This window comes from Aegilops tauschii, chromosome 2 (assembly GCF_002575655.3).
Source record: "Aegilops tauschii subsp. strangulata cultivar AL8/78 chromosome 2, Aet v6.0, whole genome shotgun sequence".
Lineage (NCBI taxonomy): Eukaryota > Viridiplantae > Streptophyta > Magnoliopsida > Poales > Poaceae > Aegilops > Aegilops tauschii.
The window spans coordinates 642,824,203-642,896,291 of record NC_053036.3 but is presented as its reverse complement, the minus strand read 5'-3'; the positions used below and the strand labels follow the sequence as shown (position 1 = coordinate 642,896,291).

Here is a 72,089-nt window from a genome sequence, read left to right as displayed (position 1 = left end):
GGTGGAAACCACTAGTAGAAAAAGAGGCTTCCATACGCCCCCATTAGTCCCTAAAATAATCGAACCGCGACCAAAGGGGTCTTTAGTCGCGGTTCGGGAGGAGACCCGCGACCAACTATCTGGGCCCAGCGCGCTCGGTCGACAGCTGGCGGACGGGAGGGGCTTTAGTCCCGGTTGGCCTGGCCAACCGGGACTAAAGGTCCTCAGACTGGCCCGAAGGCCTTTAGTTGCGGTTGGCCAGGCCAACCGGGACTAAAGGCCCATCCCTGTATATAGGACTCAGCTCACTTCACTTAGCCACAATTCAGAAGGGGGGTGGTGGGTTTGCTTTTGGTTCCTCCTATGCACACAAGGTGTTCGATGAAATGCCCGAGAGCATGAAACAAACATGATATGAAGTGTCCGAGCCACACTTGAGTTTTCTCATTTATTTTTCCTCCGCGATCGCGGTTAGCAACTTGAACCTTTCATGTGTCATTGATAAAATATGCATGTGTGTAGTTCATTGTTTAATTTGTATTATTTCTAGCTAGTTAGTTTAACAAATGCATGATGGTTAATTATATACTTTATATAATAATAATGCAGATGAATCGGCAATGGATGTACGGTCCCCGACTCTCCGGCGAGTTCACTACGGGTTTGAAAGATTTCCTCGTAGTGGCAAATGCGAACAAGCAGCGAGGTTTTATTATCTGTCCATGTGCTGTCTGTAAGAATCAGAAGGGTTACTCCTCCTCAAGAGACGTTCACATGCACCTGCTTCGGCACGGTTTCATGCGAAGCTATAATTGTTGGACCAAGCATGGAGAAAGAGGGGTTAGAATGGAAGAAGATGAAGAAGGGGATGATATCGATGACAACTATCATGATCATTTCGGTGATACTTTCATGGAGGATGATGCTGAAGGTGGGGAAGGGTTAGGTGAAGGTGAAGAAGAGGCACATGATGAGCCCGCTGATGATCTTGGTCGGACCATTGCTGATGCACGGAGACGCTGCGAAACTGACAAGGAGAGGGAGAATTTGGATCGCATGTTAGAGGATCACAAAAAGTCGTTGTACCCAGGATGCGATAATAGTCTGAAAAAGTTGGGCTGCACACTGGATTTGCTAAAATGGAAGGCACAGGAAGGTGTAGCTGACTCATCATTTGAAAATTTGCTGAAAATGTTGAAGAATATGTTTCCGAAGAATAACGAGTTGCCCGCCAGTACGTACGAAGCAAAGAAGGTTGTCTGCCCTCTAGGTTTAGAGGTTCTGAAGATACATGCATGCATTAACGACTGCATCCTCTACCGCGGTGAATACGAGAATTTGAATGAATGCCCTGTATGCACTGCATTGCGTTATAAGATCAGAGGCGATGACCCTGGTGACGATGTTGAGGGCGAGAAACCCAGGAAGAGGGTTCCCGCCAAGGTGATGTGGTATGCTCCTATAATACCACGGTTGAAACGTCTGTTCAGGAACAAAAAGCATGCCAAGTCGTTGCGATGGCACAGTGAGGACCGTAAGAAAGACGGGGAGTTGAGACACCCCGCTGATGGAACGCAATGGAGAAAGATCGACAGAGTGTTCAAAGATTTTGCAGCTGACGCAAGGAACATAAGATTTGGTCTAAGTACTGATGGCATGAATCCTTTTGGCGAGCAGAGCTCCAGCCATAGCACCTGGCCCGTGACTCTATGCATCTACAACCTTCCTCCTTGGTTGTGCATGAAGCGGAAGTTCATTATGATGCCAGTGCTCATCCAAGGTCCAAAGCAACCCGGGAACGATATCGATGTGTACCTAAGGCCATTAGTTGATGAACTTTTACAGTTGTGGGGCAGACCTGGTGTACGTGTCTGGGATGAGCACAAAGAAGAGGAATTTGACCTACGAGCGTTGCTTTTCGTAACCATCAACGATTGGCCTGCTCTCAGTAACCTTTCGGGATAGACAAATAAGGGAAACAATGCATGCACGCACTGCTTACATGAGACTGAAAGTGTACGTTTGGGTAATTGTAAGAAGAACGTGTACCTGGGTCATCGTCGATTTCTTCCCCGAAATCATAACGTAAGAAAGAAAGGCAAGCATTTCAACGGCAAGGCAGATCACCGGCCGAAGCCTGCGGAACGTACTGGCGCTGAGATATTTGATATGGTCAAGGATTTGAAAGTCATCTTTGGAAAGGGTCCTGGCGGACAATCAGTTCCGCGGGGAGTTGACGGGCACGCACCCATGTGGAAGAAGAAATCTATATTTTGGGAGCTAGAATATTGGAAAGTCCTAGATGTCCGCTCTGCAATCGACGTGATGCATGTTACGAAGAATATTTGCGTGAACCTGCTAAGATTCTTGGGCGTGTATGGGAAGACAAATGATACAAAGGAAGCACGGCAGGACCAGCAACTTTTGAAAGACCCAGATGACCGGCATCCGGAATGGTTTCAAGGTCGTGCCAGCTACGCTCTTACCAAAGAAGAGAAGGTCATTTTTTTTGAATGCCTGAGCAGTATGAAGGTCCCGTCTGGCTTCTCGTCGAATATAAAGGGAATAATAAACATGGCGGACAAAAAGTTCCTAAACCTGAAGTCTCACGACTGCCACGTGATTATGACGCAATTGCTTCCGATTGCTTTGAGGGGGCTCCTACCGGAAAATGTTCGAGTAGCCATTGTGAAGCTATGTGCATTCCTCAATGCAATCTCTCAGAAGGTAATCAATCCAGAAGATCTACCACGGTTACAGAACGATGTGGTCCAATGCCTTGTCAGTTTCGAGTTGGTGTTCCCACCATCCTTCTTCGATATTATGATGCACCTCCTGCTCCACCTAGTCGAAGAGATTTCCATTCTCGGTCCTGTATTTCTACACAATATGTTCCCCTTTGAGAGGTTCATGGGAGTATTAAAGAAATATGTTCGTAACCGTGCTAGGCCAGAAGGAAGCATCGTCAAGGGCTATGGAAATGAGGAGGTAATTGAGTTCTGTATTGACTATGTTCCTGACCTTAAGCCGATTGGTATTCCTCAATCGCGGCACGAGGGGAGACTAAGTGGAAAAGGCACGATCGGAAGGAAATCAACGATATGTATGGACGGTCATTCTATGACTGAAGCACACCACACAGTTCTGCAAAATTCCAGCTTGGTGGCTCCGTACTTCGAGCAACACAAGAATATTTTACGCTTGGACAACCCGGGGAAGCCTGAATCCTGGATTAGAAAGGCCCACATGGAGACTTTTGGCAGTTGGTTGCGAAAACATTTAATGAATGACAATGATGTTGGAGATCAGCTGTACATGTTGGCCAAGACACCATCTTCGACTATAACGACTTTCCAAGGGTACGAGATAAATGGGAATACATTTTACACCATCGCCCAAGATAAAAAGAGCACCAACCAAAACAGTGGTGTCCGCTTTGATGCAGCAACCGAGAATGGGCAAAAGGTCACATATTATGGTTACATAGAGGAGATATGGGAACTTGACTATGGACCCTCCTTTAAGGTCCCTTTGTTCCGGTGCAAATGGTTCAAGCTAACAGGAGGTGGGGTAAAGGTGGACGAGCAATACGGAATGACAATGGTGGATTTCAACAATCTTGGTTACCTTGACGAACCATTCGTCCTTGCCAAAGATGTCGCTCCGGTTTTTTATTTGAAGGACATGAGTAGCAAACCGAGGAAACGGAAAGATAAGAAAACGATCAGTACATCATGCGATGATCCAAAGCGCCACATTGTTCTTTCAGGGAAAAGAAACATCGTGGGAGTGGAGGACAAGACAGACATGTCAGAAGATTATAATATGTTCGGTGAAATTCCGCCCTTCAAAGTGAACACTGACCCAAGCATTAAGTTAAATGATGAGGATGCTCCATGGATACGGCACAATCGTAAGCAAGCAGGGACACAAGGGAAGAATTGATGTGTAATAATTTATTGTACCAAACTTTGTTGAATGGATCATGTGAATTAAAACGTACGATGGCGAATCCGGATGATTTGTATTTGGTCGATGAACTGAATGATGTATCAAACCTTTTGTCAAACCTTCAAGGATCGAGGATGTAGAACAAAACAATCAGTCTGAATTTTTAAAATGAATTAGTTTTATTTTTCTGGATTTTTTATATATTATTTGTATTTTTAAGATTTTAAAATGAATTAGTTTTATTTTTTTTAATTTTTGATATATTATTTCTATTTTTAAGATTTTAAAATGAATTAGTTTTATTTTTCTGAATTTTTTGATATATTATTTGTATTTTTAAGATTTTCAAATGAATTAGTTTTATTTTTTTTGAATTTTTGATATATTATTTCTATTTTTAAGATTTTAAAATGAATTAGTTTTATTTTTCTGAATTTTTTGATATATTATTTGTATTTTTAAGATTTTCAAATGAATTAGTTTTATTTTTTTTGAATGTTTTGATATATTATTTCTATTTTTAAGATTTTAAAATGAACTAAAGGCTCTTTTCGCGCGAGAACGAAAGCGGCGCGAAAGAACCTTTAGTCCCGGTTGGGGACACCAACCGCGACTAAAGGTACCCCTTTAGTCCGGGACTAATGCTCTGTCTATATATACACCACTTAGTAAATTTTCCCCCACCTCCCATTCTCCTCTCGACGTCGACGCCCTGCCCCGACGCCGACGCCGATCGACGCCGACGCCCTGCCCCGACGCCGATCGACGCCGACGCCCCCAGTGAGCTCTGCCCCCACTTCCCCTGCCCTACGCCGCCGCCCCTGCCCTGCCCTGCGCGCCGCCGCCACCGCTGCCCCTGCCCCTGCACGCCGTCCTCCGCCGCCCGCCGCCGCCTGCCTGCCGTCCTCCGCCTCCCGCCGCCGCCTGCCTGCCGTCCTCCGCCTCCCGCCGTCGCCTGCCGTCCTCCGCCGCCTGCCGTCCTCCTCAAACAAAAACTTGAGCAGAGAGGAAAAAGAAAAGGAAAAAGAAAAGGAAAGAGAGAGCAGAGAGGAAAAAGAAAAGGAAAAAGAAAAGGAAAGAGAGAGCAGAGAGGAAAAAGAAAAGGAAAGAGAGAGCAGAGAGGAAAAAGAAAAGGAAATTTATTTGGGAATAATTGTATAAATCATTAAATTTGAGCGGCGGCGGAGGAAAAAGAAAAGGAAAAACAAAATACTTGGCAGTGCTCAAACAAAAACTTCTATGCAAATTAGTGCTCAATAAAAAACTGAAAAGGAAAAAGAAAAGGAAAGAGAGAGCAGAGAGGAAAAAGAAAAGGAAATTTATTTGGGAATAATTGTATAAATTTGACCCAAAAAAATCAATTTTATTTTTTAATAGCTCTTAATCATTCAACCGTCGCTGCTCCTCCTCTATGTCCCCTTAATCTTATTTTTTAATTCCTTTATACTTAATTAATTTTTACTACATGCAGGAGTGACATATGGCGGACGATAGAGCCGAGCCGCTTAGGGATCCGGAGGCTGAACGTTATTTAATGGGCATCATAAACAACGAGATTCCTTATGTGCCGAGCTCAGAATATGAGCAAGAAGAGGATGTAGTCTCTTCTTTTCTGAACCTTGACGGTGGAACAGACATTGTCGATGATCAAGAAGGTGAAGGAACGGACATTGTCGACGGAGGTCAACCGTCAACAAACGACGATCTCGAATTGCAAGTAGCAAGCACCTCCGGCGAGGTATATATATACATTGAGCCTCTCGTGATACAAACTTACTGAAATGTGAATACATATGTATTAACGCGCGCGACTCTCTTTCTTTTTTTAGCCCTCGGCCGGATCAAGTACGACAAAGCGTGGCAAATCCAAGGCCATGAAAACAGGAGAAACATATGCCATTGATTTTGTCAGTGAAACCGGCAAGCCCCTACAGCACACCTCAAAGTTTATCAACCAATGCGGAGTCGTTGTTAGAGACAACGTCCTGATCACCGTCCAGGAATGGAAGGAGCCAAAGAAGGCACGTCTTGGTTTCAGTTTTGTCGACAAGAGAACGAAAAAGGATTGCTGGAGAAAGCTTATGGAACATTTCATTCTACCTTCGGAATACAACAAAGTCAATGAATTCGGTAACGAGGTTCCGGGTGGACGTGAGAGGAGGAGGCTAGTTAAAGAGTTCGCTCTTCAGAAGATGGGCGAAGCATTCCGGAACTTCAAGAAAAATTTAACCCGTGACTATGTCAACAAGGGCAAGACTCCGGATTTCAATGGACAACATGAGAAACTGAAAGATAATTGGCCAGAATTTGTGAGGCAAAAGAAATCGGACCATTTCAAGGAAATATCGAAAAAAATAAGGATAATGCGAGTAAGAAAAAGTTCCATCATATTATGGGGCCAGGAGGATACCGCCTTTCGGAGCCTAAGTGGCAGAAGATGGAGGAGGACCTGAGGGTGCGAGGAATCCCTCTAGGTACAGAGGGATGGGACCCAAGGGCCAAAAGCTGGTGGTACGGGCATGGGGGATCGCTAGACCCGGAGACAGGGGTGTGTGTTCACCGGAAGAAAAAGTTTGCTCCCACCCAAGCCCTTATTGACGCAATGACCCAAGCTCAAGAGGGCTTGATCAAGTTCAACAGAGAGAAAGACGCACTGACAACAGCCCTCGGGAATGATGAACACGGAGGACGTGTACGAGGCAAAGGAAGAATTCCGTGAAAAGTAGGGTTTTCCCAGGACAATGACCCGTACTGTTACAGAAGCCGTAAGAGAAAGACGGACCGGGATGCAGATCTTTTGGCGAAGTTTGCATCGGAACTCCATGAGTTGAAGCAGACCGTGCATGAACTAGTAAAAGAAAAATCGGCTGCAGGGCCGCATGAAGATCATGAAGCGGATCGCGGAAGCCAGCAGCGGAGAAGCAGCGTGGCTTCCACGGATACCCCGCCTGGTGCTAATGCACCGATGATCGAGATTCGTGCACCGGAGCCTCACTACCCCGTGGATGATGTAAAGGAGATGAAAGAATGTGATCTGCATTATCCCGTGGGGAACGTTTCCACGAAGGTAGCTACCGGCAGTGCTTTACCCTGTACACCTGGAGGACTCCACCACAACAACCCCATTGCATATGGCTATGCTCGTGTCACGGTGGAAGACATAGTCCAAGAGTTTGAGGACCTGGAGATTGACAAAGCTACACCCGAAGGGGAGAGAAGACTTGGAGATGTCAAGCGCCAGATCATTCTATGGAAAAAGAAGTACATAGTGTTTCCAGGCGAGGCGCCAAGGCTAACAAGTCCACCCCCTCCAATGGTGGTGGTGGTGGTGGTGGCGGCGGTGGTGGTGGTCGTGGTGGTTCACCTACACCTCCTTCACGCCATTCGACGCCGTCCCCCGATCCACAACCTCCGGCGGGTAAGCAGCCGCCGCCCCCCAATCCTCCTCCGGCGGGTACGACGCCCCCCAATCCTCCTCCGGCGGGTACGACGCCCCCCAATCCACCTCCGGCGAAGAAGCAGAAGCAGGCGGACAGCAAGGAAACCCGCTCCTGGACTATTAACCCGGACCCTTATGTACCTAAGACCACAAGGGTACCGGAGCCATCACTGAAGCCTCTCCTCCCAAGGCCTTGGGAACTTAGTGAAGCTGAAACCAAATTGGCCGCGTCTGCTCATTATGAGACATGGAAGGCGGATACGAAGGCGATAAAAGAGCCTGAGCCCAAGCAAGTATTCACTGAGAAGCAAAAGAAGTGGGCTAAGGATTTTTTGACGACACCGTCCCAAGCCGAGCTGAATATGCCTGACGACTATGGACATGAACTTCGTAGGCAAGCAAAAATATTGAAGGAAGAGAAAGAAGAAAGTAAAAAAAGCGGGAAACAAGTTGACCAGCTCGGGATGCAGAATAAACAATCGATCCCCCCGCTCATAGTGAAAGCCGGTCCGGAAGAGGACACCGAGATCATAGCAGCTGCGGCAGCACTTGGATTGACTGTAGCGAGTGCCATGAAACAAGCGTCCGAGATGGGTTTGACTCTTCGTGCCTTGTTAGGCCTTGAGGATGCGCCAGTATGTGAGATAGCATTACAATATGTGCGGAATGGGCCTCTCGTCGAGCCTGCGCGGGAAAAGAGTCTACCACCACAAATGCGAAATCTGCTACGTTGGTACAAGCATTTCATAACATGGGCCGACAAAGAATATGTTTATGCGGATGTTACAGAGGAGCATCACACCAAACGGTACTCTGTACAAGTTCATATGAGTGAATTGTTCCAGCTGTTCAATCTGCGAGAGCTCAACAAATCTATCCTGAGTTGCTACGTTCTGTAAGTGATTTATTTCTACCTCATCTCGTTCTTCATTGCCTGCACTATATATATATATATATATATATATATATATATATATATATATATATATATATATATATATATATATATATATATATATATATATATATATATATATATATATTGTCCTAACTATATTGTTGCGTACGCTATTATGCAGATTGAAGATTTGGGAATGCAAAATAAGAAACATCCATGATGTTGGGTTCATTGACCCACATATCGTTAATGGACATGTGTTACAAAATCACCCCGAAGACGTGGAGAAAGACTTGTACAAGTTTCTTAAAAAGCATCAACTCAAAAGTCATATTCTATTTCCTTACCATTTTGGGTGAGTGTTTCTCTCTTGTGCCCATTCTCTTTTGTTTACTCCATGCATGGTATGTCTAATCGATGAGTTATGCATGGCTGTGCATGTAACGTGTCCGCAGGTTCCACTGGATTCTGCGAAATATTGAACTTCACACCTCCAGAGTTCTAATCATGGACTCTATGGATTCGGATTCAAAGCGTCGGGCCGACATGAGAAAAATGCTGCAAAAGTAATTATTTTCAATCATTTGAGCTCTATATCGATCGGTCTCTTTCGTTCATTTCCTAATATCAAGTAACTAATAACTCCCTTGTTCATTTAATTTTCTTTGCCCTGTAGGGTTTGGAGACGGTTCTCAGAAGAAATTGTCGGTGAATTCAAACATGAGCTAGATTTTAGAAGGTTAGTTAATGTGGATAAGCAGCCACCGGGGACCAATCTATGTGGATACTATGTTTGTGAGAACATCCGGAGACACACCTCTGAGCGGAAGGCATCGGATAGCGTGCGGAAGGCGACGGATAACTTATGGAGGAGGCTTAGTTCAGAAGCTCGCTTCCGACCAATTCAAGATGAATTAGCAGGATTTTTCATGAGGGAAGTCATCAATCCTAAAGGAGAACACTATACCGAGGACGAAGAAATTTATATGCATACCCGAGATTGAAACTTGTTCGAAGTTGTATATGGTCATCCATCCTAATTGTGTATGGAAACTTGTTTGAAGTTGTATATGGTCACTCGAGATTGAATATATATTATATATTCCTCTTGAATTCTTCTTGTTTGAAATTTCATATGCATGTATATAGTAGCGTAGAATATGTGTACTGAAACTTCATCAAAATTAAAATAAAACACAAAATAAAATATAAAAGAAATAAAACACTACAAATTAAAAAGAAACCAGGTTTAGTGGGGCTAAAACCCTAAACCTGCGGAGGAGGCCTTTAGTCCCGGTTAGCCACGAGAACCGGGACTAAAGGTCCTCCGCCCCGACGGACTCCTGGCGCCCACGTGGACGGGCCTTTAGTCGCGGTTCGTAAGAGGCGCGACTAAAGGGGAGCCTTTAGTCGCGCATATTTAGTCCCGGTTGCACAGCCGGGATTAATGGCCTTTGCGAACCGGGACTAAAGGCATATTTTCTACTAGTGAACCAATCTTTTTTACTTTTTACAGTGTCATATCTATCTATCATTCTATCTCCTATATATCACTAAGCTCCCTGGGCAAAATCGCCCAAGAGCTAACGAGGCTATTGATTTCGCTGGATGTGTGCGATTTTCCCCCGCAAAAAAAAAAAGGATGTGTGGGATTTTGACCGGGTCTTTCGTCGGTAAACTGCATTGGCGAGCTGGGTGATTTGTGGGTCCTTTTGTCAGCGGTGAAGAGGTATGGGCCTGGGCCGTCGATGCGTAACGGCCTGGGAGGCTCTGGTCAACATCGGCGTGCCAGCTGGGCCGGAGGCGGTCGCAGGATGTGTGCGCTCAGCTGTTTACAGGTTCGCCGTCGTTGGGGGCCGGCGTCTACCACGCCCTGCTGGTGAGGCTGCCGTTCGAGTGGGCAGGTCAGTGCGTGCGCTCCTGTTGGTGGAGCTTGGGCGCTGTTAGGATCTCCGGAGTCCCTGCCGGTGGCGGCTTTGGAGGGGGTTTCCTGTCGCCTGTGGGGTGTTGGATGTTGGTGGGGTTCTGCCCTTGCCTCCCGGATGGCCTCGCGACGGCGAGCGCTGTGGTGGTGACGGGAGTCAATAATGGAATCGGTTATGAGATATCCCGTTAGCTCGCCCTCCACGGCCTCCGCTTCATCCTCCACGCGCGTGGCTAGGATGCCGCCCATAGGTGAGGAGGCGACGGAGACCCAAACACAGAGTGGTCGCAGCTTCACCTGGCTGACGCTGAGGCCTTCACGGACCCCAGCAGCACCCATGTTCTTGTGAGCATCGTGCTTCTCGCCCCCACTTTCTTAGGTGAAGCGCATGTCCATACTTCGCGTGCTTGCAAACATGCTTCCTTTGTACTGTGAAATACTTCAATTACTAAGGCTCTCTGTTTTTAATCTATGTGTGGACAATTTCGTACACCAAGGCGATTTTAGTTCTCCACTTTTAATCTCAGTTTGGATAATTTCATACACAGAGATGATCTTACTCACTTTTATTTCATCTCTATCCGTTGAGTAATGGAGTGGTTGAAAATAATGTGCCTAATTGCTAAGCTGCATCCTTTGAATTTTGAATACTTATTTGACAAATGTCCTTTTGTGCACTGAATTGAAGGGTGACTATTTAGCAGAAAAATGTTTGAGTGTGCAGTATGAATATGAGTATCCGGTTTCATATACGTGAAAAGTAGGATATGAATTATAGTTTTTCTGCTTTACATAAACATGAAGAAACCGATACCTTAAGTATGCAATTGCTTGTTTGGTACTCTGGAAGATGTTTGTGTGGGTATCTTTGGTAACCTGGCTACATGATAACAATGCAGGTTGGCAGGCGTATACCACAACAGTGGAGCAGAGAACTCTGCAAGCTATCGAGATGAACTATTTTTGTACAAAGTGGATAATTGTAGCCGTGATGCCATGTTTAATCCTTCTCCATATGGTGTCCGGATAGTGAATGCGTGCTCGAGGCTTCGTAGGGTCAGTGGCAGGTGTACTATAAGTATTATTGAAAACATCCTGTTTTTCTGCATGATATTTGCATTTAACTACTTGTTGTTACATGAATGGTACCTATGTTATTTTGGTACTAGAGAATCGGTGATGCAAGCCTAACAAAGAAACTATTAACTGAAGACCATTTTATCAGAGGAGTTGGTTGATGCGATGGTCATGAAATTTATTGAAAAAGTGAAACAAGATAGTTGGTCCTCCGTTGAGTGGCCCCGGATGTACACTAACTATTCCTTCTCAAAGCTTACTGTTAAGACCTATACAACACTTCAAGGAGCCTTTTGGACAAGTTTGAATTCACAGAGATTTATGCAGAAATGTAGGGAAAGGCTGCGTACAATAGACCCAAAGTGGTCGGACCCTTCCCCAGACCCTGCGCAAGCGGGAGCTACATGCACTGGGGCTGCCCTTTATTTCTGTCCTAGCCGGGTAAAGACTGCATAACTGGTTGGGAAGGGACATGTCAGCCAAAGAAGGTGCTGATACTGGAGTATGGCTTGCTCCACAAACAACCAGTGTTCTTTGTCGAGAGACGAGGGACATGTTTCTAAGGGGCTTATTCTTTTCCCTTGTTCTAGCTCCTACCTACAAGTTGGAGAATGAAATGACCCAATGTGACAGACCACTGCGTTGCTATAATGACACCAAAAAGAGAACGCCGACACAAGGCCAACCTAGACAAAACTACAGCTTGTGGGCCTAGAAAGCAAGAAGCATCCCAGCAATGAACATCATTTAGGTACCCATGTAAGAAAAACGGTGCGGCAAGGCGCGCAACCGCTTCTAGTAAACACTATGCTCCCTATTTTTGGAGCTCTCTTGTCCAGTTGAGGTGATTAATTTCATATTTGGATCACAATTTTGATTGGTCAACAATTTTGATTGAAGTTATTTTGAATTTGGTTAATTGTTTCTATTGTGGTGTTCAATTTTGGATCTACTTCACAATTTTGACTGGGTCAATGATTTTAATTAAGGTGTCCAATTTTGAATTTGCTTCAAGATTTTTACCAAGTCAATGGTTTCTCAAATTAATCAATAACAACTAGCCTATAAAAACACATAAGTCCTGCATACCCTCTCATCACCTGGCAAACTAGAATCGTCAACATGTGACATTGTAGCACCAATATAGTCTGCGGTTGCCAGCGCAAGAAACTTTTTCACATGCATGTGGATTGATTAATAGATAACACAAAATCAACATCTAGGAAGGCCCCACCAAAACACCGTATTATATAAAAAGGAAAACACACACCATTATCTCTTTCACGTGCCAAATCAAACAAAAAAATTATGAAATCCTCACAACACAAATAGCACAACAAAGCGTGCACAACCCTTCAAGTAAATACACTATGCTCCCTAATTTTGGAGCTCTCACAGTCAATGAGGTCTTCAATTTAAAATTGGGTCAGCCAATTTTGACCGGGTGAATGCTATTTTTTTTCCTCAAGGAGCTCTATCATTCAATTCGTTATGCTCCCGAAGTTTTAAGGCCTCGTGGTCAATCAAGGTCTCCAATTTAGAACTTGGTCACCCAATTTTGATAGAGCCAATAATTTATTTTCTCAAGGAGCTCTCTCATTCAATTCTCTTAATTCACTATGCTCCCTAATTTTGGAGCTCTCCCATGCGATTAAGATATTCTTTCAACAAGCTCCGTCATTCCATTCTTTTAATTGACAATGCTCCCTAATTTTGGAGCTCTTCCATTTGATTGAGATATTAGACTTGGTTCACAATTTTGACTAGTTCAACGAGGTCAATCCCGCGTAACCTCTCACCACCTAGAATAAAAACACAAATGTGATATACTATACAACCAATATAGTATATGCAGTCATCGACGCAGAAAATCCCCCCCCCCCCCCCCCAAACTAAGTATGGGCTGTTTAGCAGACAACACAGAATCACACCGCAAAAGGCCCACAAAAACACTGCATTGTAAAGAAAATGACAACACACTCCACTGCCCCCCTTGGCAAACCAAATATTTCAAAATAGAAGGTGTATTAGTTTTTTTGAAAAGTCAAATTTCTCTAACTTTGACCAAGTTCAGAGCCAAAAACATCGACATCCACAATACTAAATAAATAAAACATGAAAATTCATTTCATGATGAATCTAATGATACCGGTTTGATATATTTGTCTACCAATTTTCTCTAACTTAAAGAGCTTTGACTTTTCAAAAACTAGTACACCTTAAATTTTAAAAGAGAGTAGAGAAATTATGAAAACCCAACAACACCAACCCGCGGCAAAGCGCGCCCGACCCTTCTAGTATAGAATAATGATCATGTCGGCTGCAGCAATTGCACAGTATCGTAGATGTGTGTATTCTCAAGTCTCAATTCAAGAAGCATCTCTTTTGTGAAGAAGAAAAAGAAGATGCATGGATAGCATGTGTGGAATTTTTTGTGAGCTATGCAGTTCAAATTACAAGAAGTCACCCACACAAGCATATTCTTTCGTCTCTTATTTTAGTATGTGAGTTGTTTGATGTTTTTTCCTTCTGAATGCACATGATCCAAAACTCCAATATCCAGTTGCTAAACTGATACAGAGAAAATTAAAACAAACAAACAATAAGAAAAATATGAAACTTGTTAGATAATTAGTTCCAAACAAGGCCTATAGTACACTAAACGTCTCGTTGATGTCAAAGTCAGTGCAATTATAGCAGTAGAAATGATACATGTAAATCTTCATTATTCAATTTTGCAAGGCACAAATACGATATGAGTATCGTTTATTATTTTGAGAATGTGCAATGAATAGGTTATCTTGCCATTTGTCTTTTGCCTTAATTTCTCAAGATGTTTGTTTGAGATACATAGTAAAAAATGACTTGTGAATAGTGATGCACCAAATTGTTTACAAAAGATTTATGGCAGAATGGAAGGATGCAAAACAGCAAAAGCCATCCTCGTAGTCAGATATGGAAAGCTGAAGTAAGCTTTCATCTAGGCCCTGATAAATGCGATTCTGATGGCACATAGGAAGAAGTTGGCCCTGCATTACTAGCACCATTTGATGCAAAACTAGGGACAAAGCTGTAGTTGGGTGCAGCCTCCAAGCTCGTCACGCCTACAAACACCTTCGCGACCGTTGACATCAAGAGCCTTCTGCTGCTATCAACCTGTAAGCACCACATTGCAAGCCTCGTCACTTCCATGACCTCCTCCAGATGACATTGCATATCATTACTGCCACTGTCCACTAAATCGAGCAGCTGGCCAGATCTTGCTTTTTCTTCAAGCAGACTTATCAGGTGGATGCTTTCCTCGGGCAACGATTCGTCCAAATTCTCTCGGCCACAAATGATTTCCACCACCACAATGCCAAAGCTGTAGATATCAGCCTTCTCAGTGATTTTTGAGCCAAGCCATTCAGGAGCTAGATATCCACGGGAGCCTCGAATCCGAGTCATAATTTTGCTCTGGTCTCTGTTTATCATTTTGGACAGTCCAAAATCAGAAAGCTTTGCGTTGAACCTATCATCAAGGAGAATGTTTTGTGGCTTTATGTCCAAGTGGGCGATCTTTTCCTTGCATTCTTCATGGAGGTAAGACAAACCTCTGGCTATCAAAATTATGATGTTACGTCTAGTTTTCCAAGACAGTGAAAACTGAACATGCATGAAAGATCCATTTATCCAATGAACCATTGCACATGTACTCGTAGACAAGAAACCTGTGCGACTTCTCTGCACAAAATCCTATCAACCTGACAAGATTATGGTGATGCATTCTCCCAATTGTCATGACCTCTGCTAAGAACTCCTCAGTTCCTTGCTGAACACTTTCCAAACGTTTGACTGCGATTGTTTCCCTGCCTATCTTTCCTTTGAAGACTAACCCAAAGCCACCACTTCCAAGCTTCACAGAGAAGTTGCTGGTAGCTACCTTCAACTCGTGAAAGGAGAAACTCTTTGGTGTCCCGGGTATGCTATCAAAGAGCTGTTCTTCCTCTTTCTTGCACATTTTCCATATGACGGCGGAGAACAAGATTCCTAATGCAGACAAACCTGCAATTATTGAACAAACTATAGTTGTGATCCTTTTTTTGATTGATCGTGTGCCTTGTATCTTGATGTATGCTGAACATCCATCGGACGAACCTTCTGCCAGCGAAATTAGTTTTTGCTCTGATAACAACAAGCAGTTACCACCATTACTGTAATAATTCGGTCCGTAATACTGGAAAATGGTGACTCTGCAAGCACAATCCATTAAGCAAGCTTGCTTGCAGACCTCTTCTGAGGAACTTGAAATGGCCAATTTCCGGAACATGTTGTCACTGAAGTAAGAAACGTTACCGAGTGGTAGCAACTGATGGTTGTGCGCACGGTTGCAGGAGATGGTGGTTAAGAGTGTGCAACCAGCATCTGGATGCCGTTCATTGTTTGACCTAAAGTAGCTCAAACTAGGGCAAGAGCACTGCCCATCACTGCAAACACCATAATCACCGCATGCGAATGGGTAATCACAAAATTTCATGGCTAGGCTTAATACATCAAACCGAAGCCGCGGGCTTGAGTAGCCCTGCATCTCGTAAAGCCTCAAATGTCCATCGGACTCTAACCGCATGTATTGCAATGATCTTGCTTGCGGCAGCCAGAAAACCTGATTTGGGAACCCAAAGCTGCCATTGACAAATGCATAACAGTCTGATTTCGTGCTAGCAACTTCAGTGAACGATTGTGAATAGTTTGCTGGTTGAGATGAATACTGCAGTCCACCAAACTCTGCAGAAAGATAAATCCGAGCAGATGGCCATTTTGTTTTGGAGGGTTTTACACTTATGTTCATGCCCCTGCAGAGCGATTGTCCCAGGACCAATGTATCTGTTGGGTGGTCAAACGACTGCCAAACAGAGGAATTTTTCTGATCAAACAACACAAGGTTTCCGGAGACATCTAGCCGCAAGCCTGCGACTGACTTGCTCTTTGTGGCTGTTGACCAGATAACGGTGCCATCCCCGTCGCTGAGCAGCATATTCCCATCGCTGGTGAAGTTCAACATGGCATCCTGGCTCACGGGATCACCAGGGTTAGCAGACCAGATGGCCGGAGGCTGGGCTCCCATGAGCAAGACAGAGAGAGTGAATGCATTGCCGTCCATGGTGTAGAAGCCAAAAAGAAGTCGGTATGAGGTGCTGCCACTCTCAAGAATGACAAGGGCACTGGGATTTCCTGACATGGCTACTCTGGTTTGCATACTAGATATTTTCCAGAGATTTGAGGGAGCCGCAGTGGAGGGGTAGGCGACAACCATGGGCAGGATAGGGACGAAAAGTAGGAAAATGATGGAACTCAGCATGTTCAAATTCTGCATGATCATTTGTTGTGCTTATATATGCTCGAAGAAGAGCCCTGTACCGCTGCCAGAAATATATTAACAGCTCATCAGATTGTAGTCTGGACTCTGACACGGATAACGAAAGGGACTCCAAGCACAAAGAGAAAAAACTCAGAGAACGCTCGATCAGTCGGAGGACTTACGATGTGAAGGGTTGATACTTATACTCGTTGAGAACAAGTGAAGAGAAGATAGCAGAGTTGTTGCCTGTTGATACGAGTACTCCACTATTTAGTTGCCATGTTATGAAGAAGAGCTTTACTCTTGATAAGTTAGGCATGCATGCAGCAGCATCAGGTTCTTGGCTTCTTCAACGCAGGGAGGCCATGGACTTGAGACGACGAAGAACGCTGCACATGGAAAAGCTTAATCCATGGAATAAATTATTCAAGACGCAAACTGAGCTGCAGATGGAACAATCCTAGTGTTTGCAAGAAGAAAAGGATTTACCTCGAGGAGAGGAACTGTGCGGTCGCTGCGCCGTCTCCTGCTTCCTCTTGGAGCAGAAGAATCGGCTGCTTCCCTTATGTATCCCTCTCGACCACCCGTGCAGCCTTCGCCGGCGTCAATCGACCACCGTGGATGCTGATTCAGACCGGTCTGGAGCATAGATATATAGCTGGAGGCGGTGATTCAGTAGGGGAGGTCGCCAGAGATGGGGATTGAACTCAGACGATAGATATGCTCTGTCCTGCGATGGGGTCTTTTTTCTTTGGCAAAAATATTTACATCGCGGGTGCGCGAAACTTTCTGCGCGCGAGGCCTGGGCCACATTTTTTCCTTTGTGGGGATAATTTCTGGGCCACATATCCAACGTGAAAGCAACCTCATCGTTGAATGGGCTGGAACTAAAAATCAAACGTTGAATGGCTACGACTAAAAATCAAACGTTAGTTCAAGATGACATTCTCAAAAAAGAAAGTTCAAGACGACGAGTAGAAACGTGCTGAGGGAGATGTTTTCTGGCAACACTGATGAAATCCAGGATGGAACATCCTTCTTGGGGTCTGCACAAGGTATCGATGCAAAAGTTATTTGACGAACCACCTGAAATTAGCAATAGATCAACGCAAGTCAATGCAGTTATTTGACGAACCATCTGAAATTAGCAACAGAACGGAATGGATCGTTCGATCAGAATCTCTTGGCCCTGACCAAACCCATGTCTTGATGGATTGCCTCCCCACGTGCAGGCCCGTTTCCCTCAGTTGCAAAATTATTGTCATGATTTTAGTCATTGTTCCAAATATTGGCCTGTTAATCGGCATCTCCGTCAGTTAATCGCCACCCGATGGGTCAATGAATAGCCGATTATCTGAATTATCTACCGTAACTGGAAAATTCGCCCATTTATCCCTCTCAGCACCCGACCGATATGGTATCAGTTACCTGAATAATGGTCGTCTTAGTTCAAATCTTCTACTCTCTCCGCCCCAAAATAAGTGTCTTGGCCTTAGTTCAAATTTGCACTAGAGTCACGACACTTATTTTGGGACGGATGGAGTATTACCTATCTATTCTAGCTATTTTCTATCTATCTATTATATATACTAAAAGCAAAATATGGATAAAAATAGAGAAATATTCTAAAATGACCACACTTGTTTTGATCTAAAATGTCCTGGACTTGAGATTAATTCACAGATAAAAGGAGATCTTATAATTCTGCTTGCGTCACAACAAAAGAGCAGCGTCCCGTGGTTATCATGGAGAAAACAGAGCATTGTCCCGAAAAAGAAAAAAAGAATGGCAACTGCGATCAAAAAGGGAAAAAGAAAACAGCGGCTGTAGTACTGGCATATCCATCCTCTCCTCCCTCTCTCCTCTGAGGCCCCTCTTCTCTCCCGTGCGCCGGTACCCACTCTGGCTCCGGCGGCCAGTCCCCTCCCACCAGCCCTTGTTTATGTCGTGCAGCAACGTCTGGAGCTGTGGCCAATGTCAATCCCAGCTGCTTCCTGACCCCTCGGGCACCGGGACAAAGACATTGCATACCTATCCTCAAGTGTGACAAGTATGTTTTTGTTTGGTTCTACTGTGGCCTGTGATTTAAACGCCTACCGTGGAAGGAAGACCTTTGACTTGGTTACTGTAGGCAGCACGCATCAGGAAAGGGCAGCCACATATATATCTGCTAACGTTCCTCCAGGAGCAAAGAATTTTCTACAGCAACAAGGGCCACTGAACGATGAATTTTGTTTGGCCGGAATTCCATTTTTCCACACATGATTACAAATCAGACAGTAGGAAATTTAAGCCGAAAGGAGGCGCGAGAGGGAAGGGATAGCTCTGCCGCCGCCACCGTCGCGGGTCCTTTCCCCGGCTGTCGCTTCCTCGGCGGCCTCTGCACGGCACTCCGAGCGGCGACGGACTCGTAGAGGACGACGGCCGGTCCAAGAGAAGATAAGGCTGGGCCGTCACGTGCGATGGGCTCAGAAGATGACTGGGCCTGGACAACAACAAATGGACTTGCATGTGGATTCAGTTTGCGTTGCTTCGGATTGCAGTGAAGTGGTGGCCAATATTGAAGCAGGCGTTCCGTGTCACTATGTCACTATCTTGAGGGAGATCACAGCCCAGCGGACCTTATTCCGAGACCCGAAGTTTATCCGTGAGAAGCGTCAACATAATGGCGAGGCACACGCACTTGGCAAAGCTAGTTCTTCCCTTTCTCTTGGGCGCCATGTGTGGCTGTTATCCTTGCCTGATGTAATCTGTACCACCATGAACATTGATCATTAATAAAGGGTGCAGTTTCCTCAAAAAAAAAGTAGATGGGTTGAAAAATAAAAGAGAAGTATAGATTTGGCAAACGGGCGCATACCCGCGCGCCAAATCTATACTTCTGTTTGCCAAATCGCCCGTTTGCCAAATCTATACTTCTCTTTTATTCACGAATTAGAAAAATGTTTCTTCACTTCGCGCAAACGGGCGCATACCCTCGCGCCGTGCTGGGCCGGCCCATTTCTTCTTTATTCTGTTAAATACTGCATCTAAAATGATGTGAGCACGAGGGTTCGAACTCAGGTTGTCACGGGTGAGGGAGCAGGGCACTGACAACTACGGGAATGAACCACTTGTGTGTGTAAACTTCTTTCCATTTAATTATTCTGTTCCAGGTCGTGAAGAGCCCCCGTTTCCAGTTTTGCGTGTCTTTTCTTCTTTTTGTTTGCTTGTTTTTTTTTTCTTTTCTTTTTTCTTGGAATGATTTTGTTCATTTTTTACTTTCTTTTGTTTCTTTTCTGCTAAATGCGTGAACACTTTCTTTCAAATACATGATTTTTTATTCAAAATTGATGAACTTTTCTTCAAGATCGACGAATTTGTTTCCAAATTCTATGAAATTTTCTCGAATTCAGTTAACTTTTTCAGATTTGATGAACTTTTTCAAAATCAATGATTTTTTAAATTTGATGAACTTTTTTCAGATTCGATGAACTTTTTTTCAAAACCGATGAACGTTTTTTCAAATTCAATGAACATTTTTTGAAATTTGATGAAAAAATTTCAGAATCGATGCACTTTTTTTCAAATTTGATGAACTTTTTAAAAATTTGATGAACTTTTTTCAAATTCGATGAACTTTTTTTGAATTTTGATTAACTTTTTCCAGAGTGGATGAAAATTTTCAAATTTGATGAACTATTTTGTAATTCGATGAACTTTTTTCAGACTGGATGAACTTTTTTCAAAATCAATGAAATTTTCTCAAATTCGATGATTATTTTCCAAAATTGATGAACTATTTTTCAAACTCACGATAATTTTTCAAATTCTTGAAATTGTTTCTCAAATTAGTGAACATTTTCATGTTAATGAACTTTGTGAATATGTGAACGTTTTTCTAATTCGTGAACTTTTTTAAATAGACCAATGTTTCTTTGCTTGTTCATGAACTTTCCTTGTTTTTCAAGAAAACCATGTTTATTCAAATTGGCATTCCTTTTTTGAAGGAAAATCACGTTTATCCAAATTGTTATCAAATAATTCCAAAAATATAACTGATGCACAAATAGCGCGGCTACTATTAATCTTATAATGTTCGCGCTGAATACGGTCACAAGTTTGTGTGAAGTCCAGTGGTTCACAAGATTCTTAGAGGAGTCTGGCGCGTGGGATCGATTTCTTGTCTAGCTTCTTTCAGGAGTCTCGTGGGCGCCAGGACCTCCGGCTTGCGCTGAAGGCGCCGGTTAGAAGCTCCCTATAGATTTCCCCCTGAGATGTGGCTCTTGACATCAAATACCCACCAAACTCTAAAACAGGTTTTTTAGCCCCCTAAAACCTGGCAAACCGGACAAATGTCCCCCTGTAGGTGGTTTTGATCATTTGATAGGTGGTGTTGTGTCAAAGATGACGTCATCTATGTGTAAAGTAGGGTCTAGTGTATTGTCCTTGTACACGTATTCGTATACGTATGTAATTGTAATTGTGATCATCTATATATTGAGACGTGAGGCTGGATGTCAACCACCCACGCAAAACCCTAAACCCTGTGTTTAACTTGGTATCAGCCAGGTCGGGCTGCCGCCGCACGTCCCTCGCGCCGCCGCCCAATCCCATCTTCCGCGTCGCCGCCGCTGCTTGCTAGCTAGCTTCCGCGTCGCCGCCGCTGCTAGCTAGCTACGCTTAGGAACGATCCGGCTGCTAGCTAGCTAGCTAGCTAGCTTTGCCTGTACGCGGTCGCCGCTTCCGATCGCTGCCATTGCTTCCATTTGCTGCCGCCGCGCGAGCCATCTTCCGCGTCGCCGCCGCGCGCTGTACCATCTGCGCCGCCGCTGTGATGTCGTCCGCCGCTATGTCCGATGCCCAAACCGCCGGCGCCATCGTCTCTTCCCCCGTCGCCTCGATCCCCGCCGCGCTCGCCGTCCCGACGATCTCCGTCCGTCTCGGTCGTCACAACTTCATACTCTGGGGGGCATCACTAGCACCGTTCTTGCTGGTGCCAACCTCCACGGACACCTCGATGGCACCAAGGCGGCACCGGCCAAAACACTCGTTGTCGGCACCGGCGACGCTGCTACCACCGTCACCAACCCAGAGTACCACCAATGGTGGGTTCAAGATCAGCGCGTCAAGGGGCTTCTTCTCACCTCCATGGATGAGGATATTGCATGCCAACTCATTGGCTGCGAGTCGGCGCATGCGGTATGGACAGCCGTCGCCGCCATGTTCGGCGCCCAGAGCCGCGCCAATGCCCGCCACATCCGGCGGCAACTTCAGTCGCTGAGGAAGGACACTATGGCCGCCGCCGGCTCTCCGATCCGCGATGATGAGCTTATCGATCACATCCTCACCGGCCTCGGCTCCGCCTACAACTCCATCGCCACCTCCTTGGGCGTGAGTAACACACCCATGCCCTACTCCAGTTTTTACTCATTGGTTCTATCCTTCGAGGCGCTGCAGGCACAACAGAGTGCGGTGGAGGGGTGGTCTCCCTCCGCGAACGCCGTGACCCGTTCGGGTTCGTACGGCGCGGGCGGACGCGCGCCCTACTCCGATCCCTATCCCTCCCATGGTGGGGGGCGCCCGGCTGATGGACATGGCTAGCCAGGGCAGAACCACCAGGGCGGTAATGGCGACAACACCGGCGGCCGTGACCGCAACGCTGGTTATGCCGGCAATGGCCGGCAAGGTGGAGGGGGCAACGCCGGCAACAACAACGGCGAAGGAGGTGGGCGTCGCAACCGCTGGCGTCCCCAGTGCAAATTTGCAAGAACTAGGGCCATGAAGCCGACGACTGCCGCAAGCGCTATGACTAGGATCACAACTCCCGCACCGCAAACTCGGCCTCCACCAACACCGTCGACTTCCCTTGGGTGCTGGATACCGGGGCTATGGATCACTTGACCAATGATCTTGAGCGCCTCCAGGTTCACGAGCGCTATGACGGCAAGGATCAGGTTCAGGTGGCCAATGGTGCAAGTTTGTCTATTTCACACATTGGTCATTCGCGTTTACCCGATTCATCTCTTCAACTGCGTAACATCCTTCATGTTCCACACATCAGCCAGCATCTTCTCTCTGTTTATCGTCTTCTTTGTGATAATGACGTCTTTGTTGAATTTCACCGTTGTTTTTTCCTTGTTAAGGACAAAGCAACCAGGCGCGTCATCCTTTACGGTAGAAGTTACCGGGGGGGTCTATCCGGTCCCCTTCGCTCGTGCGTCATCTTCATCGTCTCGCCGTGCCTCCTCCGGTGTTCGAGTTTCGTCGTCACAATGGCATCAACGTCTTGGTCATCCTACAAATAATGTGGTCACTTCCATTGTTCGGAGTCATGACCTTCCGTGTTCTAGTTCAAATAATTCATCGTTAGTTTGTGATGCCTGTCAGCGTGCTAAGAGTCATCAACTCCCTTATTCTACTTCGTTTCATATCACTACTGTACCTCTTGAATTAATACATTCAGATGTTTGGGGTCCCGCTCTTGCTTCGTCGGGAGGGTACAAGTATTATGTTAGTTTTATTGATGACTACACGCGCTTCACCTGGATTTATTTGCTTAAACACAAGTCTGATGTTGAGCAAGTTTTCTACAACTTTCAGGCTCATGTCGAACGCCTTCTGGATTATAAAATCAAGGTCGTTCAGTCCGACTGGGGTGGTGAATACCACAAACTCCATCGCTACTTTCAACGCACAGGCATCTCTCACCGAGTGTCATGTCCACATACCTCTCAGCAGAACGGTATTGCCGAGCGCAAACACCGACATTTGGTCGAGACCGGTCTTGCCTTGCTAGCGCACTCCTCTCTTCCACTTCGGTTTTGGGATGAGGCTTTTCTTACGGGATGTTACCTCGTCAACCGTATTCCCACTCTGGTTCTCAACAAGGACACACCTCTGTTCCGCCTGTTTCATGTTTAGCCCAACTACTCCTCCCTTCGGATTTTTGGGTGTGCTTGCTGGCATAGTCTCCGCAAGTACAATGCTCACAAGCTTGAGTTTCGGTCCATGATGTGTGTTTTCCTTGGCTATAGTCCTTTGCATAAGGGCTATAAGTGTCTTGACCGTACCTCTGGTCGGATATACATCTCTCGTGATGTTGTTTCCAACGAGACTGTGTTCCCTTACTCTCAACCCGGCGTTTCGGTTGATCCTGCTTCTCTTGAACATGCACTCACTTTTCCCTCCGATGAACCGGTTCCGGATGTCCATGTATGTAAATATGACATGTCCTATTTGTCACCTAACTTGTCTTTTGCAGGTGATATTGCTTTGAGTCCCCCCAGGTACATGTTGCTGCTCCGACGCCTCCTGATGCGCCCGACATGCATGTCCCGCTGCCCGAGGCAGGCGCAGCGCCCGATGGCGCGACCGCGGACGCGGCTGGGTCGCCACCCTCGCCGGGCACAGCTGGGTCGCCACCCTGGCCCGGTCCGTCGCCCGGGCCGCCACCCTCACCTGGGTCGGTCCAGCACACCATCGTCTCTCGGCCCGTATTGCCCCTTGCTGAGGTCCCCTCAGCCGCGACACCCTCGGCCGAGCCCTTGTCGCCGTCGTCTTCTCCTACCTGCGATGCAGCTCCGGCGCATGCTATGGTTACACGCCATCGTGATCATACGCGCAAGGAGAAGTCTTAGACTGATGGCACGGTTCGGTATGACTCTCGCCGCCGTGCCTTCTTCGCCGCGCCGGTTTCCCATCGTGATGCTCTGGGTGAACCTGCCTGGCGTGCCGCCATGTCCGAGGAGTTTGCTGCTCTCCGTCACACTAACACCTGGGTGTTGGTGCCTCGGCCACCTGGTGTTAATATTGTGAGCTGCAAGTGGATTTTCAAAACCAAGCATCGTCCGGATGGGTCTGTTGATAAGCACAAAGCTCGTCTTGTTGCTCGCAGTTTCACTCAACAGCATGGGATTGACTACGGAGATACTTTTAGCCCAGTGGTGAAGCCTGCCACGGTTCGCTTGGTTCTGTCTCTTGCTGTGTCTCGTGGTTGGAGCCTCCGACAGATTGATGTGAGCAATGCCTTTTTACATGGGTTCTTGGCCGAAGATGTGTACATGCAGCAGCCACCTGGGTTCGAGGATGCCACTTATCCCTCTCATGTCTGCAAACTTCAGCGGTCTATTTATGGTCTAATGCAGTCACCTCGTGCCTGGTATGCTCGTTTGAGTCAGCGCCTTTCGTGGCTCGGTTTTGTTGCCTCCAGATCAGATGCATCTCTGTTCATCTTCTCCCAAGGTAAAATACAGATATACATGCTGGTGTACGTTGTTGATATTGTGATTGCTGGCTCTACCCCCGCCGTGGTGGATCGTCTTGTGCAATCGTTGTCTGCTAGCTTTCCCATCAAAGATTTGGGTCGCCTCGAGTACTTTCTTGGTTTGGAAGCGTCCTTTCATTCAGGGGGCATGACCTTGACGCAGAAAAAGTATGCTTTGGATCTTCTTCATCGTGTCAACATGGAGAACTGCAAGGCCACTTCCACTCCGCTTGCTACTTCCGAGAGTCTCTCACGTCATAGTGGTGCACTACTGGGTAGAGATGACTCCTTTCGGTATCGCAGTGTGGTTGGAGCACTTCAGTATTTGACCCTCACTCGTTCTGATATCTCCTTCGCAGTGAACAAAGTGTGTCAGTTCCTGTCTCAGCCAACGGAGGATCATTGGGAAGCAGTCAAGCGTATTCTGAGATATGTCAAAGGTACGCTAGACATGGGACTACGGATTCGTAAGTCCAGATTTACTGGAGTGAGTATATTCACCGATGCAGACTGGGCAGGCTGTGTTGATGATAGGCGCTCCACTGGTGGTTTTGCTATATTTGTTGGACCTAACCTTGTATCTTGGAGCTCGAAGAAGCAACCCACAGTCTCGAGATCAAGCACCGAGGCAGAGTATAAGGCATTGGCCAATGGCGCAGCTGAAGCCATTTGGATAGACTCAGTTCTCACAAAACTTGGAGTCCCATGGCAGCGCACTCCTATATTGTGGTGTGATAACTTAGGGGCAACTTACCTGACGGCGAATCCAGTGTTTCATGCTCGGACCAAACACATTGAGATTGATTTCCATTCTATGAGGGAACGAGTAGCTGCTTGCGAACTGGAAGTCGGGTTTATTTCTACAGATGATCAGTTAGCGGATGTATTTACTAAACCCGCTACTAGACACATGCTAGACCATTTTAGAACCAATCTGAATCTTATATGTAGTTCAGATTGAGGGGGCATGTAAAGTAGGGTCTAGTGTATTGTCCTTGTACACGTATTCGTATACGTATGTAATTGTAATTGTGATCATCTATATATTGAGACTGTCTATGCATTTCCTACAGAGTGTAATGGAACCCAGCTCAGCTCCGCTGAGCCAAAAGAAAAGAACAGAACAGCCGGAGGCGAAGAGTAGAGTATAGCCAAGGGGCTTTCGTCGTCCGTAAAGGACCTAACGGAAGACCGTGCTCCGAAGTGTGCACTTCGAGTTTTGTTTTAAGAACACTTGGCCTTACCCCTTCATTTCGGCTATGCACCTTAGGGGGAGAGCTGAAAGCTGGTACAACAGTTTCTTAGTGAATAGGGGACAAGTATCTTGGCAAGAGTGAATTCAAGAGATTGTAGAGAGGTTTGAGGTAAGAAATGTGGTTGGTGTAGTTGATGAGTTTAATCACTTGAGGCAAAGAGGAAGCCTAGAAGAGTACAAGTCACACACAATTGGCAGAATTGAGGGCTGCCATGTTGAGGTGCAATCCCTATTACGATGACAACCTTTTTCGACAAAGTTTTCTTGGGGTAAGGGTACGCAAAAAGCTCTCCACGCCTACTCTTATTTATAAAGAGCACCATTCTGATTCGGAAGATAGGACTGGGCTGGCAGGTTCTAGTTTGTTCGCACAAGAAAGAGAAAGAAGTGCCGGAGGCAGCACTGGACCAAGTAAAGGTGCCGGATACGTCTCAGCTCAGCTTGAAAGGGAATGTGTTTCTGGGGAATCGTACTTTTGATTCTCAGCTAAAGCCCACCCTCATTAGCCGGAAGGAATTAGTCTCCACTAGCGTAATTCGAAGAACGAACAAGAAAAGGCGTCTTTAGGTAGGAGGATGGATGGATGTGGTCCAATGGCTAAAGCTCTGCCAGCTTCTTGTAGACTGGCAGTCTCCGAGAGGAACCTTAACCCCCCGGGTTAGGCCGGGTGGGATGGTATACTTTTTTTTTCGCCACAAGTGGGAACTCAGTCCTATATATTGAGACGTGAGGCTGGATGTCAACCACCCACGCAAAACCCTAAACCCTGTGTTTAACTCTACGGTGTTCATGTTGCACGTTGACGAAATGGTAGGCGGTGTTGGACGTGTGTCTCCCAAGCTTGGCACCGAGCCGCCTGACCAGGTGAAGGACGACGAACTGGAAGAGGGTCCCTGAGCTCGGTGGCGAAGTTGGCGAGGTTCTCGTGGATGAGCTGCAGCTCGAGCGGGGTGATGCTTCGACGGCAGCACCCTTGTGCGCGGCACCGGGGCGATGCTGGGCCAGCTCCTGCATCAGCGACGCCCACTGCTAGCCGACGCCGATGTTGAAGTCAAGCAAGTGGATGCAGCCGCTGCCGCCGACGCCGAGCTCGTCGAGCACAACCTGGATGCATGTGAAGTCTGGAGCAATGGCATTCAAACTCCAGGGTGAACTACTTGTGTCGTTGCCCATACAAGTGGATGCAGGTGGACTGCTTGTGCCGTTGCCTCAGCAGACTTTCTTTTCTCCTTGATTTGCTACTCGTTATATGGACATGATGGTTGCTTTATTTATAAAGTGGGACGAAAGCCTATTTCAAAAAATTGCTCATTACATCGAGCTGCAATCTAGTTAACGTCAAGCTGTACCTTGTTTCCCAGGATGGATAGATTATTTCGAAAGGAATTTGTTGCAGTGTGCAGCAGAGCTACTAGCTATATTTAGCTTACTAATACTGTATACGTGACTTGAGAGCCTTCTTAATCAAGCCTGCTCTGCTTTTTGAAGACACTGGGATTTCAAAAGTAATTAAGGAAAACAACTTAATAGAATACTTTGTGCGTTTCTTTTTTCTTCCACCAGCAAAGCACCACTCTTGTTGCATATTTCAAAATACTCAGGTATCAGAAAAAATATAACGAGTGGAGTCGCAGCAATCCGAGGAAGAGAGAAGTAGAGTAGAGGCTAACAAGCAGAGCACTCCTATGTTTTAATTCCATAGTGCTCACAAGTGAATAACATTATTTCTAGTCACTTGCAAAGACATACTACAACATTATAACATAAACTCACTTGAATACTTTAGGTACATGATTTCTAGTGACAGTAAAGTATCTTTGTCCACAATTACAAAGACATACTATAACATTATAACTTACTTTCACCTGGCGATCATTTTTCTTTGTCTTGTGGTAAAAAAAACGTTAGATTGAGTGAGACCATGCTAATGTTTCTTTAAAGAAGGTTAGATCGGGAAGGGGCGTGCTCTTACAGAGAAGAGAGAAGCCAGACAAAACGAACAAACTTGAGCTTCGCATTGTGGATGAGTGCTTTCTGATTGTTGGGTTGGCTTAATTATTTAGTGTCTGATGGCTGATACAAAGCTGCTCGCTGCAGTTTGAGTTATTTTTCAGTTTTGTCATGTAGGTCCTTACGTAACTTGTACTCTGATCTTTATCATATAAATAAGACAAGTATTACCATGCAAAAAAATAGCAGAACATCTCTAAGTTTGACACCAACATCCATCACCTGCCTCCGGCACCATCAAAGCAACCAGCGAAGAATAGAATGACGGATCACCACCTCACCGGAGCTCGACACGACTCCGTCGCTGATAAGCAACTTTGTGGACCTTCAAGGTGGCTTCCCAAAAGTGAAGCCATTGACGTTGAACGAATCAAACCAGGGCAACACACCGGACACGCCATCAAACTCCAGATCTGACACCCCACCATGACTAAGACGCCGAAGGAGGAAGTCACACCTGCCATCCATCAACCATAAACCCAACACACGTTCCATCTTCCAGATGTCGTCGATGCAGACCACAATCTGCATCCGCTCCTGGACTACCTTCCAAACTCCGCGCCGATGATGGAGCAGACACCGTCGCAACGGCGGAGCTCGAGGACGCATGCCCACCATGAGGATGCCGCCGCCACACCATCCTAGCTGGAACAAACTGGATTCCAAATCCATCCCCAATGATAGGACCAATCGTCTCATCTGAGTAGGATCTGAAGAAATTTTATTCAGCGCCATCATCGCCGCTGTCGAAGCCAAGACAATGAACAAACTAAAAAAATGAAGGTACTTCGGCCTAAAACTTTCCACACGCGTGGATCCGGCGACCCCCCTCACGGCCGACGACCAGGGTCATCGACGAAGGGGAGCTGCCGGAGAACGGCGGCGGAGCGCGAGCCAAAAACTAGATCACTCCTCCTTTGTTCGGGAGGAAGATAGGAAAACGATATGGATAGGTAATTATCAAAAATGCTACATGTACAGGCACATTCTACAGGTTTTTACAGGTTGAGAACCGTGCACTCTTTTAATTGCCCCCCTCCCATTTCCACCGGTGGGCCCGTGCGTCTTAATCAATCCTCGGCTAATCAATGTTAAACAACCTGCAACCTGTAAACCCCCTGTAAAACTCCGTACGTCTAGCAAAGTCCGGTAATCATGCGAATCAACCTGTGGTTGAGTTGGTTAGGTGGACAGTGGTATCCCCAACCCACCAGGGTTCAAATCCTGGTGCTCGCATTATTCCTGGATTTATTTCAGGATTTCCGGCGATGCGCTTTCAGTGGGAGAAGATGTTCCCGTCGACGACGAGGCGCCTACGGTGAGTTCGTAAATCTCAAGATGATATGCCAGCTCAGTCTCTCGGAGGTGCTCATAGGGGTAGGGTGTGCGTGTGTGCGTTAATAGGGATGAGTGTATGCGCGTGTATATGAGCGCTTGTGTTTGTACTGATGCTCAAAAAAAAAGTCCGGTAATCATACTACTGACGGCTCCACACTTGGCCTGAAGGATTTATACGGGATCTCTTCTGTACACACGTCATCCAGTAAAAATATTGTAAAAATGTTTTACAGTATTCTCTAAAACGATTTTAGAGATGTTGTAACCCACGCATTAGCGGAGCGATTAGCGAGCGCACGGCACGGGAAGCGGCACCGCTACGTAGCAGCGTCCACGAATACTTTTCTCCTAAGAAAACACCAGCCATATATTTCCTGGGTCTTGGGCGGCCGCTCTCCGTCGCGCTAACTCCACCGCCGCCGGACTGATTCTTGGAGGGTTGATTCTGGCGCACCGGTTTGACGGAGAGGCAAGGTGGCGCAGGGCAGGGTGTGGATTGAATCTGGTGCCATCGTCCGTCCCCGATTCGCCCTCACTGCAGGCAGGGCAGGTACACCACCCTTTCCTTCCGTGATTGCTAGCTGCGAATTGATTTGGGTAGGTGTTCACCACCGATCTCGTCTGATCTGGCCGTCGTCTCCGTCACGCCACCAGATTGCTAATCGTTTTCGGAATCCAACTCCTCCCCTCCCTCTAATTCCGATTCTAACACTGTGATTTTGCAGGGCGGCAGCGGCATCATAAATTCAAGGCTTCATCTTTCTGCCGAAACTCTTCAAGGACGCTCGATTGGTGAACACAGAGCTGCAGCAGGAGGAGAATTATTAGATAGATTACTGTGTTATTATTATTAGGTCTTCTGTCAAGTCGCAGTGGGGATGTCTAATAAGCGCCGGGGACATGCCGGCGATGGTGGTGAAAAGAGGTCGCGGCGGCTCAAGCATCTGTACCTCGTGTTGGATGACTGGACCAAGGGGTACAGCATCCACAAGATCCAAGCCGACAGCTTCGACTTTGACTCTGACTCTGATGACCAGCACAGCAGCGCTGCCCGGCACCTCCCGGAGCCTCCGACCCTGCGGTTAGAGTGCCCGGTTGGCACTGTACCCCATCCCGGCATGTCGTTCTCTGCCTTGGGCACCAAGATCTTCACCTTCATGAACCAGCGATGCAGCCTCATCTACGACACCAAGACGGCCGCAATGACGATTGGCGCCCATGCCCCTGCTGACATGGTCTGTGGCTTCGGCATCACCGTGGTCGTTGGTGAGATGCTCTATGCATTATCTTACCACTTCCGCGTGAAACAACACTCCTTTGGGGTCATGTCATGGGGGTCCACCGCCCCGGATGTGCTGCAACATCCAACCGAGGGCTGGTCCTGGAAGACTCTGCCGCCACCACCGCCAACGTTCCACCGCCGAGTCAACTCCTATGCACTACACCCGGATGGATGCACCATCTTCATGTCCACAGCTAACTTCATGACGGCACCTAGCAAAGGTTGCATGGGCACCTACTCATTCAACACCAAGGATTCTGTGTGGAGATGGCATGGGGAGTGGGCCTTGCCATTCACCGGCCAAGCTCACTTTGACAGGGAGCTCAACGCTTGGGTTGGCCTTGGGTGGGATGGCTACATCTCTGCTTGCCAAGTTGCCTCCCCCAGCTGCCACAGCACGACTCCAACGTTGCAGCTGGACTGCCAGACAACCAAGGAGAAGTTGTTCTGCAAGGACCGGAAGCCGCACATGGGAGCCTCTCTCACCTACATGGGCACGAGCAAGTTCTGCCTCGTCGAGTGCGTGAAACGGGAGCGAGTGGAGGAGGAACAGGATCTCGGAGACCATGATGGCTGTGTGCTCCATATCACCATATTTGGGCTCAAGTTCAATCACAAGGGAGAGCTGCGGATCACAGATCACCGCTCCACGCGCTCCTTCATAGTGTCTAGTCATAAAGATCACTTTATGCCTGTAGCATTTTGGATGTAGAAACCCGTTTGGCTTGTTCCAAAATCCTTGCTTGACTGTCACTGGTTCATGTTGTGCTTTGTCCTCCTAGAAAGTGGAATCAATAAAAAGTTCTGTTTGCTTGGAAGTTGTGCGATACTTGATCCGTGTATTCTATTTTTTGGTATGCTAGTTATTGATGTACTCCCTTCGTCCAAAAAATAAGTGACTCGGTTTTGAGTCACTTATTTTGGGACGGAGGGAGTATTGTCACTAGATCTCTTGCTGAAACATATATATGTGGGAAGATGCCATGGTCCTATGGTTGAACAAAACTAACTAGATCTCATATTGAACCTTATTAATCATTGATCCTAGTGCACCTAACAGTGGATAATGTTGTACAGGTATGTGTGGCTGGGCCATCGATCTATTGGGCGCTCATGCGAGGAGCGGTTGAAGGATGTGCAAGGGAGGGAGGGAGGGTGGAAGCGCATGCAGAAAACACGACAACGGCAAAACGCTGGAAGCTGCGCCTGCAAAGGAGCCTGTTGCTGTTGCTAGAGTATATCAAAGGGCAAAAACAAGAGAGAAGAACATGCAAGAAACGTGAGGTGCTTGTAGATGGCAGGTTGTATATGTAGGGGGGATCACAAGCAAACGAGTCCGTGGTCAGACTACTACTGACTATTCATATTGCAAAATTCGCCTATAGCATGTACAGTTTCAACTAGCAATATTCACAAGCGAACGTATATGAATATGAATCAGTTGGCTAAACACTATAAATCCTGCCGTGAGCCGGAGATTCTATGCATTTCTTCCCTTTGGAGGTCGCCATGCATGATCTTCTCAAGAGTTCCTGCGAGCGCAGATTAGCCCATGCATTATGGCCTCAAGGTTGAAAAGGTGCAGTAGCCCAGCCCTAAACAAGGTGTGCTGATGGCGTGCCACGAGCCCAGGGAAGTCGAACTCTATGATGAGCACCATGAACCGCTCCATGAACCTGGACGCGTGCTGGGAGTTGTTCCTGCACAGTGTCAGAACCCCCGTGACGTCGGGCTCAAAGACAGTGGGCTGTCCGGTTTGCCGGTCGATAAAACCCCGGGTCTGGGTCAGGAGGGTGTTTAGGCAGTAGCTGTCGTAGTCCCAGTCACCCATGTAATCATGCACCCTAGGGATGAAGTTGAAGTTCAGTGGATCGCTATTGTCAACAAGGTAGACTTAGTGAAGGTAACGGTCTTTTAAGGGTTTAGTCCTGTGAACCTTGATGTACAGTGTGTAAGGTCTCTTGTTCTGTCTTAAGCTTTCGTGAGGCAGTGGCTGTAATGGCAGTAAGAAGTTTTTTCTTCCAGGGTTTTTCGCATGATAGTACTCCACTGGTCAATGGAGGCATCCTGCAAGTGTAGGTACCCTCAGCATGTCGTTATAGTCGTAAGCTCCTCAAAGCATCAGTCATGTAATTAACCATATCGTCTATGAAATAATAGTGACAGAACTCGTAAGAAACTTGTTTGCCCAGAAGACAACTTTAATTCTATCGGTTATATATATTTTATACAAATTCGGAAGGGTTGGATAAAGTTTTTTTAATAAAATCCCTAAAAAAGAAGTTTTGCCTCTCATTTGCATTTTTGGATTTATCCTTTGATGGGTGGATGCCATAATGGCAAAAATTACCTAGGAAAGGACAGTCCTATTGTTTCTATTAAAAAAATTTATTCTAGAATTTTCTATTCACGAAGCCTAATCATAATCTAGACATCGCTATCAGGATATTTTTCGAGACCATAAATTCATACCAGAAATGTATAAACTCTATTTATGCTAGTATCACCAATGAATCCATGAAAATATTTCAAGACTGTATTTTTTGTTCTTATTTTCTCTCATATATGGGATTGGATTGAAATCTTTAAGGTGTAATGTGTCAAAACTATGTAATGTCACTTATATTACAAACACAATTAGATTGTGCACAGTGGATGCATATTTTAAACGACGAACATTACAAATGTACCATGAGTTTGTTATTAATATTTAACAACGTTATCACATCATGTTGTCATAAGTTATTAAAACTATATTAGCTCTGAATGTATGATAAAATGAGTTAAAAATAAGCATAAAGGTTTAGTATAAAATGAGTTGTTCTGGACTTGGCCCTTCCACAAATTTCCCTAAATTTCATGGTCGACCTCGTGCAGGAGTCCAAATTGCTGCAGCAAATAACTCGACTCACCTAAATGCCCGGGTCAGGGGGTGACTTCGTACGCACCCTCCGGATCTTGGGCGGCCATCAGGAAGGAGGCGCAAGGAAGTCCAAGTACATGGCGGCGTGTCGAAGTAGGAGCCTCCAAGAAGACGGCGGCGGGGCAGAGCAGGCGCCTCCTAGAACACGGCGGGGCGGAGCAGAAGTCCACGAAGAAACTAGCGGGTCGAAGAAGGTGGACTCCAAGAAACCTGGCGGGGCGAAGAAGTGCCTGCCAAGAAACCGGCTGGTCGGAGATGGCGCCCTCCAAGAAACAGGGTGGCGGAGATGGTGTCGGCCGCAGAGCCTGCGGGGCGGACCAAGAACCCTCGGGGCGGGGGGAATTCGTCAGCGAGCGCGTAGTGAGCGGGGAAATGGATAGCGGGCTACGACAGGTACTCGCAGGGCGCGTGAGCGGCGAACTTGATGGAAGGTGAAGGAAAGGACTCGATTTACAAACGAAAGGGAGGATTCGATCGGTTTCGAGGCGGGGAATATATATACACTTTCCTTTTGGTTCCGCCCAACGGCTTGGCTGGCTAGCCGACCTTGGCTTCCTGCTGCTAATTACATCGTCAGTACATTTTGATACACAAAATGCCACAAATTGATTGCTCTGCAGTGCAAATTGACTCTGCATTAGCCAAGCGGGATGCCCGCCACATCGGCTCGAGGCACTTGGCCATCACCCCAACATTTGCGGAAAACCCTCCGATGCATGCTAAAATTACTTCACACGGTCCCTAACGTTGGAGAAACAAACCCCCATTTCTCCAACGCACGAAATCCCCAACCATGTTGCGGGATGCCACATCGGCTCGCGGCACTTGGTCGTCACCCAAACATTTGCGGGAAACCCTCCGATCAAGGACTTCCTCGTCCAGCAAGTCCTTGATCATACGAGGCTATGGGGGAGCAAGACCAGATTTGGTCGGCGCCCTTACCTCCACGGGGATGGGAACGACTGGCAGCGAGGTCGCAGAGGTGCACTGGGGTGGCGGTGTAGGGGCACGACGAGTTAGGCAAGGTCAGGGATGGGCTTTGGCGAGGCAGCTAGTGCGGGTGCTCAGAGCGGGCATACGCAGGAGAGAAAGAGAAGAATGTTTTTTTAACCGGGCACTGCCCGGACGCCTTAATGCTCTCACTCATTGTGAATGTTTTCTGTTTTCTTGTCATTCCGGCGCCAATTTGTTTTTTAATTCATTCATACACATAATAACTACTGTTCTTGGAGCATCTCATCTTTCTTTCTAACATCCAAACCTTCTCTGAAGTTCATCGGCATGGGCAACCTCTCCTCTCTTATTTCACCGTCTGAATGACAAGTTACTGATACGTCTCCAATGTATCTACTTTTCCAAACACTTTTGCCCTTGTTTTGGACTAACCCGGACTGACGCTGTTTTCAACAAAACTGCCATGGTGTTATTTTTGTACAGAAATAAAAGTTCTCGGAATGACATGAAAATCCATGGAGACGCGTTTTGGAATTAAAGAAAAATATTGGCAAAAGAATCAGCATCAGGGGGCCCACACCCTGTCCACGAGGGTGCAGGGCGCCCCCCCGGCGCCCCCTACGTCGTGGGCCCCCTGGGACTTCACCGACCTCAACCCCAACTCCATATATTCACTTTAGGGGAGAAAAAAATCAGAGAGAAGGATTCATCGCGTTTTATGATACGGAGCCACCGCCAAGCCCTAATCTTCCTCGGGGGGCTGATCTGGAGCCCTTTCGGGTCTTTGGAGAGGGGAATCCGTCGCCATCGTCATCATCAACCATTCTCCATCATCAATTTCATAATGCTCACCGCCGTGCGTGAGAATCCCATTGTAGGCTTGCTGGACGGTGATGGGTTGGATGAGATTTACCATGTAATCGAGTTAGTTTTGTAAGGGTTTGATCCCTAGTATCCATTATGTTCTAAGATTGATGTTGCTATGACTTTGCTATGCTTAATGCTTGTCACTAGGGCCCGAGTGCCGTGATTTCAGATCTGAACCTATTATGTTTTCATGAATATATGTGAGTTCTCGATCCTATCTTGCAAGTCAATAGTCACCTACTATGTTTTATGATCCGGCAACCCCGAAGTGACAGTATTCGGGACCACTCCCGGTGATGACCGTAGTTTGAGGAGTTCATGTATTCACTAAGTGTTAATGCTTTGGTCCGGTACTCTATTAAAAGGAGGCCTTAATATCCCTTAGTTTCTAATAGGACCCCGCTGCCACGGGAGGGTAGGACAAAAGATGTCATGCAAGTCCTTTTCCATAAGCACGTATGACTATATTCGGAATACATGCCTACATTACATTGATGAACTGGAGCTAGTTCTGTGTCACCCTATGTTATAACTGTTGCATGAGGAATCGCATCCGACATAATTATCTCCATCATTGATCCATTGCCTACGAGCTTTTTGAAGGACATATGCCCTAGAGGCAATAATAAAGTTATTGTTTATTTCCTCATATCGTGATAAATGTTTATTATTCATGCTAGAATTGTATTAACCGGAAACATAATACATGTGTGAATACATAGACAAACATAGTGTCACTAGTATGCCTCTACTTGACTAGCTCGTTCATCAAAGATGGTTGAGTTTCCTAACCATAGACATGAGTTGTCATTTGATTAACGGGATCACATCATTGGGAGAATGATGTGATTGACTTGACCCATTCCGTTAGCTTAGCACTTGATTGTTTAGTATGTTGCTATTGCTTTCTTCATGACTTATACATGTTCCTATGACTATGAGATTATGCAACTCCCGTTTACCGGAGGAACACTTTGTGTGCTACCAAATGAAACAGCGTCACTGGGTGATTATAAAGGTGCTCTACAGGTGTCTCCAAAGGTACTTGTTGAGTTGGCGTATTTCGAGATTAGGATTTGTCACTCCGATTGTCGGAGAGGTATCTCTGGGCCCTCTCGGTAATGCACATCACTATAAGCCTTGCAAGCAATGTGACTAATGAGTTAGTTGCGGGATGATGCATTACATAACGAGTAAAGAGACTTGCCGGTAAACGAGATTGAACTAGGTATTGGATACCAACGATCGAATCTCGGGCAAGTAACATACCGATGACAAAGGGAACAACGTATGTTGTTATGCGGTCTGACCGATAAAGATCTTCGTAGAATATGTGGGAACCAATATGAGCATCCAGGTTCCGCTATTGGTTATTGACCAGAGACGTGTCTCGGTCATGTCTACATAGTTGTTGAACCCGTAGGGTCCACACGCTTAAAGTTCGGTGACGATCGTTATTATGAGTTTTTTGTGTTTTGATGTACCGAAGGTAGTTCGGGGTCCCGGATATGATCACGGACATGACGAGGAGTCTCAAAATGGCCGAGACGTAAATATTGATATATTGGATGACTATGTTCAGACACCGGAAGTGTTTCGGGAGGTTTTGGACATTTACCGGAGTACCGGGGGGTTACGGGAACCCCCCGGGGAGTTAATTGGGCCTCATGGGCCTTAGTGGGAGAAGAGGATGGGCGACCAAGGGCAGCCGCGCGCCCCCTCCCCCTCTAGTCCGAATTGGACAAGGAGGGGGCGGCGCCCCCCTTTCCTTCTCTTCCTCTCTCCCTTCCTTCTCCCCTCCTACTCCAACTAGGAAAAGAGGGAGTCCTACTCCCGGTGGGAGTAGGACTCCCCCCTTGGTGCGCCCTCCTCCTGGTCGGCCGCCTCCCCCCTAGCTCCTTTATACACGGGGGCAGGGGCACCCCATAGACACAACAATTGATCAGTTGATCTCTTAGCCGTGTGCAGTGCCCCCCTCCACTATAATCCACCTCGATCATATGGTAGCGGTGCTTAGGCGAAGCCCTGCATCGGTAGCATCATCATCACCGTCATCACGCCATCGTGCTGACGAAACTCCCCGGCGAAGCTCTGCTGGATCGAAGCTCGCGATACGTCATCGAGTTGAACGTGTGCTGAACTCGGAGGTGCCGTGCGTTCGGTACTTGGATCGGTCGGATCGTGAAGACGTACGACTACATCAACCGTGTTGTGCTAACGCTTCCGCTTTCGGTCTACGAGGGTACATGGAAAACACTCTTCCCTCTAGTTGCTATGCATCACCATGATCCTGCGTGTGCGTAGGAATTTTTTTGAAATTACTACGTTCCCCAACAGTGGCATACGAGCCAGGTTACATGTGTAGATGTTATATGCACGAGTAGAACACAAGTGAGTTGTGGGCGATACAAGTCATACTGCTTACCAGCATGTCACACTTTGGTTCGACGGTATTGTTGGATGAAGCGGCTCGGACCGACATTACGCGTACGCTTACGAGAGACTGGTTCTACCGACGTGCTTTGCACATAAGTGGCTGGCGGGTGTCAATTTGTCCAACTTTAGTTGAACCGAGTGTGGCTACGCCCGGTCCTTGAGAAGGTTAAAACATCACTAACTTGACAAACTATCGTTGTGGTTTTGATGCGTAGGTAAGAACTGTTCTTGCTCAGCCCGTAGCAGCCACGTAAAACTTGCAACAACAAAGTAGAGGACGTCTAACTTGTTTTTGTAGGGCATGTTGTGATGTGATATGGTCAAGACATGATGCTATATTTTATTGTATGAGATGATCATGTTTTGTAACCGAGTTATCGGCAACTGGCAGGAGCCATATGGTTGTTGCTTTATTGTATGCAATGCAATCGCCCTGTAATGCTTTACTTTATCACTAAGCGGTAGCGATAGTCATAGAAGCAATAGTTGGCAAGATGACAACGATGCTACGATGGAGATCAAGGTGTCGCGCCGGTGACGATGGTGATCATGATGGTGCTTCGGAGATGGAGATCACAAGCACAAGATGATGATGGCCATATCATATCACTTATATTGATTGCATGTGATGTTTTTCTTTTATGCATCTTATTTTTCTTAGATCGACGGTAGCATTATAAGATGATCTCTCACTAAATTTCAAGGTATAAGCTGTTCTCCGTGAGTATGCACCTTTGCGAAAGTTCTTCGTGCTGAGACACCACATGATGATCGGGTGTGATAAGCTCTACGTTCAAATACAATGGGTGCAAGACAGTTTTGCACACGCGGAATACTCAGGTTAAACTTGACGCGCCTAGCATATGCAGATATGGCCTTGGAACACTGAGACTGAAAGGTCGAGCATGAATCATATAGTAGATATGATCAACATAGTGATGTTCACCATTGAAAACTAATCCATCTCACGTGATGATGGGACATGGTTTAGTTGAGATGGATCACGTGATCACTTAGATGATTCGAGGGCCGGATGTCTATCTAAGTGGGAGTTCTTAAGTAATATGATTAATTGAACTTCAATTTATCATGAACTTAGTACCTGATAGTATTTTGCTTGTCTATGTTGTTGTAGATAGATGGCCCGTGCTGTTGTTCCGTTGAATTTTAATGCGTTCCTTGAGAAAGCTAAGTTGAAAGATGATGGTACCAATTACACGGACTGGGTCCGTAACTTGATGATTATCCTCATTGCTGCACAGAAGAATTACGTCCTGGAAGCATCGCTGGGTGCCAGGCCTGCTGCAGATGCAACTAACGACGTTAAGAACGTCTAGCAGAGCAAAGCTAATGACTACTCGATAGTTCAATGTGCCATGCTTTACGGCTTAGAACAGGGACTTCAACGACGTTTTGAACATCATGGAGCATATGAGATGTTCCAGGAGTTGAAGTTAATATTTCAAGCAAATGCCCGGATTGAGAGATATGAAGTCTCCAATGAGTTCTACAGCTGCAAGATGGAGGAGAATAGTTCTATCAGTGAACATATACTCAGAATGTCTGGGTATAACAATCACTTAATTCTGGGAGTTAATCTTCTGGATGATAGTGTTATTGACAGAATTCTTCAATCACTGCCACCAAGCTACAAGAGCTTCGTGATGAACTATAACATGCAAGGGATGGATAAGACGATTCCCGAGCTCTTCGCGATGCTAAAGGCTGCGGAGTTAGAAATCAAGAAGGAGCATCAAGTGTTGATGGTCAGTTTCAAGAAAAAGGGCAAAGGGAAGAAGAAGGGGAACTTCAAGAAGAACGGCAAACATGTTGTTGTTCAGGAGAAGAAACCCAAGTCTGGACCTAAACCTGAGACTGAGTGCTTCTACTGCAAGCAAGCTGGTCACTGGAAGCGGAATTGCCCCAAGTATTTGCGGATAAGAAGGATGGCAAGGTGAACAAAGGTATATGTGATATACATGTTATTGATGTGTACCTTACTAATGCTCACAGTAGCACCTGAGTATTTGATACTGGTTCTGTTGCTAATGTTTGCAACTCGAAACAGGGGCTACGGATTAAGCGAAGATTGGCAAAGGACGAGGTGACCATGCGCGTGGGAAATGGTTCCAAAGTCGTTGTGTTCGCGGTCAGCACGCTACCTCTACATCTACCTTCGGGATTAGTATTAGACCTAAATAATTGTTATTTGGTGCCAGCGTTGAGCATGAACATTATATCTGGATCTTGTTTGATGCGAGACGGTTATTCATTTAAATCAAAGAATAATGGTTGTTCTATTTATATGAGTAATATATTTTATGGTCATGCACACTTTAGGAGTGATCTATTTTTATTAAATCTTCGTAGTAATGATACACATATTTATAATATTGAAGCCAAAAGATGCAGAGTTGATAATGATAGTGCAACTTATTTGTGCCACTGTCATTTAGGTCATATTGGTGTAAAACGCATGAAGAAACTCCATTCCTCCGATGGAATTTTGGAATCACTTGATTATGAATCACTTGGTACTTGCGAACCATGCCTCATGGGAAAGATGACTAAAACGCCGTTCTCCGGAACTATGGAGCGAGCAACAGATTTGTTGGAAATCATACATACTGATGTATGTGGTTCAATGAATGTTGAGGCTCACGGGGGTATCGTTATTTTCTCACCTTCACAGATGATTTGAGAAGATATGGGTATATCTACTTAATGAAACATAAGTCTGAAACATTTGAAAAGTTCAAAGAATTTCAGAGTGAAGTAGAAAATCATCGTAACAAGAAAATAAAGTTTCTACTATCTGATCATGGACGAGAATATTTGAGTTACGAGTTTGGTCTTCATTTAAAACAATGCGGAATAGTTTCGTAACTCGCGCCACCCGGAACACCACAGCGTAATGGTGTGTCCGAACGTCGTAATCGTACTTTACTAGATATGGTGCGATCTATGATGTCTCTTACTGATTTACCGCTATCATTTTGGGGTTATGCTTTAGAGACGGTTGCACACATTAAATAGGGCACCATCTAAATCCGTTGAGACGACGCCTTATGAACTATGGTTTGGCAAGAAACCAAAGTTGTCGTTTCTTAAAGTTTGGGGCTGCGATGCTTATGTGAAAAAGCTTCCGCCTGATAAGCTCGAACCCAAATCGGAGAAATGTGTCTTCATAGAATACCCAAAGGAGACTGTTGGGTACACCTTCTATCACAGATCCGAAGGCAAGACTTTTGTTGCTAAATTTGGATCCTTTCTAGAGAGGGAGTTTCTCTCGAAAGAAGTGAGTGGGAGGAAAGTAGAACTTGATGAGGTAACTGTACCTGCTCCCTTATTGGAAAGTAGTTCATCACAGAAACCGGTTCGTGTGACACCTACACCAATTAGTGAGGAAGTTAATGATGATGATCATGAAACTTCAGATCAAGTTCCTAACGAACCTCGTAGGTCAACCAGAGTAAGATCCGCACATGAGTGGTATGGTAATCCTGTTCTGGAGGTCATGTTACTAGACCATGACGAACCTACGAACTATGAAGAAATGATGGTGAGCCCAGATACCGCAAAATGGCTTGAGGCCATGAAATCTGAGATTGGATCCATGTATGAGAACAAAGTGTGGACTTTGGTTGACTTGCCCGATGATCGGCAAGCCATAGAGAATAAATGGATCTTCAAGAAGAAGACTGACACTGACGGTAATGTTACTGTCTACATAGCTTGACTTATTGCAAAAGGTTTTCGACAAGTTCAAGGGGTTGACTACGATGAGACTTTCTCACCCGTAGCGATGCTTAAGTCTGTCCGAATCATGTTAGCAATTGCCGCATTTTATGATTATGAAATTTGGCAAATGGATGTGAAAACTGCATTCCTGAATGTATTTCTGGAAGAAGAGTTGTATATGATGCAACCGGAAGGTTTTGTCAATCCAAATGGAGCTAACAAAGTGTGCAAGCTCCAGCGATCCATTTATGGACTGGTGCAAGCGTCTCGGAGTTGGAATAAACGTTTTGATAGTGTGATCAAAGCATATGGGTTTATACAGACTTTTGGAGAAGCCTGTATTTACAAGAAAGTGAGTGGGAGCTCTGTAGCATTTTTGATATTATATGTGGATGACATATTGCCGATTGGAAATGATATAGAATTTCTGGATAGCATAAAAGGATACTTGAATAAGAGTTTTTCAATGAAAGACCTCGGTGAAGCTGCTTACATATTGGGCATCAAGATCTATAGAGATAGATCAAGACGCTTAATTGGACTTTCACAAAGCACATACCTTGACAAAGTTTTGAAGAAGTTCAAAATGGATCAGGCAAAGAAAGGGTTCTTGCCTGTGTTACAAGGTGTGAAGTTGAGTAAGACTCAATGCCCGACCACTGCATAAGATAGAGAAAAAATGAAAGATGTTCCCTATGCTTCAGCCATAGGCTCTATCATGTATGCAATGTTGTGTACCAGACCTGATGTGTGCCTTGCTATTAGTTTAGCAGGAAGGTACCAAAGTAATCTAGGAGTCGATCACTGGACAGCGGTCAAGAACATCCTGAAATACCTGTAAAGGACTAAGGATATGTTTCTCGTTTATGGAGGTGACAAAGAGCTCATCGTAAATGGTTACATTGATGCAAGCTTTGACACTGATCCAGACGATTCTAAATTGCAAACCGGATACGTGTTTATATTGAATGGTTTAGCTGTCAGTTGGTGCAGTTCTAAATAAAGCGTCGTGGTGGGATCTACATGTGAAGCGGAGTACATAGCTTCTTCGGAAGCAGCAAATGAACGAGTATGGATGAAGGAGTTCATATCCAATCCAGGTGTCATATCTAGTGCATCGGATCCAATGAAACTCTTTTGTGACAATACTGGTGCAATTGCCTTGGCAAAGGAATCCAGATTTCACAAGAGAACCAAGCACATCAAGAGACGCTTCAATTCCATCCGGGGCCAAGTCCAGGTGGGAGACATAGAGATTTGCAAGATACATATGGATCTGAATGTTGCAGACCCGTTGACTAAGCCTCTTCCACGAGCAAAACATGATCATCACCAAGAGTCCATGTGTGTTAGAATCATTACTGTGTAATCTAGATTATTGACTCTAGTGCAAGTGGGAGACTGAAGGAAATATGCCCTAGAGGCAATAATAAAGTTATTATTTATCTCCTCATATCATGATAAATGTTTATTATTCATGCTAGAATTGTATTAACCAGAAACATAATACATATATGGTTTGTCCATCAAATATATATTACAGCCAGTGGCGAGTCCAGTAGGTGGGCTTCATAGGGCTCTAACCTACCCTCCAAAAAATGAATTTTTTTTTAATACTACTCTTCTTCTCAGGTCAGCCCATTAGCCCAACAAAGGCACCAGCGGAACAGCCCACACGGCCACTAAAAGCAACGAAGCACGCATCGAGGGTTCCAGCCTCCACGCACGCCGCACAATCCACTCGCCGACACGCGCATCCGGGCCCCAGACCAAGCGTTCGTCGGCATTGGGGCGGCCGGCGCAGACCAGACAACTGGCCGGGGCGTCGGACTGCCGGAGCACCGCGCCAGCAGCTAAGCGCGCGCGCCTCTCCGAGACTCCGACGACGGCGACGAGCCAAGGCGCCGACTGGCCGCGGCCAACCCTAGCTGGCCGTCGACCGCCGGTGGCTGGCTGCTGCTCGGTGCCAGACTGCCAGGTGCCAGGTGCCAGCCAAGCCTTTAAGTCGGAGCATCAGAGGTGTACTGCTGCTGTTGGCTGTTGCTGCTGCCTGCTGCTGAAGGAGTTGAGGCGTTGACGCGTGCTCACCGGCTGGGTAATTTGAATCAATAATTTCTGTACATTTGTAGTCGGTACTTGCTAGTTCATGTTATCTTAATTAATTTAAGTCCTATTCCTATGCAAATTATTTGCAGATTTGCAGAGATGAAGAGAAAAAATGTTAGCATAAAGAGTTTTTTTGCAAGTAGTTCAAGTACTCCTCGTGTCGAACCTGATCCTATCCCAGCCAGTCCACTGATCCCAGCGAATGTGAACCCAGATCCCCTTTCCCTGGCTGTAGTGACCATAGTTCCTACTTCAAGTAATGAGAGACCTGATCCCTCAACTCCAAGCAATGAGAGAAATGACACCACATTTGATGAGAGTACAAACCAACCAAGAATGCCTATACTAGAATTTCATCCAAGTCAAATTATTGCTGATCCAGGACTTAGAATACCAATAGAAGATTATGCCCCTGAAATTAGAAGTGATGTGAGAAGAGCTTATTTGTTGAACAAGTGAAACAAAGCTATTGGGCATAAATTCAAGAAGACAAAGGATGGTAAAATTTGGAGATCCTTTCAGCGTGCGTGGTTTGACAATTTTGATTGGTTGGAATATAGTGTGGATAAGGAGGCTGCGTTTTGCTTTCATTGCTTCCTTTTCAAGAAACCATCCCAAGCCATTATATTTGGCAATGATGTTTTCACAAAAAATGGGTACACTCGTTGGAGAACAGGTTTAGCTAGTTTTGAAAAGCATGTTGGTGGTCAATCTAGTTACCACAACATTGCTAGGGGAGATTGTGATGATTTCAACAATCAACGAGCAAGTGTGGTTACCAAATTCTGAGTGTACAGCAAAGAGGCTGAGATATCTTATAAAATCCGCCTAACTGCATCATTGGATTGTGCAAGGTATCTCATAGCACAAGGTGAAGCTTTTCGTGGGCATGATGAATCCTCCACTAACATCAACAAGGGCAATTTTAGAGAGTTATTGGACTGGTATAAGGACAAGAAGGAAGATGTGAAGGATGCATTTGATAAGGGGGCCGGAAATGCACAAATGATTTGTTCTGACATCCAAAAGGACCTTGCTACAACTTGTGCGATGGAGGTAACCAAAGTTATTAAGAATGACATTGGGGATAAGAATTTCTCAATACTTATTGATGAGGCTAGAGATTGTTCAATAAAGGAGCAAATGGCGGTGATTTTGAGGTAACACATACCATCTTTTAGTGTTTTTATATTGCACTAGTAATGTTTACTAATCTGATTTTGTGATGCACGTAGATTTCTAGATGATCATGGAGTGCTCCAAGAGAGATTCCTTGCCATTAAGCACATCACAGATTGCACATCTGCTGGAATTAAAGAAGCTTTAGTTGATGTGTTGGAATATCATGGTTTGTCAATTTCCAGCCTACGTGGTCAGGGTTATGATGGGGCTTCAAATATGAGAGGGGAGTTCAATGGTTTGCAAAAATTGGTTAGAGATGAAGCTCCGTATGCATTCTATGTTCATTGCTTTGCTCACCAGTTACAATTGGTGGTTGTCACCGTTGCTCAATGTAGTCCTGCTATTGTTGATTTCTTCAATTATATTCCCTTGATAGTGACTCAAGTGTGTTCATCTTGTAAAAGGAAAGATGCATTACTTGCCAAACATCATGATGAATTGTTAGATTTGATGGAGAATGGAAAGATTTCAGCCGGTACCGGGTTGCATCAAGAATCAAACATAACAAGACCGGGAGATACTCATTGGGGCTCACACCTCAAAACCTTGCTTCGTATATTCACAATGTGGAATGTTGTGGTGGATGTACTAGGAATTGTTGTGGCTGATGCTCGGGAACACACATGCCAAGGTGGAGCTAGAGGTTTGCTTAAAAACATGGGATGCTTTGAATTTGTGTTCATCATGTTCTTCTTAATAAACTTGTTGAGCAACAAAAATCAACTATCCCAAGCTTTGCAAAGGAAGAATCAAAATATCGTTGAGGCCATGCGTTTGATCTTGGATGTGAAAGAAAGCTTGCAGGACATGAGGGACAATGGTTGGGAGCCTTTATTTTGCCAAGCCAAGAACTTTTGTGAAACACATGATATTGATGTGCCAAACATGGATGATCTTGTTGGAACAATGGGCCAATCTGTTCGCACTAAGAATAAGGTGACTCGGCTTCACTATTACAAGGTTAGCATATTCAATGTTGCCATTGATGCAACTATCACCGAGGTGAATCGCCGATTCAATGAAGTTTCCACCGAGTTATTGGATTGCATGTCTTGTCTTAATCCAGCAAACAACTTTGCAAAGTTTGACGTTGAAAAACTTATTCGTCTTGCTGAAATTTATGATGAGGACTTCACAGAAGCTGACCGGTTGTTGCTAAGAGTACACCTCCCCAGATTCCTTATGAACATTAGGAGAAGTGATGAATTTAATGGATGCCGGGATATGTCCACACTTGCTCGTTTGATGGTTGAAACAGCGAAACATACAATTTTCCAATTGGTATATCGCCTCATTGAGTTGACACTAATTCTTCCTGTAGCAACTTCAACAGTTGAGCGAATATTTTCAGCAATGAAGATCATCAAGACAGATTTGCGCAACAAACTATCAGATGAATGGCTAAATGATTTAATGGTGTGCTATTGTGAGAAAGAGATATTCAGAAGCATTCACGATGACAAAATCATGATACAATTTCAGAAAATGAGTGATCGGAAAGGACATTTGCCTTATGAGTTTAATGTGATTCCTTAGAGGTATATATGTTACTGTTACTAGTTTTAATACTTACATGTGCATGAATTATTGTTATATCACTAACAAGTGTGCTAATTTGGACAGATGGCTTGTGGTTGGTGACTTGAGAGAGGGATCTTGGGCATACATCTCTATATTTTGGTGTGAAGCTATTCTATAACTACAATACCAGTAGCAGTACTGACCAGTAGTAAGAAGCAACATCTCATTGTCTTTTGTTATTGCTTCTCTCGTACTTTGATGCATTGGTCTGTGAATTGTATGAACCTTTTTGGTATGCTTAAATGAATACTGCATGTTTTAGTTAGTATTCTGGGAAAGTTTGATTACATTTCGGCAAAAGGACAAGGAGATAATGGTTATTTAGCTGTACAAATTCAAATTTCAGCTCAAAATTTAATATTTTTCAAAAATCCCAAAACAATTGGAGTCAACACTAGATGCTTCCAGTAGTATTCTGTGATATTCTCAGCTCATTTGGATAAAAGAATTACGAGATGATGTTGTTTCTCTTGAAAGGAACGTTTCATTTTTTTCTGCCGTTAACTTTGAGCCCACCCTCCAATTTTGTTCTGGACTCGCCACTGATTACAGCCCTTTATCCCTCATCATCTTCTTCACCTTTAGTAGTTTAACATTCACTTGATGTTTCCTGATTATATATGTATGTTGTTAAAAGGAGCTAATCTATTATTTTGACTACTTTAGTGGCTACATTCTGCAATACATCATTGTCTTTCTTTGATGGTGGTTCAGAAATTTGCACTGATTACTTCCATTTGTTCTTTTACATCATAGGTAAATGAATTTTCCATATGTTACATTAAAGGCAGTTTAAAGAATATTGCTTCTGTTGGATGTTACAAAAGGAAACACAAGTGGAGTTGCATTTGTGTGCATAGGATGATGATAGCTGTGTAGCAAGGGCACATAATTCTAAGTGGGTGGCGGCAGAAGTGTTTAACAAATTGAAGGGGGTCCTGTGAATTCTGGAGTTGTTACTATGTGCAATGATGGTACATATAATGTTGGTAAAGTTTTTTTTCTTTTGATTTCAATGGCAGGGAAAATGTTGATTCATTTCACGTCATCGTCTTATTTTATTGTTTTTTTTCTATGGTGCTGAGTAAAGCTTTGCTTTTGTTTATTAAGGCAAACTTCCATCTTGTAGAAAAAAGAAAATTCATAACTTCATGCTAGCAAATCTTAGTTTGCTATTATTAGAAGACAAATGTGTATCAACGTGTGAAAATGACCACATAGAACGTGATGAGGCACATCAGCAATATAAGTGCGTATATATACGCCTCAAGAGGCACGCCACAATATAAGTGCGCACATATACGCCTCAAGAGGCACGCCACGGGCGTGCCCCAACCACTAATTTAAATATATTATAACTGAGCACTAATCCAGTCCTCTCAGGTCATTAGAGGTTTTAACCGTCAGATCTGTTGTTTCGGCCTTTGCTGTCCATTGGATGTCGTTCTGGACCCCATGAGCTCTGTACGCTGATCACATAATGATCAACTGGAGTGGGCCGCTGCTTCGGGAACTATTTTGGACGTATTCTGTGAATTTGGGCCAAATGGGCTAGGTGTCTCTGCACAGGCGCCGATCGCTGCCTGGTTTGATGCAGTCCCTTGGGAAGCGTGGGCGTGGCTCAACGAGCAGTCTGCTCGGTCAGCATCTCACACCGGTCCATGGGGAGGCGAGGTTGTAGGCGAAGCGGCGGTGGATTGCTCGGTGATGAATCCGGCAATCAATCTTTAGTTTCAGGAAGCATTCATCAAGATTGATGTGCACCACTCACCGGCTGCAATTAAATGGAGGTGTGCGTTCCTTTTTCCTCCAACCTTTTCCTAGAGATCCCAATTCCCTCTAGGTTATCTTCAGCTCCATCCCCATGCTTTCTTCATGTGACCTTCATGTCGGATCTCGCTGGATCTCTGCTACTTGCCGCAAAATACTAGGGCCGACGGTGCAGCTGGTGTTCCTATGCACGCTACTTTCCAATATGGCCGTTGCGCTGTTCCACCAGTCACTTGAGATGATCTGAGATGGTCATGGGCGGTGGATCCAGAGGATTTTTTTTACTGGAGCACCTTGTCCTCATATTGCTCTATCGGAACCTCTCAAAAAAACTCCAACGGCTGGTTGTTGGTGAGCTCCGATACACTTCTTCAGTTCTCAGATTCTTCAATCTGCATTTGGTTTGATCTGAAACATCTGCTATACTTGCTTGCTTCATGTCTTTTTTTTGGTTCTGTATAGCTGCAATAGCTTACGAATCACATGCCAAGTCAATTCTTAACTGTACAATTTTCTTCTGGTAACAGTTTATTTGCTGCAAAAGAGGTTACTTATGTGCTTACAGGACATCACGTGAGATGACAAGAAATCTCAAATGAAGATAGTAATTCAGCAAGGCCAGTGAGTCTACTCTGTGCAATATTTAGTAGCCTTGTAATTTATATGTACTGAAGGTGTCACCGTAGAAAGGGTGACAAAACTTTGATCATGTTGCTGTCAGATGGTGTTTCCAAACCAGTTCGGCTATGTAAGTTTCAGATAATCTGATTGTTCTGTAGAGCTCAAAACAAATATTTCGATTTTAGTTTCTTATTTTCTACTGTAACCTGAATCTATGTGGTTTTGTTAATAAAACGGGGTGGAATCCCTTCTTAAAAAGACTATTAAAACTAACGTATGGGTGACGACACATATTTATTCGAGTGATAGCAATTATCATGGTATCTGTACATGTTATGTACTTATGTTAGTGGTTCTCGAATTCGCAACATACTATGCTTTCTACAGGTGAATTGACCTTCCAACTAGAAGATGTCAATAAACAAAAGGGAAACAATTAGAATAAAGGGCTCGGGACCCATACCTGTTAAGCGGTGGAAACACACTGTGACAACCCGGCCGGGCACAAATTCTTCCCTATTTGTTTCCAGCCAAGGTTAGTAATTCTTTGTTTTTTCCATTAGGCCGCCTTTTCAAGATACATTACTATCAGAGTTTTTACTTGATTTCCAACAAACTATAGTAGAGGTGAGTTTTTGCAAGTTGATTTCATTATCACTAAAGGAAGATATGAACTAGAGTTGCGAAAAGGAAACTGTATATACAATTTTTCATTTGCATGCATGTTTCATTTACATTATATCCTATGTTATTCTGTATTCACATCGTTGTTTATTCTTTATTAGTTTTTAACTCCAACTATCTCAACATTCCTGGTATGTTGCCAATTGGTTCTTGGTACTCTGGATAGTGATGTCTTTGGATCAACTATTCCCGCTTCCTTCAATCAATGAAATCTGAATGCTTCGTATAGATAATATTACTCCACTTGACTGTTCCAAAACAAGCAATAGAACTGAAGTTTTACATGAATGGTGCCAGACATTTGCGATTTGTTTAATGGTTTTTCCCCTCTTTGCAGGAAACACAGGATCCACTTGCCAATATCACATGCCACATAGTTGTTGTTTCGACTTTGGTTTTCCAATTTTTTTTGCTAGCATAACTAGCTCTCAAATATTTTGATGCACTGGATAAATGATTTGTGTACTACTTATGTTGATAGACAAGGAAAATACTGGAGAGCTGATATGAACGGTTTTTCTGATACACCATTGAAGTTAATTACGTGCTTTCGTTCATACTGTGTTTCCATGTTATCTTGATTAACTTTGATTCCAAGTGGCATGCCCAGATGTAGACATAGTTCTGCCTAGCTGAAAAGAGTTTACGTATGATCCATCGACATATCTTTCTTGTGGCTCTTATATAGAACAATAAAAGATCAACTAATGCTTGGTTCTATGCATTGTGTACTTAAGGATTGTTTTGTTCCTCAGCAAGATTTGTTAACTGATGATAGATCTAAATGTAGCTTGCTCCAAGTAGTAACTCTTTTTGAAGTATTCATAGAGTTGTAACAAACAAAATATTGAATATTGTACACAACTTTATGTATGTATTCTATGTAAACTCCTATCATTCTACTACAAAAATAGATGGGCGCAGCAACGCGTGCCAACCATGATCTAGTAAATAGACAAAAAGCGGATGAATTGTGTGCCCGTTCGGGTCTCTGAGTTGGAGTTGGCCTAAGCTACCTGCCGCCTTCCGGTGCTTGTCTTCTTGGCTGCCGAAAGCTGCGAGTGGTAGAGAGCAAAACTCCAAATCTCTCCAAGCCTTACTTCGTTGGTAAACACCAGACCCAAGTCTCACTAGGAAAAGTGCCGCAAGTGAAAGGCCTATACATAAATTGCTCCCAGTGTAGTTACTCTACTCGAGGTGAGCTGGTATAGATATATCAAGTATGCAAACAAATCGTAGAACTCCTGCCAATACATTCAAGCGTGGAGGTATGCTCTAAAACCTAAGGTGGCTAGAGAACAGTGACGCCTGATTAACGATAAATATTACGGAAGTCATACTTGGAGCTTAAATGATACAACAGCCTTGTGCAGAAAATCAATAGACTGACGGAGTCTAGCAATTTATTTGTCTAACTGAAGTCTTTATGAATTTATCTATCATGTATCATGCCAAAATCAGTAACAAGAGAGAAATCACTTTGAATATAGGAGCATAGAGCAGGTAGACTCTTTCGACTGTGTCGCCGGAGGTAAATTGGTGCCATGTGGCTTCATTTCCTGGTTGTACCGCCGATTGCCATGAGATATGTCTCCAATCAAGGCTTGTTGGATGGACAGCATCCCACTCAGGAAAACTCTTCTGAGAAACCTACATTTACCAAAAGACACATTTTGGTAGCAACCTTAAACAAACAGAGGTGCTGGGTGCATACCCGTAACTAAGGTGCTGGTATTACATTACCAGTTTACCACTCTTCTGTGACCTACATGGATAATTAGTTTATCATGCTTGTTATTCTTTCCTTCACTATGTAAGTGAGACTGTACATGTGCGTATAGCATCCGTGTTGTGGATTTCCCCATGGATAATACCCACAAAAAAAGTATTGATCACTAACCACCGGTATCCATTTACTAATGGAATTACTAAGACAAGCCTCCATAAAAGTTGAGTGAGCCACGTATGAGTTTTCAGAAAGATTCTTTTTAGTAGAAAACCATCTTTTCGTTTGAACATATCAAATGGCCTATTTTTTATGTACATTTTTAGAGGATACCAAGTTGTACCTTTCCTGAAGTTCAGCACAGACGTGGTGGCGACACACTCCCCATAAATGCTTCCTGTTAGAAAATAACATTGGGAAAATTAGTATATTGTCTTGTAAATCCGCATAAAACATATCAACACGCCGTGACATTTGATTAGGCCTGTGTGTGCTTGGTTACTGCAGTTGTGAGTCAATCTTCTGCGAGTAAGAATTTAACCATCTCTACAGTACCCCGCATACCTCCTTGGACAAATGATGAGAAGTTAAGCTTGACTTTTCCAAGATTAAGAACAACTTGTTCATGCAAGCATGCTACACTAAGGACATAGATTACTTCTTTCGTGGCTGTATATTGAGGAGCTACCCAATTACTCCCCATATGCCATTCTTATGTGTTTTATTAGTTTGCTCGCGTAAAAGTGTACAATAGAAACATTATTTTCTAAGTTATCTGCATGTGGAAAATCTCGTGGCGTTGAATTTTCTCTTGTTTGATGGAACATTTTCTGATGCAATGAAAACAGGTCCGAAATACTATGATTAGGCTACTTCCTTTCCTTCATTATTATTCGATTCCTTGTCTGGAAATTGTGCAAAGTTTAATTTAGAGCCCCTTACTAAGAGGTAATAATAAGCTCATAGTCACCTCTTTGAAACCATGGGCGCGGTGGTAATTCCCCCATGGTGCAAGCAAGCGGATCCTAACAGAGCTATGTTATCATAATGGATGCAGATGAGATAAACTTGTCAAAAACTTGTATTTGAAATGCATAAATAAGTGGGAGAAAGTACTAGTATGAAACTTTACATGGTTAAGAAGAAGAGAAGCAAGAAAATACTTTCACAGGTTGTATATAAGGTACAAAAATAAGCTAGGTAAAACAAATGACTTGCTTGAAAGTGTCAATTATGGTAATTACCGTGAGGCGTTTCATATCTGTAACCCTCAGTCCAGGCTTGTTTTGATTCATATCTATCTCTTTCTCCATTTCATTTTCCGCACAACTGATCAGCACACTGTCACCTTTTTGAAATATAACGTCAACATCCTTAAGTGATTAAAGGTTCTCTAAACCCAATGCAAAATCACCAAACTGGAGTATTGTGTCCGCCACATCTTGCAAATCCAACTTCAGGGTTTGGAGACTTTGCATGGCTCCTCGTCCAAACCTCAACTCCATGGTGTCACTCTTGACACTGAACATCTTTAGACACAAAAATGGATAAGCACTGCCAGTGGCCAAACGGTTAACTCTGTCTTGTGTTGGTTTCTGCACTTCTATCTCCAGTTCAGTGAGAGAAACTATGCTCTCGAGAAATTGAAGGTCCTCCACTTCTAATGTATTCAGTGTGATACTTAGGAAGAAGAGGCAAGACATGGAGCACATCCACCTTGGCACTGCATAAGTGATGCTATTAAGCATGTGGACTAACAACAATTGTGTTAGTTGAGCAAAGGTTGACGGCAGCTCTTCTTCCATTTTGGTAGAACTTATGTCCAGCACTTGCAGAAATTGTAGATTCCCGATTTCTTTTGGGATCTTAGTGATAGATGTACCCCTTAAATTCAAATATCTCAAGTGAAACAAATTGCATATATCATTCCAATGAGTATTATCCACTTCACAATAAGCTAAATCTAATACACGCAGGACTGGGAAACCCAAGAGTGCTGGCAGCAAACTAAAAGCTGCAGCAAACATACTAAGTGACCTCACGTGGGACAAGCTGACAGTTGCCGGGTGATTACCAACTTCTTCATTCATGGTCTGCAAGGACAATCGGCGTATCTTACTTGGTAGACACTCTAACTGCTGACAATCTGGTGTTGTTAGAAAATTCTCCTCATGTGACAAACAAATGATGAAGTCACGAACCATATCATGTACATGACAAAAGCTATTTCTATTCACATCATAAAAAGGTTCAAGCTGGACCAAGTTTATATTAACTAGCTCCTTCAAGTAATTCTCTCCTACTTCATATAAGCTCCTCCCTTGTTCTTTTTTCACAAAACCTTCACCCACCCATTTCCAAATCAATTCTTCTGCTTTAATGAGATAATCCTCTGGATACAAACTAAGATGCAGTAAGCAAGTCTTTAGGTGTGGAGGTAGGCCAGAGTAACTTACAGATAATATTCTTCTCATGTTATTCACATCATCATGACTATTGTCTAGCCCCGAACTGATGGATTTGTACACCTTGGACCAATACTCATGTGTATGTGCTCTTCCCTTTTCACTAGACAGCAAGCTACCTATGGTAAGGATAGCTAGTGGAATTCCCCTACATCTTTTTAAAATTCTCTCAGATACTTCAACCAATTGATTAGGTGGTGACTTGTTCTCCATCTCATATATTTTTTGATAAAACAACTTTCTTGAGTTGACAACAGAAAGGGGTTTCAGCCGATATACACCACCAGCTTGCAGGGAAACATCAAGAACCCGAGTTGTTGTGATTACTCTACTTCCGTATCCATTCTCAATCAACGCATACTTGATATTTTCCCAGACGGATTTATCCCATATGTCATCAATAACTATCAAGCACCTTCAAATGATACCAAAATACATATATTACATAGAGTTGTCATACATTTAGGCAGAATTGAGCTGTGTAATGAAGCTTACCAACTTTTTTTTGACAAATTAAAATTGGGGAGAATTTAAATCCCCCGGCCTCTACACCAACTAGGGATGCATACAGCCTTTTTAAGCATGAGTACTAGGATTTTTAAATCTTGGTTGCGCACCAAGCCTAGCCCTCAAGGATAAATGCATGAGTACAAGGAAAGTTTGGTCCTGAAGAACAAATAGGAACCTAAATTCGCCTCCGTGAGGATTTGAAGTCACGTGTTGGGTTTGTACATCCACTCCCCCAACCATTTGAGCTATGCTGACTCCCAAAGCTTATCAACTTAAATGGCAAAGCAAATAAAAAATTGAGAGGTCTGCACTATTGTAATTTTCTTCTGGCATCCGATCCATACACGAAACATTGAGGAACACATGTTCACAAACGTACCTCTTGTTTTCAAGGAATGTTCTTATCTCACTGATGAGTTGTTGCTCGCCCCATGATGCCTCATTAATGTTCTGGTACGTCTGCTTGTCAAGTTGATGGAGCATGCTCTTGAAAATCTGCTTCATATTAGGATTAAGTGACACGGAAACAAATGCCGCACAATCGAATTGCAACTTTTGCTTTTGAATACCGATTTGCACTCTCAGCTTCTTATACACTGCATTGGCAAGGGTTGTCTTGCCCAATCCACCAGATCCAACAATAGAGACCACCTTCAGCTGTTTCCTGGAAACCTCATCTCCCTCTGTCAACATCTCGACTACCTCAAGACTATTCTCTTCAATGCCAACGAGCTATGTCGCTTTTTTATACAAGGCTGACATGTGAAGGGTATCAATAGTTGGACCAATTGGCTTGGCAGCGGCCACACTGTCAACGTTGTACCTATCACGCCGCTCACTGACCTCCTTGATGCGGCTCTTGATGTCTTTGATATCGATGCCAATCTTGTGACGAATCTTGCCCTTGGTCAGCAGGCTGAGGCTCTTATCAATGAAATTCCTGAAGCTATGGGACTTGTCTGGTCGGCCATGGGTTTCGATGCGCACCATGAACTTGTCGATGCTATCTTCAAGGTCGTATGACAAGTCCCTCACAGCCTTGGCCCAAAGCTTAACTTGGATGTCCGGTGGCTGGTCGATTGGCGCCTCAGAGATCCTGAGGAGAGCTGTCTCCATGCTCTCCATCTCGGCTTTGAGGAACATGATCTCACCCCTGACACCCTTGTGAAGTTTGTAGTGCTCCATGAGCAGGTCAGCCAGCTTGGGAAGGAGGGTGCCCATCGCTCCGGTCACAACCTCAGACATGCTCGGTCGCGTGATAGCTCAGCCGGTTGCTGGTGTCTGTGCTGAGGGAATATGTTGATGGCGATCTGCTGTGTGGATGAACCGCAACCTTAGCTTCTTCGTGTACTACACCACCTAAAGAATCACAACCTTATTAGTCAGGAACAAACAAGTCAAAACACCAGTAATAAAGAATCAGAATGGATTTCTTACTGATCAAACACTCTTGCTGCCCATTGGATCTCGCACTGAGGAGAGGTGGAGCGTGAAGCTGCGAGTGCGCTGAGGAGAGAAAAGGTGTAGCGTGAGGAAATTTTGGCGAACCTGCAGCTCGGTCTTAGTATCAGAGCAGATAGACAGAAATCTGAAAGAAGGAACAAGGTGGTAAATGAATCGTTTGAGAAAGCAAAAATGTCAAGACATTTTGCATCACAGACAGACTAACAACACACTTTGACATGTTTTTCTAAGTAGCATGATGGAACATAACAACATCCTAAACGCGATTAAGAGGCAGCACCAGCAGTTTCTTAAGTTAACAAGAAAAATGAGCTACGCATTGGTAAGTTTCAGAGCAGATCATGCTAGAAGAGTATCCTGAGAAAAAAAATTCCAAGGAGAAGAAGAAGAAGAAGAAGGTGATTACCTAGAGTATCTTGAGAAGCCCTGCTGCGTATGAGCTCAGACTCTAGACGATGAGCATTGTGAAAGCAAGATGAAGCTGAGATCTGAATCTGGCGTCCTAACCTATATTAGTTTTATAACTTACGAGGCAGGACTTAAATTATGCAGGAATCCTGCTTGTTTGTCTGTTTTTAACGTATCGGCTGTCCAAGTCCAGTCTACGCATTGGTAAAAAAGAACAGCTCCTCCCTTCGATTGAAACGCTCACACATTTTAAAACTATAACCTTCTTTTACGAGACAATGGCTGTGGAGATTCCTACTTCATCACATTGATTAATTAATATAAATTGAAGCAGAGCCTCTCTATTTATTGATTAATTAACAAAAGGAGCATTTCCGATCTTCGATGCGCTATGATTTCTAATTCTAATATTTCTACTGTTAAACAGATTGACAACTGAGTGATAATGTTACATGACCTACACTTAAGTATGAATTAGGCAGTTTTGGATCAAAATCACAAATAAAAAACTGTGGCTGACAGTCTTGGTATCATAAATATATCAGTCATTATTTTATTTAAAAAAAGAGCTTTCTACTTCATAGCAAAGTTAGAGAGCCATTGGAGCGTGGGCTATACCACAGAACCCAAGGTCCAATCTCAGGCTCATACTAGTATATTACAACAACCTTGTCTCTTTTGACACGATTCGAGGTTGAAGGTAAAGCACGGTACAGACTATCGCGTACGGTTAAATAAGTAAAGTAACTTCAAGCTAATTTGGTTAGAAACCAAAGGGCAGAGTATACGGATGTGTTACAAGAGGTGAGTACGTGGAAACAGGTAAAGAAATGACCAGACTTGTATGTCACTATACACTATTTGGCATGACTGATTGTTCTGTGTGGCCATTGAACTGATTAATTAATACAAAGGTAAAGTAATATGATCAAAGCAATGATGTATCGAAGTACTACTGTTGTAAACCACACATTGTTTTGAAGAGAACGGGATGAAGCAAGCCAGTGTCCGTTGGTGTGGGATGGGCACAGCTAGAGTAGTACTTAATTCAGCAAAGAACCCATACATTCAAGAGATTTTGCATCACATTCCTGATAACAATACTTGACACGTTTTCTGAGTAGCACGATTAAGCAGCAGCAGCAGCAGTTTCCTTAGTTAACAAGTTACCGATTAAGCCCACCAAACTTAGTTTGTCCTGAGGAAGTTTTCTAAAGGGGAAGAAGATGGTGATTACCTAGAAAAGCGTTGCTGCATGCGAGCTTGGAGCCTTGGACTCAACAGGACAGGCACTGTTAAAGGAAGATGAGTCTGAGATCTGGATCAGGCATCCGAATGTATATTAGATTTACACTTAACGAGGACTTAAACTATGTCTAATTTAACATATCTACTGTCAAAGTGCACTCTACTCACTGATAAAATACCCCCTCCCTTTGTTGGAACTCTCACATATCTTAAAGTTTTAACCCTTTTCTTGACCGGAAAATGGCTGTGGAGACTCCTACTTGATCCCATTAATAATTTTATTAATACAAAGAGAGCCTTTGTTCTTTCCACACAATTTGAGTTTGAATGTAGAGCACTGTATAGACATTTAAAGGTAATTCGGAAGCCAAGTGGCAGGTGAGTATATGAGGGAAAATCAAAATTTAAGAAAGGAAAAGAAAAGGTAATGGCCAGACTTGTATATATCACACACTATTTGGTATGCCTACCAGGGATATTCCCTCTAAAAAAGAAACCATTTGGTATGCCTCATTGTTTTTTTTTCCGAGGAAATAACAGGAGCTCTGCCTTTGCATTAAGAAGAAGAGAATTGACCAGTTTATAAGGAAAACTAGCCGAAAACTGATACATTGACACACACCAGCCCCGGGGCTACGTACCTAACGAGCCGACTTCCCTGTCGCCCACACGACCAGAGTTGCCACCCCACCACACGACCCGGAGCCGCCACTCCGGCTTACAAACCACTTAAACTCACACATGTCGGCCCCGAGGCCGCACTCCACACGAGTCGACGACTCTGCCGTCCACGCAACCAGAACCGACACTCCACAGCACAGAGGTGCTCTCCGGAGCCGCCGCTCCGACTTCCCCGCCGGCCCCGAGGCCGCGCTCCACCTGAGCCGACGACGCTGCGGCCCACGCGACCAGATCCGGCACTCCACAACCTTGTTCTCCGGAGCCGCCGCTCCGACTTCCTCACCGGCCCCGAGGCCGCGCACACGCCTGGCCGACGATGAACCCGCAAAGCCACCCGAGCCACCGCGACCTGACGAAGGACCAGACCTCCAAGGCGTCGCCCCCAAGAGTGAAGCGACAAGTACGCCGCCGACGCCCACTCCGACCAAGGTCGGAACTTGGGTTTTCACCCGGAGAGCCCGAGACCGAGGCGATAATGGTGGTGAAGGGGCTCCACGACGACGCCTCCAAGGAGGGAACGACGTCCTAGGACGCCGTCAACGCCGGCAACGACCGAGGTCGAGCTAGGCTTTCGCCCGGAACTCACCAAGTCCATCCTCACCACAACCTGCCCAGCAAACCGTCTCCGGCAACCTGCCGACCGTCCTCGCCGAAGCCACATGACCAAGCACGCAAAGCAGCACGCCGCCGCCAACCACCACCGGCTGCAGAAACCATTGCAGCCCACCACGCTCCACAAGCCGGGTCTGGGAGGAAGTAGCGCCGCGAACACAGCCCCCGGCAGGACCACCCGCACCATGCAGAGGCCACAACCCGGGGTGCCCAGCAGCCCAAACCGGCACCACGCCGGCCGGGGCACACCACAACACCTTCCCAGAGGGCCGGCTCTGCCAAACAGCTCCGCCAAGCCAGGGAGGCCGGAAGCTGCAGCTCCAGATCCACCCACGGCCGCCCCGAGCCGCCGGCCCACCACCACGCGCGTCCGCCCTGCCCCCCGCGTGGCCCAGGACAGCCAGCGCCGCCGCATCCCGCCGACGGCCTGCTCCCCGCCGGATCCGGGCACGAAGCCTGCATCCACCGCCAACCGGCACGCTGCCACGACTCCACTGCGAGGAGGAGGGGAGGACGATGCTGCCGCAGTCTGGGGCCGCCGCCCCAACGCCCAGCGCCACCGCGCAGCAGAAGAGGCCAGGAGACCAGATCCGCCCCAGCGCGCGGCCCCGCGAGGCACGCCGAGCCGTCCAGGGCCGTCCAGCGCGCACGACAGAGCAAGGAGAGGCCCGCCGCCGCCGGCTGCCGCACAGGCTTTGCCCGGCGGTGACGCCCGACGGCAGCAAGGGGGGCGGGGGCTAAGTGGAGGGGGGCGACGGCGCGCAAGGTTTCGCCCGAGTCGCCCCCTCTTGGAGAGCGACGGGAGGCTGATAGTAACAGTGGCAGCAATGGTATGCCTCATTGTTCCGTGTGGCCATTGAATAGATTAGCACAAAAGAAAAGTAATATGTTCCAAAAATTAGTGATGTGTCGAAGTAGTACTGGTGTAAGCCATACATTATATCAAGACAAATGGGGAGAAAGCAAGCCAGTGGCTGTTAGTATGGGATGGGCACAACAGGAGTACTAGTACTATATAATTCAGAAATAACAACAGGTACATTTCAATGGATAAGAGCATCTTCAGCCGTTGGCCACTCAGGTGGCGCTTCTACGCGCCCCCTGGGCGAGCCGGTGAAAAAATGGACGTGAGGGCGAGCGGGTTCCCAGCCGCTCGCCTCAGGGTCGCCCAGACGCGTTTTTTTTTAATTTAAAAAAATCAGAATTCGACAAAGTTTGGACAGATTTGGACTATAGAGAAGTGGAGAAAACGAAAGGGATGGCTCATTGATGGCTGTTGAGATTTCGATCAAGGCACAGGGAGAGAGGAGTGCCAAGGGAAAGCAGCGTCGCCGCCGTTGACTCGACAGTGCTACAGAGCATCAGACCAACTCCTGCCAGCAACAGAAGCAAGTCGAGAGAGACGCTAGCTTCGCCGTCGACCGGCGGCCGTTCCAGAAAACCGGACCGCACGGGGAGATCCCCTCCTAGCCTCCTAGCCGCCGACGCATTCTACCACTGCAAGGGGAAAAGATTGATCCTTTTTTAAGGGGCGAGAGATCTAGAAAACAAAAAAGCATTGCATGGGGTGGGATGGTTGGGCTTCTTCTTCTTAGAATAGACGATTGGGCTTCATTTTCTGTTTCCGAATCAAGGTCATTGGACTTCATCGGTAATTTAAGTCTGGAAACAGAGCGATGACAGGCACATCAAAATTTCAACAGAAATTGGTTTAAAAGAAAAACAAATGATGATGTGGCAGATTGCTGAGGTGGATAGGCTGCATGTCAAGAGAAATAAGGTAGTGGGGATGAACTATTTAGGTATTATAGATATATGCAGAGATACCCTACAGGTTGCATGGAGATCCCGGCGCTTACCACGCGAAGAAGAACAATATCGGTGCCACGACGGTGATTTTCAAAATTGCCACCACGACAACGTTTCGGAGAAGACCTCGAAGGACCATGGAGACGTTTCTCTTGCCCAGGGCTATACCATATCATTTTATTATGAATTGCCCGAGATGTTTATCTCTTTGTTACTTGCACCCTTTGGTTGTGTAGTAGTCAATTATTAGGGTAATCTCTCACAGTTAATACCACACAATTATTATGAACTGCGGAAGCTAGCTAGGATACAGGAGAACAAACAAGTGTTGATGGTCAACAAGACCGCTAGTTGCAAGAAGAAGGGCAAATCCAAGAAGAAGTCTATTGATGCTGGTAGGACTGTCTCTTAGAAGAAGAACAAGGGTGAAGCCAATAAGGAGACTGAATGTTTCTACTGCAAACAAAAGGGACACTGGAATCGCAACTGCAAGAAGTACTTGGCAGATAAGAAGAATGGTTCTTTCGGTAATGGTATAATAGTTATACAAAGTTAATTTTATTTTACTTGTTGATTTATTATGTCATGAGGTTTTGATACTAATTGGATGCTCCTTTTTGCAAACCGATGCAGGACTACTGAAAGCTCGCAAGTTGAGAAGAACTGGAAATCTTAAGGTAAGGGGGAAATCAATTTAACAAACCTAGAGAGAACGACCCTTTTTTTTTTACCAGCGTGACATGATACAAGGCATGGACGCTTTTGAGTCATTTTTTACGTAAATACCGAAATTGCCCCCACTCCGACACAAGACAACATTTATCTCCGGTAGAAAATTAGATAATCACATAAGTAAGCAGTGAGATATAAATAGAGGGTGAACAAAATTCCCATAGGTGGCAACATTGGTAAAAGATCTTTTTGCTATATAGAGTTAATTATATAGCAAAATTGCAAGAATAATAGCAAGTACCAGGCATGGACCATAGGCATATACATGTCAGGAAAAAAGAAGCCATTTCAGAATACTCGCAAAAATTGGGAAGCCCACAATAAGTCAAAAACTCTGCAGTGAAGGAATAACCACATAGTTGTGAGTACAAAACCAATTGGCAGTCTGATTCATTCATCTAATGACATAACTGTTCATTCAGGGAACCACGATCTAGGATGAGGTAACACTATATTCTAACTGAAGTCAATTTAAGCATGCAAATACCTTGTAAACTCACAAATCTCTCTCTCGCTTTCTCTAACAACAGAGGAGGGAATGATTGAGTGACCGACACAACATACCATTGAGTTGATTTGGATGCATCGAGACCTCGCCCCAACACAAATATATATATGCTTGGTCATTATAAAAGTAACCAAGCAAGTTGAGGTTTGTTTGTTCCCGAGAAACTGCTTCTAAAAGAGAAGAACAAGTTGTCTAGACTGTGGACAGTAGCTAGTAGTAACCAGCCATCCAACCAGTCACATATAGAAGATAAATAAGCCAAGCAACATCTAACATGGCAACAAGTTCATTTGAATCGTTTACACACAACAGCAAGATTTGATTACCTTACACACAACATCAAGAGCTAACAGTAAATGGAAGGAGAGGAGGGCATACCTCGCCCAGGACATTACCGGCTCAAGGATGTTACAGGTGAAGAGCTTGAAGGCTGTTGGGACACTCTGGCTATGTGGTATCCAGAGCACGCCCACCTTCAGGTAGAGCCCTGGGTCAATGATGACCGACTTTGCCCTCTGAAACACGTACATATTCAAAATACCATCAGTAGTGTCCATTCAGCCACAGCGCAAGAAAAGTCAGAGTTCAGGGCTAGGAAACACTTGCTCCTTCCATCAAATCTACATCAGCTTTAGCTTGGAGAAGACATGCATCAGATCTACAACAATCAAGCTCGCAAGGTCAATTAACCAGAACCCATGGACATAATACAGGGTACATATGTGCACGGGCACCAAGTCGTTGTGTCCCACCAATATACTCCCTCCGTTCCTTTATATAAGGTGTATTTGTTTTTTTAAATCAAATGAGTGCATGTTTGACCAAGTTTTTAGAAAAAAAATATCAATATCCACAATATGAAATTTACATCATTTGATCCATCATAAAAAGTAGTTTCATTTTATCTATTAGGTATTCTAGATGTTATTATATTCTATAATACTGGTCAAACATTCAAATGATTGACTTGCATGGAAATCAATACACCTTATATTCTGTAACAGAGGGAGTAGTAAGCATTTCACTTGAACAATCAACATATGTAATCAGTTGCAAGCCGTAGCAAGCGAAACTAAGCAACAAAGTGTATGATGCAGTAATATGTTGTCTCTAAAGTCTGAACTTTCTGGCATGTCAAAATTAGAGGCCATCCAGATTATTAACAAGGAAAATTACATCACAGTCCAGGAGAAAATACTAATCGACTTATTTAGCAAAGTTCCAAATGATACCTACTCCCTCTGTAATGAAATATAGTGTTTAGATCACTACTTTAGTGAGGGCTTCTGATGGCTTCTTCATATGAGGTGGGGTCGCCTTCCATACGAACTATTTCTGTGTTATAGACTTTATAATCAGTAGAAATAGCTGACTTTTTGTGTCTTGTAGACCTTCTAAGGGCCTCAACTTCCGTCACCTCTTCTAAAAGTGGCTGTTGCGCCTCTCTTTCATGCTCAACGACGGGTTCAGTCGGCTCCTGACGGACAGGTTCTGGATCTTCTCCCATAGTTGTCATGGTTGGAGTTATAACAGATGTTTGCGCCGCAACCTCAGGGATTGTCGGTGCACGCACAACAGGTAGTTAGAAAAATGGCTCCTGAATCATCGGATTAGGTGCATGCACCCTCTTCTCCTGAAGTTCAATTTTTCGAGCTACCATGCTCCCCCTCATCATTTGGTCCTCTAAGAAGACTACATGTCTTGTTTCTACAAACTTTGTGTATCTCTCTGGATAGTAGAAACGAAAACATTTTGATCTATCAGGATAGCCAATGAAGTGGAAACTGACTGTTTTGGGATCTAACTTTGCAATATTTGGATTAAACACTTTAGCCTTAGCTGGGCACCCCCACACCCTTAAGTGTTGTAGGGAGGGCACTCTTCCTGTCCACAACTCGTATGGTGTTTTGGGCACCGACTTGCTTGGTACTCTATTGAGAATGTGAATTGCAGTTTTAAGCGCCTCCATCCATAATCCCAATGGCAAGGTGGAGTAACTCATCATGATGCGCACCATATCCATAAGTGTACGGTTACGCCTTTCAGCTACTCCATTTTGCCGAAGCTCACCTGACATTGAATACTGGGCCACTATGCCAGTCTCCTATAAGAACTTTGCAAAAGGTCAAGGGACTTGGCCATATGGAGTGTGCCGACCGTAGTAACCCCCCCCCCCCCACGCACGTTCAGATCTTACTATCTTTATTCTTTCATCATGCTGATTTTCAGCCTGAGCTTTGAATATCTTAATTTATCCAACGCTTCAGATCTTTTTTTGATTGGATTAATATAACCATATCGGCAGTAATCATCTGTGAATGTTATGAACGAGTCATAGCCATCCACAATTTTCACCGAAAATGGTCCACAAATGTTAGTGTGAATGATTTCTAGTGTTCCTGTGCTTCGGTTTGCAACCTTTTTGATTTGTTTTACATACTTTCCTTTAATGGAATCTGTGCATTGCTCTATGTCTGAGAAGTCTAATGGAGGAAGAATTACATTTTAACTAGTCTTTCTATTCCCCCCCTCAAAATATGGCCCAACCGACAGTGCCATAATTTCGGTGAGTCATGAGTTCTCTTTCTTTTCTTTTGTTCTTTATCCGACGCGGAAACATGCTCATTCACATTACACGCATAATACACTTTTTCATGTAGTGATAATAAATAAAGCTCATTATGAAGTAAAGCATCACCCACATAAGCATTATTAAACCATATGGCACGCTTGCCATGTCCAAAAATAACATTCATAATGATCTTTGTCCAAACATGAAACATTAATCAAGTTTCTGTGACATGAAGGAACATATAAAACATCTCTAAGCAGAAGCGTGAATCCATCAGCTAACTCCGGGGAGATGTCGCTGACAGCTTCAATTTCTCCTTGAACTCCATTTGCAACCTCAATGCATCTTTCGCTTCTTTGCATAGTCCGCATCGAATGGAATCCCTGTAATGAATTTGCAACATGAACGGTTGCACCTGAGTCAATCCACCAAGTAGATTTCGAAAACTGTGTATACAAGGATTCATTTACAAAGGAAACAATGTTGTTGCCTCTCTTTGCCATTATTGACTTCAGCCAAACAGGGCAATCTTTCTTGTAGTGCCCAGTCTGCTTACAATGGAGACATGTGTCTTTGTCCACTGGAAAAGACTTTTGCTGATGCTGATGGTGTGTGGGAGCTTTTCCATGTGTCTTTGAAGGAGAACCTTTGCCACTTCGATTGTAGTTCTTTTTCTTATTATCCTTGACATAGTTCATAGAACCACCATATGAGGTTTTAAGTCTTTCCTCTTCTTGCACACACATGGCTACAGTCTTTTCAATGTCCCATTTTCCAGGCGACATGTTGTAGTTGACAATAAAAGTGTCAAACTCTTTTGGCAGTGAAGTCATGACCAGGTGAACAAGCAGTGCCGGTTTGATCTCCAAATCCTCATCCATGTGTTTAAGCTTAGCTGCCATGTTGCTCATCCTGAGGATGTGCTCTCTTATGCCATGTCCACCACCTGTGTACTTTTCTCAGCTGCTTTAGCAACTGGGTAGCATATATCTTTGAAGAACCAGTGAACTGGCTCTTTATCTTTTCAAGATACTCCCCTATGGAAGTACACTCTGCAATTGAGCCCACAATAGCGTTCCCAATTGTGTTCTTTATGAAAGCCATGCACTTTTTATTGGCGTTGAGCCCCTTTTGGTTTTCGAGGAATATGACATCTCCATTGGAGCATGATCCCTCTTCTTTTTGTTCCAAGTAGCATCATCATCTTTTGCATCTCTAACTAGCTCTGTTGGTTTGACCGGCTATGGGGTGTCCACAACCCAGTCCACCTCAGCACAGACAAAAGCCAAGTCAACTTTCTTTCTCCATTCAGTGTAGTTATCACCTCTGAGGGTTGGAACATCCTTGAGGAAACTCATCAAGTGGTACCCTCCTGAAACCACAATAAAGTGAGATCATGACAACAATTGCATGCTTTAATCCAACGTTGGTCAAAATAAAACATACAACTGTTTATGCTATTAAATCTATATCACCGTTGGACAAAAGTAGAAATAAATGCACCTTTTATAACAATAACAAATCGTGATCATGTTATTAATAACGTTGGTCATAAAAATAACAGGATCATAATTGTTTCAATAATTACTTTAACATGCATTAAAATTTAATTTCACTTTAGTTCTATTTACTTTTAAAAAGAGCACTTTTATTTATTTGCAGCGAAGAAACATGAATAAAAAAATTCATGATTTTCAGAAACATTTCTTTTACTTTTATATTTTCTAGATAAATTTTTGTTGGGTTAATTTGAATACAAAAAAAACTATATCACATTTTCCCAAAAATAGGACAAAAAACAAAATAAAACTTGCTACTGAAAAAATGGCAGAAAAATAAAAAACGGCGGCATAGCCCGGCCTTGGCCCAGAGCGAGTGACTGTGCCCGCAGCTGTTGGCCTCGGCCCAACGCGCGTGGCTCACCCGCGGCCACTGGCCTCGGCCCAGCGCGCGGCTGCGCCCGCCTCCACTTTCGTCCCAAAAGGCCTGTGCCGAGCTAGAGTTAATCTCGTGGCCGTTGGATCAGATCCAACGGTCACCTGCGCTCCTCGCTTGCTCAAAATCACCCCAGGACTCCTCCTGACCAGAAACCCTAGCCTCATTCGCCTCTCCTCCCCCTCTTCGTCTGCTTCGCCTCTGTCCCGCGCGACAGCGGAGAAAAAGGGCTTTTCCCCGGCTGCCGGAGACGGCGGCGAATGCCACCATACCGTGCCAGCTTCTCTTGCCCTCCCCCCTCCTTTCCTCTTCCGCACCAGCTGTGGCAGAGAGAGAGAGAGAGAGAGAGAGGCGCGAGCTGAGCCATCCTCTGCTCCCCTGTGCGCCCGGGTGCGTGTGGATGTGAAGGAGGTGGCACCCCCGCTGGCCCCTTTGCCGGCTTGCGTGAGCACCTCAAGGGTGAACGCGCCGCCGTCAAATGGCTCAGTGGTGGTGCCCTTTGCCCCAAAAGGGGTATGTTCTTCTTCCGAACGACTCAGCTTGCCGATGCCCATCCGGATCGAGAGCAACGGCGGCCTTGCGGCGGCGCTCTTTGCTGACGAGATTTCTTTGCCCTCTTTTTTCCCCTTCTTTCTCTGTTAGGGTTAGGGTTCTTGGGGGGGGGGGGGGACTTTGATTTCTTTGCTACCGAACAAATCCTAATCCAACCTTGCTCTGTTACCATTGATAGGACCTTGGGTCGGGTAGGTTAGGGATTTGACGGTAGTCTACCTTCTGCTTGGCTCGAGGAGCTCGAGCCGGTGGCCATGGTGGGCAGTGGTGGCCGGTGATGGCACTGTGTGTGTGGGCAAAGTGGTGGCGGCGCTTCCGATCGGCAGGGAGTGTTGGTAGGGGCCTGGCAACGCAACAAACCTCGTGAAGCGTGCCGCCGGATCCCACCCTATTTATATGGCGCAGTGCGACAGGGGCCCGTCAACCATAGGTGGTTGGGCGCCCCCGATCAGGGCGCAGATCAAAGGCCCGGTGGGCCATTGGGCCCATGCGGTGGAGATCATCCCAACATGAAGACCTCCAAGGTGTCGTCAAGCAGATTACCTTGCCCGCCGGAGCGACGGCTGCGATGGCAAAGGGTCCAAATAACTAAGGGGATGTTTGGTTCCTGACCACACTTTGCCACACCCCATCTTAGATAAATTTGACCAAGTTGGGTGATTATTTGGTTCTAGCCACACCTAGGGCAAGCATTTGTTTATGAGCAGTAGACCCCACATGTCATAAACATAAAAAGTTTGGCAAGATTCACTAAGCCATAATACGCACCACATACAAATCTAATTTGGTCAAACTTCCCAAGCAGCAAAGCCCAACTGCGAGACACAAGGAACAGTGAGAAAGTTTAAGTCCCATTCGATAAAAGTGAGCACAGGAACTGTGTGATCTGATATTTTTTTTTCAAGACAGGACAAGGCTGAGTTCTTCAATCCCTTGTGTACTGTAATAGCTATCTTAAGCCATCCGTCAATGTAAGAGAGGGAGGCGACAGAAATTGCTAGCGGCTTGCTGCTGTCCTGTGTGGTTTCAGTTCTGACAAAAGCGATGTATGTCGATGAATTCCTGACTAACAGGGGCAGCTACGCAAACAACTTCCTAAGCATATGCATGTTTATCGAATAATTAAAGAGCGCACTTTAAAATTATCCATCATACGATGTCATTCTCCTTCTGTGAGCTTTTATTGAACTTCAGACTTTGTTTTCGAACTTCAGATCATTAAAATGGCTTCATGCATCATTTTCAAAACAAAAAAATCCATCGTATAGATAAATACAAGATTTACAGTCACATACTTGGTAGCAAATGTTGACGGCATTCTTCGTGTAACAAAAACAACATATATATTATCCAAGAAACCACGATCGCCGTGAAATATAATTGTTTAGGGCATATCGTGCCCACATGACTAGCCAGATAGAATTCAATTTATTTGTACGAACAGCAAGCAGGCAGACTAGCTCCTTGGACTGAGCCCAGAGGTGACCTCACGGTCGGTGGCTTCGTTTTCTTGTGGTAGTGTGTTTATTAAAGCTTCGACAACTAGCTCTCAGCTCCGGAGACCTTCCCCATCAGACCTTGAGCCGCCTGTGATTAAGCACACATTAGCTAGGTAGCTTCTAGACAAACACGATATTTTGTTTGAAGATATATTTTAGAGTCAACCTTTGAACCCACAATTGCAGTTGTATAGTAATAAAGGTGTTGGTATTAGATTACATCACTTTTTAGTGACATAGGTGGAAGAATGCGCAGGATTCATTTTCATGCAGGTTATTCTTTCCTTCTCTGAGTGAACTGAGATTCCATGCATGTTTACAAGAAAATGTGAATGGCATCCGTGTTGCTACAATTTCTGCATGGTGTAATGCACGAGCTAACCACTAATACCCAGTCATTATCCGAGTAAATTGCATAAAATCACCACTTTGATGGCTAGGTTTGCAGAAAAACACTAGGTTACATTTTCTTTGCAGAAAACACCCCGTCTTTCGTAATCGCTTTGCAAAAACCACTGATCGGCGGATCTAGCTCTGTTAAGTGAGATTATGACAGAAGGGGCCCACAGTCAGGCTGATGTGGCACCAAACTCTCACACCGTTACATCGAACTGGTGGTTTGCTGCAATTTACTCGTCATTATCCAGCAAGCCTTAAAAAGGTTGAGTGAGGCCACCGTTCAAGTTTTCAGAAAGATCTTATTTCAATGTAAAAACATCTTTGTTTGAATAATTTGTATGGTGTGTTAGAGAGGAAGTTGAGTTTTACCTCTTTGAATTTATAAGCTGCCCTAATCACTTGATCTTTAGCCTGAATTTTTCTCTGTCAGGAAATAACAGTAAGAAACATTATCATCAGCTGTCAAAACAAACAAAAGACTATTAACTGTTCTGTAGACTATCTATGCTTTGGTGCAATTCGCAGAAAACGACATGCAATCAATGGGCAATAATATTTTGGTTACGACATACATGTATGTGTACTTGGTTAGTGTAGATGCGAGCCTATCATCTGCGACAGCTAAGAAATTTACAAACTCTATGGTGCACCACATACCTCCTTGGACAAATGATGATAATTTGATAATGTAACCATGACTGTTAATTGATAAAGGGAAATTTAGACATACAAGCATGAAGCATGCTACATGTAGAAAGATTTAAAAGAATGTAAACATATTTACTTATATCATTATTGTATATGAAGGACTTACCCATTTCTTCCCTATATCTAGAAAGAAAACTTGTTTGGACAACACAACTACATGTTTCCCTAATATGCAGAACAGAAATGCATAATAGAACCGTCATTTTCTGGGTAGTTTTGGGATGGTAGGATTGCACTACAGGAAACGTGTTCGTCTAGGACAGCAGCAAGCTTCTGCAGAACTAATTAGGTAGCTTTTGGAGTCTCGGTTGTGTTACGAAAAGAGTATAGTTAGGAAAGATTTGGGGTCCAGTCAGAGTCTGTCTCATGGTTTGTAACTCCTTTATACGGAGAGGACCATAATCAAAGAAGGGAAGCAATAGTTATCCATCTATTCTCTACCTCGTTCTTCTCTCCTACCCCATCACCCCTCTTATGCGCATGCTATCCTAGTTTTTTTTGCGGGGGGAAAGAAAATTCTCATTGCTCAAGGAGGCCTCTCAGCCATAGCCAAGTTTGCAACAAAGTCCGGCCCAGCAGTAAACCAGACTGCCGTACATGGGGTACTACGGCCATACGCCGCCAGCTCATGGCCAACAATGTTCTCCGAGCGACTACAATGGGTGAACAAAATCTCCCTGGCATCTAGCTCAACTAATCTGTTTATTTCCTCTACAAGTGTATGATGTTTTGACATGTCTGTCCATCGACACTGCCTCCGCACTATCCATCTCAATGATGATAGGCAATGAGGTCCGGTGTAAGGCCAGATCCAGGCCCTCTCTACAAGCTAAGAGCTCAGCCTCTAGCGCATTATCACATGTACGGAGCTCCCTGCATGCGCTATAGACGATATCACCTCTATCATCCCGTAGGACCATCCCTCCTCCGGCCGCACCTGTGGGCACGACAAAACTCCCGTCCGTGTTGAGCTTAGCCCAAACCCGGCTAGGGGGGATCCAGCATGGCCGTACCTTTGCCACCGGACTCGGCCTCACACTCAGCTGAGTAGAGCTGACCACCATCTTCCCCTTCTCTAGGTTATCACCTGAGCATTGTTGTATGCACAAGTGATATAGCCATGTAAGAAGCATGGGGACGCCTCAGCAGGGGGTGGCGGGTTGTCGTGTGTGATCTCGTTACCCCCATATGCCAGATTCTCCACATGATCATGATCACCACCAGCCACGATCGCCGTTTCATCTATAGGTTCCAACAGCATGAATAGCCACTCTGACCCTGTGTTGCGGATAGGCTCCACCTTGGGAATGTTCCAGTCCAGGGCATGCTATCCTAGTCACTGCTGCATCCTAGCCCGACTAGCTGGTGGGGAGGCTACAAGCCAAAGCCGCCTATCCGCCACAACTATTACCTGTGACAAGTTTCCATGTAACAGCAGATCTCATGCGACAGAATTATTATTTTGTCGCATGAATTTTTTTTGTGTACAATGAAAATAAGTCCTACAAAACTATGATCAAGCTATGCCGCTACAATTATAAACCATTTCCTTTGTATTACTTAAATTCCTTGTTTGGACAGCACTCAAGTCTAATTGTTACTCTCGTACTCACTATTACACTCATGTATATTAACTTACCATTAAAAAACTCATATTAACTTACCAAAAAGGTGAAATCTGGTTATTTACCCAAAAAGTTGAGTAGCTTTGGATTATGTACCCAAAGCTGGGTGTAAATTGGTAAAAATTACCGGTAGGGGCTTCAATGTAACTAGAAATAAACATCTGGCATTTTCAATTTTATCTGGAAATGAGAAGGCGAGAATGCGAGAGTGTAAGCAAACGAGTTGCTCGTAGGGCTGTCCCGCGTGCACCTGCCGCCGGTATGTCTCCCGGTGGCAGATCAACCTGACGCCATCCACCCGTACGTCATCTCAACACATCCTCACCAAATCATCGAAGCGTAGTGCCTCCTCGACCATATGTCCTGATTTTCTTTGTGCTATCTATAAAACCAGCCACAGCAGCGGCATGGGCAGCCCCCGGTGCCACCAACGCCCAACACGCCCGACCTCCATTGCTACTGCTAGCGAGCTGCCAACAGCTGACCCGCCGGCACACCTCAAGCAAGCTGCAGGAACCCGAAAGCATGCACACGTATGCTCATACGTGTAAAAGGACTAGGGGTGTAAGTAGGCTAAGTAGTGGCAGTTCCCACCTTCGGTGCACCCACACAGTAAACGGTTAATTCGAAAAAAATAGGAAAAAATCAAAAAAATCTGAAACTTGGAGGATGTGATTATGAGCAAATGCTTTAGGACAAAAACCAACAGATAAAGGGTGAAGTTTGTTTACTTTATAGACCCCCCCCCCCCCCCCCCCCCCCCCCGGGTAAATTATGAAGTAGATTTATATAATTTTTGGCATTTTATCGATTTGACAATCAACTTTGGGTATGCAATCCAACGCTACTCAACTTCCAGGTAAATAACCAACTTTCCTTTACATGGATAAACCGACATAATGCCAAACAAAATACAATTAGTTAAATTAAAGATTAGAGGAAACGACTGGATAACTAGTATTTGAAATGCATGAATAACTGGTGTCAATATCAAATTGTACAAGGATATAAAGATGAGAAACAAGCAAATACTTA

The 72,089-nt window shown here is 44.9% G+C and overlaps 3 protein-coding genes and 2 pseudogenes across 3 annotated transcripts in view; 2 read left to right on the top strand and 3 right to left on the bottom strand.

The window, feature by feature from the left end:
• Positions 1-14,122: 14,122 nt before the first annotated feature.
• On the bottom strand, positions 14,123-17,343 carry LOC109756096 (G-type lectin S-receptor-like serine/threonine-protein kinase SD2-5; annotated as a pseudogene).
• Positions 17,344-29,780: 12,437 nt separating this feature from the next.
• On the top strand, positions 29,781-31,554 carry LOC109756091 (uncharacterized). The gene is made up of 2 exons (XM_020314947.4): positions 29,781-30,004; positions 30,180-31,554. Exon 2 carries the CDS (start codon positions 30,333-30,335, stop codon positions 31,446-31,448), a length of 1,116 nt encoding a protein of 371 aa, XP_020170536.1. The 5' UTR covers positions 29,781-30,004; positions 30,180-30,332; the 3' UTR covers positions 31,449-31,554.
• A 2,360-nt stretch (positions 31,555-33,914) lies between these two features.
• LOC109756081 (uncharacterized) lies at positions 33,915-46,481 on the top strand. Its single transcript, XM_045233707.1, has 3 exons — positions 33,915-34,090; positions 44,618-44,923; positions 44,999-46,481. Exons 1-3 carry the CDS (start codon positions 33,915-33,917, stop codon positions 46,479-46,481), a joined length of 1,965 nt encoding a protein of 654 aa, XP_045089642.1.
• A 5,715-nt stretch (positions 46,482-52,196) lies between these two features.
• LOC109756083 (disease resistance protein RGA5-like) lies at positions 52,197-55,882 on the bottom strand (annotated as a pseudogene).
• Positions 55,883-62,000: 6,118 nt separating this feature from the next.
• LOC109756085 (disease resistance protein RGA5-like) overlaps positions 62,001-72,089 on the bottom strand; it is a 12,781-nt gene continuing 2,692 nt past the window's right edge. The window contains exons 4-5 of the mRNA XM_073507567.1: positions 62,091-62,279; positions 62,001-62,033 (exon numbers count right to left, since the gene is read on the bottom strand). Of these exons, the coding sequence (XP_073363668.1) occupies positions 62,001-62,033; positions 62,091-62,279 (222 nt within the window). The remainder of the gene's footprint in view (positions 62,034-62,090; positions 62,280-72,089) is intronic.

Excerpts from the sequence above, each read along its gene's own strand:
- LOC109756091 (XM_020314947.4), top strand. The coding sequence starts at position 30,333 with ATGTCTAATAAGCGCCGGGGACATGCCGGCGATGGTGGTGAAAAGAGG.
- LOC109756081 (XM_045233707.1), top strand. The coding sequence starts at position 33,915 with ATGGCGCCCTCCAAGAAACAGGGTGGCGGAGATGGTGTCGGCCGCAGA. Across the intron at positions 34,091-44,617 it reads AGCGGCGAACTTGATGGAAG|GTATCTCATAGCACAAGGTG; the intron begins GTGAAGGAAAGG and ends GGATTGTGCAAG. Across the intron at positions 44,924-44,998 it reads CAAATGGCGGTGATTTTGAG|ATTTCTAGATGATCATGGAG; the intron begins GTAACACATACC and ends TGATGCACGTAG.